The following is a 65,564-nucleotide window of genomic DNA, read 5'->3' as shown; positions in this document are numbered from 1 at the left end:
AAATATGATTGCTTACACGTTATTTTCAACTTAAAAATACCTAAAAAAAGGAATAAAACCTAAAATAAAGCAAAAAATATATATTATAACATCCAACTTTTAATGTTAGAGTAGTTATTGTCGAGGATAAGCATAACACACGCTGTTGAAGTCAAACTACATAGAAAAAGTCTATCAAAGGAGAGCTCTTGTTTTACTACCAAAGACAGCCATAATTACATCAAGGAGAAGACAATGCAGATGCGAATTTAGTCCTCTACCTACCCTTTCAGAAGAGAGGGTAGGGGGAGTAGAGGGAGAGACCAAAGAGGCACTTACTTAATTTTCTATTTATTTTAGTTGTGTAAGCATAAAAGCTTTTTAAAAGCTTCACATTTCTTTAGCTACCCCTCTTTAGTATACGGACAACTTGTTTTTGTGTTGCTGTCTATAGTCAAGATTTTTGAGCTCAAGGTCCTGAGAGCGAAAGCTTTAAAGTATCTTCTAGGTAGAAATATTTATATATTTCTAACGCTATGACGCTACTATCGGGCCCTACATGGGCCAGATACAGATTTATTAGCGTCGGTAGGTACTCCGTATCCTGGCTACGTTTTGGTAACTTATTTGGAGAAACGGAAGGTTTTGTCTGTGCAATTATGGACGAAGTTATGTTGACGAACAACTACCGAAGGTATATTATAAAGGATGGAACGGCTGATATTTGTCGGGCATGTCATCGTCCAGGGGAATCCATTCGACATATAATTTCGGGTTCTTCTCACTTAGCTAACGGAGAGTACTTGCATAGACACAATCTTGTAGCCAGGATTATTCATCAACAACTTGCTTTAAAATTAAAATATAAAATTGTTGAATTTGAAGTGCCAGTTCTTGAAAATGGAGATGTCACACTGTATTGGGATCGAACTATCATCACAGACAGGACAATTGTTGCTAACAAACCTGACATTGTGGTGATAGATCGACCAAGCCGTCGCACAATGATAATTGATATAACAATCCCACTTGATGAGAATCTTGTGAAAGCTGAAAAAGATAAAGCCAGTAAATATCTTGATTTAGCTCATGAGGTTGTCGACATATGGGATGTAGATTCAGCAATCATTGTGCCGATAGTCGTATCTGCCAATGGCCTCATAGCCAAAAGTCTCGACCAACACCTGAGTAGGCTAACGTTAGACGGTTGGATCAAGAAATTGATGCAGAAAGCAGTACTCCTGGACACAGCGCGTATTGTCCGAAAATTCCTCTCTCTTGAGCCCAGACCTAGCTTGCTTGGATTTATCCCGTTACTGGTGGGCTACTGCTTTTTATATTTATAAATGTTTATTTTTTTAATTTAATATTTAAAAATGTAATCATCAAGTAAATAAATGAAGTATGATATTATTATGTTTGTTCTTTATTCATCAGGGGACCACAGGGTCCCAGACCTTTGGAAGGCGTTTAGGCGTACGAGGGGCCGAAGCCAACTCGCAGAGGCCCGTTGAACAATTTTAATCTAAATGTAATGGGACATCAGCCGGCTATTATCCCTGTATGCACTATGGAAGTACACCAAAGGACAATCCCCGGTTGATGCAGGACTATTGTGCAATATGGAAGAAAAATGATTGGGTTATGGGTGTGAGTGCCTAATGGACTGGTAAATATGGTAACTATGGAATACTATGGCCCCTGCCCCTGACCAATATTGAAAAACACGGATAAACAGGCAGGGGGTGACTAGCAAACTCAATTAATGGCCCCGGGAAACGGCCGTTAGCATGTAGCGACAAGGGGGCAACATACGTTGAGCTGCTTGAGGAAGGAGAGGCATCCCAGAGCTATCAGAGCAATCCCGGAAGTACGGTCAAGACCCCTACCAGCATCTTACTGGGATACATCCTTCCCCCAAGTGGAGTTAAACACAACTCCACTCTTGCGATCTCCACTCAAACCAGCCGATTAAAGCAAGAATGAGGCAGGCCACTCCGGATAGTCACGAGTACTAAACGAGTTAAAAAATAGGGCCTCTCCCGGGAGTCAGGTCCGTGATGGTGGCCACTGCCTAACAGCTCGCCACAAGCTGCCTTGCGGAGTTATTATTATTATAGAGGTATAGTAATTTCAGCTGTTTAAGACTTTCTTCTTGATATAACAATTGTTCAGCGATATATTTCTTATGGAATAAGCCGGTAAAAGAGCAGATGGGTCACCTGATGGTAAGCAATCGCCGCTGCCCATGGACACTTGAAACACCGAGACGTTACAATTGCGTTGCCGGCTTTTTGGGGGTTAGGAATTTAAGGGTTGTTGTTCGGGAATCGGGGATTGGGAAGATTGGGAAGGGGGGAATTGGGCCTTCGGTAACCTCACTCACATAACGAAACACAACGCAAGCGTTGTTTCACGTCGGTTTTCGGTGAGGCCGTGTATCACTCCGGTCGATCCCGCCCATTCGTGCCGAAGCATGGCTCTCCCACACGTAATAATACACTGTTTCTTACCTGTTGAACGTAGAATCAACAGGTGCTTACATTATATATTCGTCGGAACAATCCGCCTTCAATTTGTTTGCAAAAGCTTAACTTCAATGGCTATCTTAGCTCATCTTATCTATTTTAATTTGTAACTGGCAGACTATTCTGTGGATTTTTTTTCTTTTATAATGCCTTGTCTAGACAATAACAAGATTTACTTAGCTTAGAGCTATACACCTTTTTTGAGTACCTATTACTTTCCTCCCAATTAATTCGAATACGAATAAGCACAAATACAAATACGAGTATTTGTACAAAAATAAATTTGAGAAAGTATCCAATATTACCTAAACTTATACTATTATACTACCTAAAATATATTTTTGTAAAAATAATTAATAGTTTCGGTGTAGGAGGCGTACTTTTAATAGACGTAACAATAATATATAAAACTAGCGGACCCGACAGACTTTGTCCTGTCTAAATCTTTAATTTGAAAATTTGTCGGATCCAATGTAAAACATTCCAAAATCAACAACTACCAATAAATTAAAAATTAATTAAAAAAACATTGTCCAGCGGACAAAATTGTAAATCTAAACCATTCCCAGATCCCCTTGAACTCACACAAAAAATTTCATCAAAATCGGTCCAGACGTTTAAGAGAAGTTCAGTGACATACACACTTACAGAAGAATTATATACAATGTGATAGGGTTCGGACTTCTAACCCGTTAAGGCTGAGTACTACATCTAATTTTATGGACAAAAGTCGGGGGTCGAAGGGGTCGAATCCCTTAAAATTATGGCTATTTTAATATTTTTCTTACTTTATGTGATATCAAAGGCTGCATGCGTCGTAGAAACAAAAAAAAACGACAAACGGTAGCTAATAATCTTGGCTAACTAATTCATTACTTTTTTCATATGTTTGATAATGTTTTGGCCAGAAAAAAAAATTCTGAATAATCTTTACCGAAAAAATCGCTATTTTTCAATATTTTCAATTGGGGTTTCAAACCCCCATATTACTTTTTTGTCGATAAAATTAGATGTAGTACTCAGCCTTAACGGGTTAGAAGTCCCACACCTATCACATTGTATATAAAGATAAATACTTTTTGCTGGATTCATTATCTACTTTACGCATGAGCAGAGTCCACGTTCAACAATTCTACATGAACTCTAGTGTTCTGAACTACTTGCATATTTACGTAATAAATACTAAGTATGTGTTTCAGGTAGAAGTTTACTTACTGAAATAACATCCTGGACAAATAACTTTATAGTAAGATGAAAATTAAAAAGAAAATATCGTTTATTGTTGCAATTTGTTAAAACATTGGGTAATCGTGTTTGGGGCCTTCTTTTAATCTAAATATGCCTGATTGCCTGTGTTAGGAGATGCTTTAAGCTTCCTTTACATCTATACATTACGGGGATGCTGTCTTCTGGTTTTGTTTCTGGTTATATTATTTATTTATGTTATTCCACTTAAGTTTTTTGATTTATATTTATTATAAAGGTATTGTAAAATTACTATTTAATGTAATCATGTTTTAGTTATTGATTATTTTTATAACGTCGCTTCAAATCGTAGGTGTCTCAGCCACCGGCATATCGTATTAATGTTTATTGCCAATATTGAGCGCTGGTTTCTTCAAAAAGGTGTACATAATCGCGATCGAACGAAGAAGTAAGTATCCAAGTAGAAAAGTAACCACTGACCACCACTTATTAAAAATTTGGAGATTTACAATCGGCTGATAGACAACGTGTAATCGGTTCGACTGCCACACAAAAGAATCCACGCTGATTTTAGATGCCATGACACACACATACAACGTCACGCCTTTTATCCCCGAAAAGGCAGGTGGTGCACATTACGGTACGTAATGCCGCTGTACAATGTACACCCTCTTTTCTCCATTTGTGTTATAAGTCCCATGTAGTAGGGGGTTAGCTTACGACCACTCGACCAACGAGGGAGGCAGTGTACCCATGACATAGGAGAAAATTCTTCCTAATTGCCAACAATGTACCTACATTTTTTTTTATTATACCTATTTCAGCTGTAACATGTTTTTGTTATTTTATAATTAAAATAAAACTAAATCACAACGTCCAGCAACCAACAACTATGTCCTATAGCTGTTGGTTGCTGCAGTGTTTGTGAATAAAATGTGTATTTTTATTACCTAATACTAAATGTGTATTTGCGATGGCGTAGTTAGATTTTAGCTTAGAAGAATATAACAAAAAATAACTTCTAAAGAAAATTAAAGGACATCTGACAATCGGAGTTTTTTTATTAAAATGTTACCTATATTTCAGTGATACCTTGTTCGAGTAACTTGAAAAGTTTATTTAGAGTCAAGATCTGTATCTGTTTGTACACATAATATTATTTGGATTAAATTATTATCAATTGAAAACCACATAACGTTTTAAATCTTGGAATCAAATTAACACTTTGCTTTCCTTAGCTAAGCATTTCTGACTACGCTGATTCTTTACATAAATTGTTACATCAAATCTGTATCATAAGTATGTTTTTAAAACAGTAAACCACTAATGTTGTGTAGAATAAAATTCTAATAATAAATAACAAAAAGTTAATGATAATGGTGAACAAAAGGAAAATGCTCTTTTTTAAGGGGAGATATCATCCAATGATTTCTCCCACCTTGGGCGAGGCGGATTTTGTCAGACTCTTACTGACTAAAAAAAAACCACCCCGTTCCTACTCCTGCTTTTTGCACCAGAACCCCGGTCACAGACAGTCCGCAGCTCTGGAATGGAAAAGGCTTAGGTACATATTTCTACCTTCTTGTTTTGCAGTTTACCTACCTACAACGTTCTTCGATGCACCATGGAAAGTTGAGAGTGAATGCATAAGCGTTATGTCTGTTTTCTTGCGTCACCACATCACCACATGTATGTTAGGCTATCCTGTAAATGTCAATTATACTTGTTGTTGCATTGTCCTCTATGATTAGGAAAACAGTTGTAGTCTCGGCGTTAGTCCGTGGCGTCACACATAATTTTAAAGATTAAAAGCTTAAATTTCTGAACGCAGCCATGCACATTGGCAACACTGCGTCTGCAACACTAATTTCATTCGGATTTTATGTCACGTAACGGCGTCACGTTTTCCCACATTTTTACCATTTTTTAGTTAAAATAAGTGTTTCTAAAACTGTAATATGGGAAAGATAAAGTCGGAGTCAAGATCTAAAACTGCTGAAGAAATTGAAGAAACTTGAAAAGGAACTTTTGAGCTCCGATTCGAGCGATGATGGTACGAAAATGGCCGGCCTTTCATCTTTTGCAAGTTTGCAACAAAGTTTATAGCTTCGCTATGCAGCAAAACATTTAACGCTACACCGTTTAAAGAACGTGTGTTTTTACTTTTGTGCCTGGGCATCTTGCGCTTTGCATGTGTATGTAAAGGACGCGGCGACATTTTGCTATTTCATGCGCGATAGATACTTATGTACAAGGAATCGCACGAGCATTTACAAGGCCGGTTATTTTCTAGCAAGAACTGGCCTGACCTGTGGGACGTCCTGCGGGGGCGTACGTGGTCTACAATGGCTAAGTTATCAAATAATCAACCTCTGGGGTGTTCTGTGGGAGCACACGCGGTTGAGTCTTGCTAAGCTATCAAATAATCAACCTCTGGGGTGTTCTGTGGGAGCACACGCGGTTGAGTCTTTATAACCTTCAAGGGAAGTTCTGCGGGAACTTACATGGTTATATTGTGATGTGGCGAAAGCCACATGCTGTACCATACGCCACATGCTGTACCATAAGTCACATGCTGTACCATAAGCACAGCTTGCATTGTGTTTTACTTCCAGAAACTGGAAAGACACCATTAACATTATCACACTACATGGAGGAAGACATTGAAAATGTCCCTCCGGATAATGAATGCATAGAATTGAGCAATGCTCAACAAAATGATACATATGTACATTGTACAACAAGATGTAAATGTGGAAAATATAGAATCTTTATGAGAATTACCTGAAGTCTTACCACATGAAGAGATGTTGGATCCTCAGGTAATAGACATATAAGGTGTGAAGTCACAGCTGGTGAGAGTAGGAGGAGAGTTACACAAACAAATAGCACAAAGGTGATTGGGGGAATGGCATACTGATGAAAATTCACCGTTCTCCAACATGAAATTAATGGTGCATCTTTTGTTAAACCCGGAGGTAAGCACTACAATCAATGATTAATAATCCCAGAAGTGTGACCAAATGATACAAACAAAACAGAAACAAACCTCAACAGCCTTGGCATGTCTGGGTTCATGTCTTCAAATGTGCATGAGAGATAATTAAGGACATAGATGGATATCATTAGAATACTGAATGATGCTCCAATCCTACTCTGTGACTATAAATTTAGATAGAAAGAGACGTAAGTCCCTCCTGTTATCAGTTATAAATAAAAATGTGAAAGATTTTCTATTGCAATCTGGAACAGAAATCTATCTATTTGGTGAAGATCTAGGAGAAGAGATCAGAACAGCAAGATCAGTCAAAAGATCTGATCAAGAACTGAGGTGGCTGAAACAAAAAGGTTCACTACAAAGCGAAGTACATGGGTGCCTCAGACAGGTACTCCTAAAATAAATAATAATAAAGCTTTAAACTGGCGGGGTCCTCCTCAGGCAGATGCTAAAAAGAGGGGGGGCCGTCACCCAGAACACCAGCAGCAGTCAGGACCAGGGAGAGCAAGAGGAGTCAACCTCAACGCAAATGAACCAACAGGTGAGTAGACTTAACTACCACTTAAATAATTGAAAACTTGATAACTCAGGATCCAATTATTCTCAGTTGGGTTGCGGGATACTCAACCCCTTTGTGTGATAAACCACACCAGAGTTTAACTCAAGATCCAATTATTCTCGGTTGGGTTGCAGGATATTCAATCCTTTTGCATAGTAAACCATACCAGAGTTGTACTCAAAATGATAGGTTTTCTGAACTAGAATCTTTACAGATCACCGCAGAAATTAACCAGTTAAGTACTTGCTATGAAAGCAATACAAACTTGCAAACCTGTAAAAAGATTCATTGTGTTCACCTATTTTCCTTGTTAAAAAGAGCAATGGAACTTTTCGTTTTGTTCTAAGTTTAAAGAATTTAAATAATTTTGTTGAAACTGAGTATTTCAAATTGGAAAATACCGAACAGTGTGCAAGTTTTTACAAAAAGATGATGTTCTTGTCATCTTATATCTGAAATATACTTGTTATATGATAAGTATCAACAAGGATAGTGAGAAATATTTAAGATTTATTTTTAAGGAAAACACTATCAGTTAAATACTTATGTTTTATTCTTGGGCCTTTGTACGGCTCCATCAACATTCACAAAAATCATGAACCAATGATGGTTTTCTTAAGAGAAAGAGGTTGTATATCAGTTATCTATTTAGATGACTTTTTGTTTTTTTAAGTATATGAAACAACTATGTTATTATGTTACATAAACAAAATTGTTATAACAACAGTGTATACAAAACATACAAGCAACTGTGAATTTACTAAAAACATTAGGATTTATAGTTAGCCGAGCAAAGAGAATAGTTAAGTGTGATGTTACAACTGTAACTTTTATTGTTACTATACAATACTATAGATATGACTCTTAACATTACTGAAAAGGAAAGAAATATATTCTTTTATTGTTTTTTCCAAGCTTATAAAAGAATTACTGTATAAAATTATGATTAAAGTTAGAATTTAGGCTAATTAAAGAGTCTAGGGCTCACATAAATTCACTGGAATGAATAGCTGCCTTTTTTGTTTTAAAAATGTTTGCTTATAAATGAAGAAATAGTGATAATATTACTGCTGTAACCTATATGTATAAATAGATTAGGAGGAATTTAATATAATTTTTTACATAGGATTTCTAAGAATATTTGGCAATGGTGTGAATTTTAAAAGACTATTGTTTGATGCTAATTACATAAACACTAAAGATAGTGTGATAGCTTTTTTGAGTCTAGAAGGAAGATAGGAAGATAGACATTACAAAATGGGAACTGAGCAATATAAACAATCCAAAGGTTATTGATATATACTAATGCAAGGTGTTGCACTTATATGTCATGGCAACCAGACCTAGGAGCTGTTGCAGTTGATGCTTTCACCATTCCTTGGACTAAATACAGCTTATTTTATTTATTATTTCTCCTCCATTCTCTATGGTTCTTAAAACCCTAGAAAATAAATTACAGACAAAGCAACAGGTATAATAGTTGTGCCCCATTGGGTCACTCAGTGGTTATTGTTAATGTTAATAGATTATTGTTAAAGGAACCTGTTATATTTTTACCTTCTAAGTCCTTATCTTGCATAATTCCAGATTGTTACACCCCTTTTATAAGAAAGTGGTATTGATGGTAGAAGCATTATCAGGAAAACATAGAGTTAGGAATTTGTGATGAAGCAGTTCTTGTCTTGATGAATTCAATATCTAAAGATACTTTGAATCATGCAAATCATGCATGCATGTGCATTAGTATCATAGGCTAAGTATTTAAATCCATAAATATAAACATTACTAAGCCTACCATTACTGAAGTTATTTCAGTACCGTACTTTGTGATTCAATGAAAGAGTTACAGTTAGTAACATATGGTAATTTGAATTCCGTAAGATTAGCTCTATCATTAGTTATAGGACCACATTTGGATACCAATCATTAGATCAAAAGATTGTTCAAGGGATTTTTTAAATTAAGACCCCCAAACCCAAATATAATAATACTTGGGATATGTCTTTGTACTTGATTATATTGAAAAGAATTATACTCTAGAGAAAGAATTATCTGCAGATTGTTACCAAGAAAACCATATTAACGTTGGCCACGGGTTAAAGGGCTCAAACAGTAGCCCTGATTAATATTATTAATATAATGATTAAACTATGGATGATGATAATGATGATCATAATGATTAGATTATGGAGTTTCTTGCTCGTTCTTCTCCATTCGAAGCAACACTTTGGAACGAGCGCCTAGCTTCACTGACAGACAGACTGACGGACAATTCAATTTGACGTTTCAAAAGTGCCTAATTTCGGATTAATTGAAATAAATGCTTTGACTTTGACTTTGACTTTAGAAACAAGACTGTATTAATCAATTCATCAATCTATTTGTAAAAGATAGATTGATCAAGACTTTAGGACCAAACAGGGTCAACTTTTTATAACTGATCCTTTTCTTTAATGCTAGGAAAGGAGTATGTCCAGCCACTGCGGTGGTCAACAATTTAAAAGTTACAAAGGGTTTACGTGATTTTAAAAGTACTAGCTTATTTGTATCTACAAAGGAGCCATATAAAGCTGTGTGCTTCAGTACAATCAGCCGTTGGGTCAAAAGAGCCATGGAAGAGAGTGGAATTGACACTAGTGTATTTTCAACACACAGTACCCGACATGCAACAACATTAGCAGTTTTCAGCAAGTGGGGAAGTATTGATGAAATACGACGAACGGCTGCTTGGATTGGAGAGTCTTAAATTTTTTGCAAGTTTTTTCATAACAGACCAATAATTAATAAAAGTTTTCTTAGAACCTTTTCTTCAACAATGTGAATGATATTTGGAATTAGTTTGAATTACGCAGTTAATAGATATATAACTGTTCAGTTATATATTTAATTAAGAAGTGTATATTTTTTAAAAAATAACTCTGTTGATTGTTATTTTTAAACAAATGGTTATTGTTTTTACAACTGGTCTTTGAACATCTACAACTGTTTTCCTAATCATAGAGGACAATGCAACAACAAGTATAATTAAATAGTCAAACGAACTTACCTGTAAGTGAAGTTCGACTGTAATTATTCTTGTTGTTGCATTGTCCGAAGATGATTAGTCCCACCCTACCCAGATCCTTCATGTTATATAAATATAAACATGAACCCTATGTTGAAAAACCAATAAATGGCTATGAACTTAATGAAATTAGTGTTGCAGACGCAGTGTTGCCAATGTGCATGGCTGCGTTCAGAAATTTAAGCTTTTAATCTTTAAAATTATGTGTGACGCCACGGACTAACGCCGAGACTACAACTGTTTTCCTAATCATCTTCGGACAATGCAACAACAAGAATAATTACAGTCGAACTTCACTTACAGGTAAGTTCGTTTGACTATTTAATTTGAACTACTTTCGAAGCGAGCTTGATTGCATTGTCGCCCGTAATTGGTCGAGATTATTTTCATAACCAATGACATTGCGAACTGCGATCGAGTTCACTTCGATGTTACGTTGAAAGTCACAGAATAACTTAGTTGACGTTAAATAAAAATTGTGGCCACTGTTAGGTTAGCCTCAAACAAAAGATACTTACACAAATATCCAAATAAATAGGTACAAGCCCAATAATAATTACGTTGAAATACAACAGTAGGTAACAACACACAACAGATAATTTCTATAGAAACACGAGGCCGAAAATATTCTACTTATAGATAAATAAAGTAATTACAGGTTTGAGTAGGTAGATAAGTAATATAAGTATATTTGCGTTTTTTGAAAATGTACCTATTATTTCTTAAAAACTAATAATGATCGTTCAAACCAATTTTTGTTGAAAGTTTCTATTGAATTCTACAGCTTATATAGATATATTTTTTAGCGCTGCGAAAACAGTTCAAGATCCAAAAAATAAATGTAGGTATGAAAGAATTATTTCTCTTGAAATGATCTAAAAAAGTGTCCGCGGCAGTACTTATATGTCTATCTTTAAGATTAACTTACTAGAACCGTTTTTATGATAATGAAATTGGGTGGAAATTAATGCATTATTTGTTAAGAGTTGTAGAACGAAATAATATTAGGTATCTATAGGCCTTATCCAAATAAATGTGTTGTTCATTAAGAGTATTTAATTGTGATCAAAATTGTCTTTGACATCACAAAATTTCAATGAACATCTTAGAAGATATTACAATTTTAAAATAACACCGATATAAAATTCACCCGCCCCGAATGATGTGCAAAACATAACGCTGCAAGGAGGAGAGGCGTTGTTAGCGAGCGATAGTCCTACTAACGAATAAAAACATTTTTGGACCATCGAAAGTTTACACCGTAGAATGGCAAAAAAGCGGTTTACCACACGCCCACATTTTATTGTGGCTGACTAACAAAGTACAACCAGATTCTATGTATAGATGCAATAATATCGGCTGAAATACCTGACAAAGAACAAAATTCAATTCTTCAATTTATTGTCATAAAAATATGATAGGATATAAAAATATGGTCCTTACGGATTTTATAACCTAGCGTCACCATGTATGAGTGAAAACATTTGTTCTAAAAAGTATATACCCTTTCTTTTTTTTCGGGGGGTAAATCTTCCGATGACTTCTCCCACCTTGGGTGAGGCGAGAAGGAGTGTCTGAACTCTTACTGACTAAAAATCACCCCGTTCTTTCTCCTGATTTTAGCCGGAACCCCGGTAGTCTTTTACGTTGTCTGTAGCTCCGGATCGGGCATCAGCCCTACTGACCCCATCTGTGGTGGCCTGGCTATTTGAAGCGCGCGCAAAACGCGACGCGCCGTAGGGTCTGGTTCTGGTCGGGTGACTAGCTACTCTTACTCGCCGTCCACAGACCCGCGTTTACGGTGGCCGCGGATCGTCACGCGCTCCGCCTCCTCCTTAGCTAGCATGATGCTATGCTTCGTAGAAGGGGGATACAGAAATGAGTGTGAATAATAATAGGTGAGTTGTTCCTTATTATCCAGTGCTATCACGAATTTGCATTGCACTCATTAACCGTTGTTTAACAACTATAATTTATAAAGCTGAGGAGGTTGTTTGCAAAAATAAATATAATGTCTAAAATAACTATTCCACGCGGACGAAGTCGCGGGCACAGCTAGTAGTAGATATACGTAGTAGGTACTACACGTCGTGTGATGTTCCGATACAACTTTATAGATATTTAATTTCAAAATTACTTAGATAGGTAATGGACATATGCCAGACAAATCATAAGGACCAAACATCCCCCAGACGTAAAAAAATATTCAAACGTGAGCATGAAAGAAGAATAATAGAGAATTCTTAAGAAGAATAGCATGACGATTCGTTTGATGAAGTTTCCAATGATCCTAACGATGAATAGGTACCAGGACGATTAAATAATAAAAAAAGAATGTTTTGCTTACAAATTACTAATAATTGAAAATTAAATGTTATAAAATAAAATGTTAACAATTTTTTATTTAATGAAATTAATTGCTGACAAAATAATATTTATTTCTCGAATATAAACCATAAACAAATTTTAACTAAATACTTGAAAAATATTATATTATTATTAATCATAAGTTTTATCCTATTGGAATGAAAATGAAAAACTATTGTACCAAAAGTGGTAAGTACCTACATATTAAGATTATATTTGCAGAAAACTTGCATATATTTTACATAATTTAATATTATCGATTTATTATTACGGCGACTATTATTATTAAGACTGTATTTAAGAGAGTAATGACATAGATGTCTCACTTGCTCCAAAACGCAGATCAGTTGGTAGATCTACCTAAAAGTTGGTAGATGTGGCAACACTGATACAGCGCATAGTAGAATAAGGCGGGCTATATATTTAAGAGAGAGAAATGACATAGATGTCTCACTTGCTCCAAAACGCTAGCATAGTACCCTCGCGCTCATGCTCACGGCTGAATATTTTTTATGTCTGGGGGGTTGTTTGGCCCTTACGATTTGTCTGGCTCAACAAATATAGTTTAAAAATAGTCCTCTAAGTAACATATATAAAAATCAAACGTCAGAATATAAGGAAAGGTCAATATTTTTTTTAAGACCTTCAAGGCGTCTGGCAGAAGTTATGGCCTACGGAAAGTGTCTGGCAGTGCGGATATTATTTTCTAATAATGTTTTATAAAGCAAATATAATAAGCTATCAGAATTGAAGTAAAAATAGGACTGACTTTCAGTCATATTTTTACTTACCTTTCTCACCTGATACCAAATCGGCCGTTTATCCAACTTAGCAGGTACGCAGGCGAGGCGTTCAAAGTACATATATGTAAAAGCTACTTGGTATCCCACGTTTGCCTTTCAGAAAATAAGTTATGTCTGGCAGTCCTTGTATTTAGTTCCAAAGGCATGTTTTAGAATTTTAGTGCCAGTTTTGCAACCGACAAAGATCTTCAGGTTTCTTCTGATGAAAACGATATAACAATATTCAATGTAATTCAGCTGAATGCCCGTTATATTATATATGCTGTATGTTCCCATATATTATATTGTCTGAAATTAATTATTCCAATTTCACGAACTTTGCTTAATTAAAAAACTACTTCACTTTCGTATTATTGCGTTCTGTCAGTTTCAACAGCAGCATCCACGGTAATACTTACCTACTTGATATGATAGGAACAAAAGTTGAAAATGAATTTGTTATCGCGAAATGAGTGAAATCAAAGTCATACAGTACAAGCTCGTCTACTCTACCAGATATAATTAATTATTGGGTACCTATTTGATGATTTATGATACGATAGTAGTTAGGTATAGGTTGATACTTATTCGAAGTCTTACAATATCTTGCTTTTTATTAAATAGGCATTTAATTCTGACCTAGGTATCTACCTAGTGATAAATTGTACATTTTCATAAGTTAATTTGGATAAGTAGGTATTAATAGCTAGTAGGTACTATCGGTAACAACGAAACTTTACATACTTTACTTTTTAACCCCCGACGCAAAAAGAGAGGTGTTATAAGTTTGAGGTGTCTGTCTGTCTGTCTGTCGGTCTGTCTGTCTGTCTGTCTGTCTATGGCATCATAACTCCCGAACGAATGCAGTGATTTCAATTTAGTTTTTTTCATATGAAAGGGGACTTATGTGCGAGTGTTCTTAGACATGTTTGATGAAAATCGGTTGAGCCGTTTTAAAGTTATGGGCGGTGAAAGTGGGGAGATTAGCCGAAGGTCTGCAAATATACTGGGATGAGGTCTCAAATTAAACCGCAATGAAAGAAGTTATTGAAAGATATTATTTTGTCTTATTAACATAAATAAAAAATTAAATAAAAATTAAAAAATAATTAAAATTAAAAAATCGTTGGACCGCATTCTTATGGACTGTACACCGCCGCCCGCGCCGCTATATTTCTATTTTAGAATATAATAGAATAATTCTAAGAAATAATTAGGAGCGGTCCCCCAACGCGACGTATTTTTTTAGAATTATTAGTACATTCTTAGGTACTTTAAGATTAAGTTTCTTTTATTATTTTTTTACTTTTTAAAGGGAAATTAAGTTTTTTTTAGCTAAATAGTTAAATTTACATGTAGGTATTTTTAAACACATTATTACTACGTTTTGTATATGGTGCTGGTGACATTTGTGGAATTTAGACCAAATTTCCGTGCGTTTAGGTCCTTTAGGTGTTATGAAGCTGAAGCCTATATCTATTATTGGAAGCAAGTATGGATAATAACCCACACATGGAACCCACTTAGTTTTAAGTCAAATTTCAGTGGTGCTAGGCGACGGGGCTGGTCTCAGTCGTGCAGTCTCTTTTGTGCCTGTCTCATGTTATCTCTTGCTTATAAATTCACCAAGGGAAGTGAAATCTGCCTTATTTTTCATGGTCGATTGGTCGAAGCCATCAGACGAAGTGAAGTGTCGTCACCTCTACTGGAGAAAATGAACCATGATACGAATTGGATTGTATACCTAAACATTTCAAAACCGATTTAAACCTCGATGCAATAGATATGCTGTGGGGAGCTGCCCAAGCCTCGATCAAATCAAAAGCGTTGTCATAGTTCATGAACGTAAAGCATATTTGCAAGGTAATGCAAGTTTATACCTCCTAATCCTCTTCGGTTTTCTGTATAGGTACCTCACTGCAGCGTATAAATTTGGTCAATAGGCATGATGACTAATTTTGAAAAACTATTTTATTATACCTATCCGAAAATATATAGTACTTAATTGTAAAGAAAATCATATTTCGGAAAAAAACAAGATTTTTAGTGAAGAAATATGCTCCAAAGCGTCAAGGCGTCGACCGTGACGTCACGTTAATGTAAATGTTACAGTCAGAGTGATTAAATAGTAATTATTCATAATGACTGGTCATTATATATAAATGTCAAATTCACTAGACAATGTAATAAATTAATCACTTTATCTGGTCATTATTCATAATAGGGAGCCCAAAATAGTCAAAGTAATAATACATGTGTAACTCAAAATGTCACTAAACTCTTACTTGTAAGAATAAAATTTAGTCTTTAAGATCAAAGACTAATTTGTTTTGGCATAAATTTGATTCGCATAACGATAGTAGGCCTAATGACTTATGTAGGAAATGGTGGTAGTGAACTTGAAGTGCCCTATACATAATTCCGATCAAACTAATTTGCTATAGATTCTGTAACAATTAAATAATAATGTTGGTTAAAAAATGTATATGCTATGCAACAAAAGTTAATGACAGAACCGAATTGCTACAAAAGCGACTCCACGTAGTCTTGTTTGTCCTACCCCTAGAGTGTAATTTAAAATCGCGTAGGCGCGTAGACGCGTAGGCGCGAGACGGCCCGTGGGTATGAGGAGCAGGAGGCTGCCAGCGACCCACCGTGGCTGAAGCCCCAAGATAAGAACCCAAATAAGCCGAAGCTGCGGTGGTGAGCGAAAGCCGTCTGCGACGATTAGCACGCGTTGTGCCGCCGGAGGACCGCAGCGCCGGAGCCATGACAGAAACCCTGCCGGCTACATGCTGCATTTTTGTTTGCATGCTGCTCGTTTTATTACATTATCCAAGTCTTCGAAGATATTATATAAAATTGCTAGTTAATGTGATTAATTTAGTATCATTTATCACTTTATCTAAATTGCGTAGACGTTATATATAATTGCTAGACAGTTTATATGTTACGGTAAATCTGATTAATTGAAAATTATTAATAATTTCACAACATTATTAATAATAACCACACGTTTTGGTAAATGTGAATAATTGTCCGAAATTTATTACTTTTAGTAGTGATAATTAATAATTCACGACACATATTGGTGAAAGTAATAAAATAAATATAAACCCTATGTTTTTTGACCAGCATGTATTTATTTATAATATTACACCGTCTTACGATTATATTAATTAAAGATCAGACAAACAAGGTTACTTGTACTTGCTTTAAACCGAAAGGACAACAAATTCACATATTCTGCACGTAAGTGCGGGTCCGTGGACGGCGAGTAGGGATAGCTCGCCGCCTGACCAGAACCAGACCCGTGTGTGCGGCGCATCGGGTTCCGCGCGCGACTCAAAGAGCCATCAGATCACCACAGATGGGGCCCAGTAGGGCAGATGCCTGATCTGGAGCTGCGGACTACCTAGCGGGTTTACCGGGGCTCCGGCTCGAAAAGCAGGAGTAGGAACGGGGTGGTTTTTAGTTAGTAAAAGTCTGACACTCCCTCTCGCCTCGCCAAAAAGGCACATTTATCACAAAATTAACAATAAAATTCTTTTAAAAATCTAATCTACCATCAAACTTATGCAAAAATGTCTATCGTGGTACATAAAATTGTAACAAAAATAAAACTAAACAATTATTGTTTCATTAACAAAATCAACACGAATCCTAAAAGCAATCATCAATAATAATCATATTTGGTTTGCCTGTAAACCTTCCGTAGCACCTATAAACGCATCAAATTAAAATTTTAAGAGTATTGTCATAGAATTCAACAAATATTTGTTGTGTAAGTACAATATATTGCCTTTTAAATTGAAATAAAAATAACATCTTGGCCACTTATTACATTTATTACTACTAGGGTAAAATTATTCATAATAAGCGATAAGCGACAAATGTGATTAATAATAGTAGATAATTATTAATAATTTTCAATTATTCACTCTTACCGTAACATATATACTTTTTATAACATCGCCATCGTTATTTTTTAAGAAAAGATTATTATAAAGCAGCATAGTACCTAAAAAGCAAGGATGAAAAAATTGAAGGTTCACGATTTATAAAAGTTAGGTGTTGCCTGCTTCTATTATTAGAATTAAAAAAAAACGATTTGATGAAATAGTATTTTCGTCAATACGTTATAGGGGATACCCCATGTAATATGGGTCCATAGTAGATATTTATTATTTAAATTATTTATAACACGGTTTTATTACCTTGGGTAATCTAGCATCAAACTTATGCAAGAAAGTCTATCGTGCTACATAAAATTGTAACAAAAATAAAATTAAACAATTATAGATTCTTTAACAAAATCAACATGAATCCTAAAAGCAATCATCAACAATCATATTTGGTTTGCCTGTAAATCTTCTGTAGCACCAATAAATGCATCAAATTAAAATTTTAAAAGTATTATTATAGAATTCAATAAAAATTTGTTGTGAAAGTACAATATAATTATTGCCATTTAAATTGAAATAAAAATAACATCTTGGCCACTTATTACATTTATCACTACTAGGGTAAAATTATTAATAATAGCCGACAAATGTGATTAATTTATCACTTTTACCTCGAGTTTCGGTAATTATTAATAATAGTAGATAATTATTAATAATATTCAATTATTCACTCTTACCGTAACATATACATATATTGTGCGAGTCCTTATCATTATTTTTATACACATACGAATAATTTATGTTTATTACCCCAAATGTTTTGTCATTTCAGTTTATTAACAACTACCACAAAGTTATAGTTCGACGGTTCACAATCTGCCGTCACCACTCGACACTGGCAGTATAGTCGACAACTTTGTATTGGAGACTCAGTTGCCATCAAGAAAACAAAAAAAATATTATAATATGATTTTTCTGGGTGTAGGTAGTTCAAAAAATTGAGGCTTGTCATTAGCTTTTTAATTATGACCAGTCTATTCTAGTGATTCGATCTGACACGTACCTGGTAAATACCTACATAGGATTAATATAGTCTTTACCGTCTAATCTAGGTACGTTTCGTTGCGTACACTTAAGTACACACCAGTGCTTTTAAACTCTCCTCCTCATTCAATTATTAATAATTAATTACTTAATATTGCAATTAAAAAAATTACCTAAATTTTTATAAACGGTTTGCTATAAAGTGCTTATAGTTGTACCTTATTATATTCTTCAAATATTATCTAGGTATAATATCACACCAGCTTGAAGTATTTTCGACTTATGGAGGTAAGATTTTCAAATAAAGCATTGTTAAGGGAGAAATTATTCGAGATTGTTTAGAAAATGAGACTCTGAAAATCTGAAAATATTCACTGGCCCTGAGTTCCAGACACCATATTATTTTTCTGGCACTGTCTACACGAGCCTCACGTAACTGTGATGCGGTACAAACGCCATATACCTACTTATGAACTACTTTTTACAAATTTATCATCGCCATCGTTGTTTTTTAAGAAAAGATTATTATAAAGCAGCATAGTACCTATAAAGCAACCTGGATGAAAAAATTTAAGGTTCACGATTTATACATCAAAAGTTAGGTGTTGCCTGCTTCTATTATTAGAATTTAAAAAAATCCGATTTGATGAAATAGTATTTTCGTCAATACGTTATAGGGGATGTGTAATATGGGTCCATAGTAGATACTTATTATTTTTAACACGCTTTTATTAGCTTGGGTTGTAACTATGTAAAGGAATCTTTAAGCCCAACTTCCAGCTATTCGATTTCTTTGAAACTTTGCACACGTATCAAGGACCGATGACAATGCAATAATTTGAAAACGGTATCCCGTTATCCTGTATAGGACCGCCAGGATAAATAAATTCCTTTACAGATCCTCTGTGAAAGAGTAAGCGAGGAAGAGCTAGGCGAGCGATCTGCGCAATATCACATGTCCGCAGAAAACTAATTGGTATATCGAACTAAAAAACTGAAAAATAAATAATAGTTTAAAAAAACTAAAAACACACGCTTTTATAAATGTAACCAAACTAAAAATTAAAAAATAATTTTTCATTACAAAGAGTTTGTCACTTCCGAGTAAAAAGCGGGGGGTGCATTTTACTATTTTTTCATAACTTTTCCCTCATACATATTTGCAAATAGAATAATTTTATTATATTATAATATTGAATATATTAAACACCCCACGCTTTTATTCTGAAGTGACAAACTCTTTGTAATGAACACGTCATATTTCAAATAGCTAGATGAGGCCGGCATTTCCTATCCGACTACTCTGAGAAGAAATGCCGAAACAAACTCAGAGGTCATAGTCTCTTTTAAAGTCCAGACAATGAAATATAGGATAATGTGAGAGAACCGTGCGCAAGTTGATTCTGTAGTGGTCTTTAGAGGAAAGAACCACAACAGTATGAGCGGACCTGTTCAGATGGATACTCACAACTATTTAAAAAGGATGGCACTTTTCTTTATAAAAAAAAAATAATAATATGTAAATACCTAATAGCTGAGCGAATGAAATTTAATATCAATTTAATGCAGGTATATTTTTAGTAAAAACATATATTGCTATCATTAAAAGCCGAAAGCCCGTACTTCGGTAATATTCATGCTAATCACTACAAATCCCAAGAAAAATTCTACCTATCACTGTGCAGTGCCGATTCAAACGATTGTATTGTACAAGACATAGGTGTTGTACTTGTTTGACGTTTGGGCACGAATGTTGCTAACGTATTAAATTAGTAGAATTAGTAGTATTGGTAAAAAAAATTAAATAAATAATGTAGAGATATGATCATTCTGTAAAATTCTATATAAAATTTAGTCTAGAAATATTATAGGAATATTAAAAAGGTCTAATACTATATTTTGTAATATTCTTTTCTGACCTTTTACCATACTTCGATTTCTTATTAAAGAAATCCAATATGATTTTCTATAATTCGGTAAAATAACATTTTTTTTTTAATAAAATGGTTAGTTATGGAATTAAAAAAAAGTACCTTTTTTTCAAGACTTTATCAAGTTTACTTTGCAATTTTCAAATTTTGTATCAGCAATAACTACGGCAATCAAACTTTTCGGTGGCCATAAAATAGAGAAAAATCAACTCCATATGATAGATTTTCGCCTTTAAACAAAAAAATAAACACAAAATTTCAAAAAATCCTATTTTATATATTTCTTCTGATAGCATAATCTTCAATATTTATATGGTTATTTATTTCTAACAAAAAATCTAGTTTGTAGGGCTGGATCAAAGTCGTGATAAATGTTGACATTCAATATGGCGGTATGTCGTCAGTGCTATGCTGTGTCGTGGTGAGATTTGATTATTTTATAGTATTGTATTTATTTGCTTTCAAATACAAATGATTACCGTCAGCAAAACTCCTAACTATCACGTTTGACGTATATGATATACTGTTCATCCCAACGGAAGTAGCTTTATGAGTTAAGCCTTGTCCCATGGCGTTGTAATTTTTACCCATCGTATTCGTTTCGTTCTATCGGACGACCGATACCTACCTAGATATTAATATTAAAATGTAGTGATAATCCAACGCAACGCTTTGTTGTAATTCGACGCATTTGGAAGTATTAAGTTTTGTTTTTTGATGTAGTAATTATAGTAATATAGAGGCTAACGAAAGTGTCTATTGCAGCTTGTGAATATCGAGTTAAACACGTATAGATAGCAAGAGTTATACGAATCTACCTTCAACCAAGCTAATATACCACGAGCTCCGACTCAGCAAGCATTGAAGACATCTGAGGAATTAGCATAACATAATCATAAGTAGTTTTTATTTTGCAACATTAGTGGTTTTGGTGTATAAATTGTGACTTTTACGTTAAAGACTCCATAGTGTTCAAATGAACACAAAATACTAAAAGAAAATGTGATTTGATGTAAAAATTTGTAACCTCTACGGAAAACTTAACACCACACAACATTCTGTGATATATATTGGTACCCTAGGTACTGAAACTTTCTACCTGTGCACAAGGAAGCTACAGAACACCAAGAATGTCCAATCCTCAGTGGAAGATGTTCCAACCGCCCGAAACACACTCATCACCCTTGCAAGACATTTTAGATCTCCAGCATTCTAACATGCAACCCAAAGCATCATACCGTAATGGTGAGTGTATATATGTACGCTACTGCATGTATTACCTGCTTGTTAAATTGACATTGACATTTGTATCAATTGATGCCACAGGAACTGCTGGTATTCATCTTTTTACTAACTGCTGTGCTTTGTGATAATGGTTTACAACTAGAGAATTGTTGTGTGCATTGTTGCTGTTAGTTTAGAATAGCATCGTTTTAAAATTTGTGTCACGTTTTGCAAAATTTCTGTCCTTAAATCTGTTTCATCATAGGTATGTAAAGTTATGCACATTTACAATCTGAAGGTTTTATTGTGGGTTAGAATACTTGGTTTAGATTTTTATTTTAGACTTTTTTTTTTCAGTTTTACATTGCTGATAATGATTTTTATTTTTTATTGCAATTTTAGAATATATGTATACTCACATTTAGAAAAGTAAATAAGTATTAATGAATTCAATCATGAAAACAACTCATTAATACTTATATAGATTTTGAGCTCCGAATTCTTATATGATTATCAAATCATATAAAAATTCGGAGCTCAAAATCATTCTCCTTTTCTGTACTTATGGCATTGACTAGAATAATTTGAGTTATACACCATTCATTTCTCTAATAACTTATTTATATTTAAATGTACCATGTAATGGTAATGTGAGATTCTCATTTCTTATAATAGTGCCTGCTTTAACAACTTACTGGTATTAATATTATCACATCCACCTGAGTATTAATTCTCATGTTATACCTAGATAATTACCAATACCATATTATTTATTTACATGCTAGTAGTAAGTAGCTTTGTTTTGCTGTATTTTGAAATAGAAAATTGTTGACCATAAGTGTGTCATAGTAATCATGCAGTATATATAAATATATATAAATATAAAAACAATAATATGAACCATAATTTTCTGTTGTTAATAGGTGAGTATCCAAGTTCACCAAGGGATAATTACAACGCTCAATCAAAGACTGCCGGTGGCAACCGCTTCTCTCTGGGCTACAATATTGACGGCTGTCCAATGGGCGACTCAGTTTATTCTTCTGGCTCTACTAACAATTCATCGTCTCAACAATATGATTCAATAAATCACCCACCTATTAGAGAGACAGGCATTATTGAAAAACTTCTGCACTCTTATGGATTTATTCAGTGCTGTGAGAGACAGGCCCGTCTCTTCTTTCACTTCAGCCAGTTTAGCGGCAATACTGAACATCTGAAAATAGGAGACCCTGTAGAGTTCGAGATGACCTACGATCGTCGCACTGGGAAGCCAATTGCTTCAACAGTGACTAAGATTGCACCTGAAGTGGTAATATACTTTACTAGTATTTTTTTATTATTGCAATAAAAGAAGTGTGTGTATGTTTGTTCTATTTAATTTTAGGTGTTGAGCGAAGCCCGTGTTACTGGGACAGTAACTACTGAAGTAAAAGGAGAAGGTTCTGGAGACAATACTGGAAGAATTTCGTATGAAAATCGTGGTGAATGCTTCTTTTTACCTTACACTAAAGACGACGTTGAGGGTAATGTCACTCTGCGCACTGGTGATGCTGTCAGTTTCCAGATAGCAACTAATCAGCGGTGAGTGGCGATTCTATACAATGATTTCATTTGATATTAGATGTGTCTAATAACAGTGATAATATTGTAGTGGTACATTGGGAGCGTGCCATGTCCGCTTTGAAAATCCTGTACATCCTGTCAAATATCATGGAGTGGTTTGTTCCATGAAGGAAAACTTCGGATTCATTGAACGTGCAGATGTAGTGAAAGAGATATTCTTCCATTATTCGGAAGCTAAGACTAAGGAGGAGCTGGTTTTGGGAGATGATGTAGAATTCATCATTCAAACTAGAAACGTAAGATATACAATTCCTATAAGATTGCTTTTACTATAGAAACTGTATTTTTCGTTAATGTTTACCTTTCTTATATAGGGAAAGGAAGTGGCTTGTAACATAACGAAGTTGCCGAGCGGCTCCGTAGTGTTTGAAGATGTAAGTCCGGAGATAATGCGCGGACAAGTGTTGAAGCCACTGGAGCGCGGGAGCTTGGTACGCGTGGCTCAGAACGATCCTCTGCCTGGCCGCATCAGATACCGGGCAGCTGACCACTCTGAAGTAGAGGTACATATACACACACTCATAGTGTGCCATTATGTAAAACACAGTGTGTTATCAATTCTTAGAAAGACTTTTGTCCCCGATAGTTTAAAAAAAATAACGAAAGTTATATTGTCAGAATCTTTACTAAAATTATGTCGCGTACTTAGTTAAATATATGCTGGTTTTAACCGAACTAAAATTGGTATTTTAGAATAGCATTGAACTGATTCCAGTATTGATTTATAAGTGGAAACGCATAACGAAAGTAATGACAGTTTTAATACAGAAACTATTGATATTTTGTTTGAAATACGCAATTTTAGTTGTCTTTATTGTTCGGGGGATATGAGTAGGAAATAAATTACAATGCGCAACGCGCACACGTTGCGGAGCCCTCCACACATTATCTTTCAATATTTTTGCGTTAGAACGTATCTAGATGGCTTTTATTTATGTCGTTATGTCGTTCGCACTATTCAGTGCTGAATAAAATTTGTGTATTCTAAACAAAAAAAAAAAAAAATATCCAGCCAATCCCAATAGAATGTTGTATTTCGACGAATTCGTATAACAAAATATATGTATATTATTCACTAGATAGCGTGGTGAAATGAATTTACTGTAAAACTTTGTATGTAAAAAGAATGAATGTATAGTGAACAGAATTAGATTTGTGATATAAAAATAGGTACGTTTCTGTTAAAGTTCTACGGTAGTAGGGAGCTACGACACTCGATAAAAAAATATAAAAGATTAATTCTTTGTGTGTATTATGTTGCGGAAAATAATAGCTTCAGATTTATTCCAGATGTGTTAATTAGAGCTCTTTGTTTGCATAGGTACCTTTTGGTGACAAGGACCAATGTGGCGAGTTCACTCTGCGCCACGGGGATTGGGTCCAGTTTCAAGTAGCCACAGATCGCAGGGATCAGTTGAAACGTGCCACAAACATCTCATTGTTAGATGAATCATTCAATGTTTCTGGTGAACGGTAAGAAATTCAGTATACAGTACAATATTTTTTAAATTATTTGTGTTATTTGCTTCCATCCTGATTACGTCTGTTTCTTAACTTACCTTGTTTACATAAATAGGAGGGAGCAAGGAGTAGTATGCTCTTTGAGAGACGGATTTGGATTTATTCGGTGTGTTGAGAGGGAACACACTATGTTTTTCCACTTCGCCGAAGTGCTCCGTCTTGGTCAAGAACTCAGTGTGGGTGATGAGGTGAATGTTTTAAGTTTATTACTAATCTACTTAAAATTTGGTCAAATCATTAAATAATTGATTAAAACAACATTCTTTTTGCAGGTCGAGTTTACCGTAGATCCATTGAGCACTTTCTCAAATATGAACAATCGCCAATCTGGCATCCGCATCAAGCACTTGCCGCCTGGAACTGTGAAGTTCGAAACTCTGATCGAGCACGGCGCCCGCGGCGTTGTCACCAAGGAGGCTCAGCTTTATCCGTCTTCCACTTCTAGCCCGTCTCGGCCTCCGCCATCGGTAAGTACGCTGCACTATATGAGTTACATAACAATAATAATAATTATATAGTATTATTATATTTACTATGTAAGTATTTCTATTCAATCATGTCATTGTCTTGTACCCATCCTACAACTTTTTCATACTTCATGTACCATTTCATGGCTTTTAATCTCATACAGATTGAACTTTTGCCCAATATTTAATTTTGCAACCATTAGAGATAATAATTTCTCCCCTCTTCATCTTACCCATTATTCATATCAATGCATCTTTCAATCTAGCGGTTTGTTTGATTAGAAGATCCCGCACAAGTACTGTGTAATTGAAAGTGAGTTTTAGCATACCCTTTTACAACAGGTTTTGACTTTGTCTAGTGTGGTGCACATTGTATATATTAAACAGTTCTCTTTTTTTAAGAGGATGATTTCTTAAAATATGGGGAGAAATGTGCCAATACTCATTTCGTGATTTTAACTGCCTAAAAGCCATATTCAGCATGTGGATATGCTGATGAAATAATTTTGTAACTTATAGGGTTAAATATTTGACTAAAGGTTCACAAAATTACACATCTATCATATCTATCTATTTTATGAGTGTATCTATTAAAATCGTATTGATATTTATAAATTATAATTTGTCAAATTCTATAAATGTCATTGATCTTATTTATATACCTACCGATTCAATGATTTTGTCTAAATTATTGTTAAATTAATGTCGGTGTCTTATCCATATATAGGCAAGTATATATCAAATATATATTTATAAGTAAAATGTCATTATTTAATGAAGATTTTACTTTGACTCTTGATGTCTCGTTAAAGGAACAAATGGTATTTCTCATTCAATTATATTTGTTCTTTGTTCTGTGATTCGGGACATTCGATAGTTTCATAAATTTGGTTCTATCCGTTTTGTCTGTTAAATTTTCCAAAGCTGCAAAAACGGAAACTGAATAAACAACAAACGCTTTTGCGTAATCTTCGAAGGCTTTGTAAATTGGTAAGTTAATTAACTTATCCGAATATGTATGGTATATTCGCAAATACACCTATGATGGTGACTGTTGTAAAACAATAAGATCACAAGTACTAGATGTATGTATTGCGATGGTCGTGATAAACCTGTTGGTACATGCATGTTCCTTGTTGGTATGTAGGCATTGATCTTAGTTATGATTTCCCCTTTACAAGAAACACTTACTGTCATGACAATATGGTGCAACGAAATCTTAGTTATGAATGGCATGGTACTTACATATGTGTTTGCTTCAAAGTACAAGTAGGCTTTAAATTACCGTATGGCATTAACACATAATTATTTTATGTCACATAATTTGACTAATGAATTCAAATGATATTTCTATGATACTAATATTTGTGTGTTTGAACAGGAATATAATGGCTTGATTAGTTGGCAAGTAAACCAACAGACAAAGAAATCCATCCCATTCTCAGCGAAAAAATGTGAATCCAAAATGCTCCCGCGTAATGGCGATGTTGTTACTTTCGACTTATACCAGGTGTGTACTGGTATTTAAAAAAAATCATCTTCTACTACATATGTGTCTATATTTTATAATTATTATGATACATCTAATAAATTAAATTAATAAAATTCCTTTTATGACATGAATAACTGTTATACTTGATGATTTTTAACAGATAAAACGAACAAAAGAGTTGGTGGCTAAGTCAGTACAAGTACAGCATAGTCTTACCAATGGGAATAACAACAATGGCGCCGGCAATCGGCCTCTCATGCAAGGCTTTATTGCTGCTCTCAAAGATGGATTCGGTTTCATTGAAACCTCGGACCATTCAAAAGAAGTATTCTTTCATTTTAGGTAAGTTATGTTGTTTATTGTTATTTATTTTGTTTACCACAGCTTATATTCTTACATAATATCGCACTTCATTGCTTGCGTTGAAATAGATTTACGTACTCGTTTTAAAATCAATATTGAAGTTTTAATCTATTATATAAAAATAAGTCGGGTTTTCCTTCCTGACGCTATAACTCCAGAACGCACGAACCGATTTCCACGGTTTTGCATTCTTTGGAAAGGTCTCCGGCTCCGTGAGGTTTATAGCAAAAAAAAATCAGGAAAAATTAAAAAGAAAAGTAGGAAAACAGGGAAAATCATTGGTGGCGAAACGGAGTTCGCCGAGTTTGCTAGTGTTACATTAAAAATGAGCTTATCTTAAAAAAAATCCCGTCTGCACATAATATTTGTGTTCTTAGTTTGAGGGTCAAAAAGGTTAACGGTTTCGGTTAGAAATTAATGCACATATATTTCCGAGTAAACGGAACTCCTTTACATGTCTTCGTTCCATGTTGACGATTTGCTATAGTCACTCTTAAAGATGTTCAATCGTTTATGTTGGTACAAATAAAATACACTCAAATATAATACAATACTTCTTTGCATGCTCATTGTAATGCTAATATGGGAGTTGTGTATTATTTCTGCTCTTTTACTTACATAGTCCTCGGCGAATCAAAATTATGTTATCACTCGCTAAGCGATTGTTTTGAAATTCATATTTGAAATGTCCAAATAGTATAATTGTCGGATTTGCTAAATGCTGCGACTGCTGAGCACGTTTCTGGTTTTTATTTGGAGATGGCACAAAATGTTTGAGGCTTTCTAGAAATTCACGTCAAGGGGAAAATTAATTAGAGTTAGCAACCGGTTTTTGGTTCTTTACCTGATAAAAAAAAGAAAAAAAATGGTGACATATTCAATTTAAAGCACTAAAGTTCCTATACAGTTGTACACATTATACTTGAATCGCAGTCTGCATTATCCTGTCAAGAAATACATCGGAAACGTCTTGTCGTAATTTAACAACACCAACTGACTCTGTATGTCAAGTAATGCTGCTATTTATTCAATTGTAATCCAATTGTACGGTCAGGGCGACTGGTCAAGCGAATTTATTATCGATATGAAGCCAAGGATTTATTACTTAGATACATTGCACTTGTTATGTCCAAAAAATGTTTTAAGGAGTGCAAATAAATTATTTCCTTCTGGGATAGGCAGAGGTAGGTGGGATAGGCGCATAGAGATGTAACACTTTACTTCTTATCAATTGTGTAAAAAGGCGTTATGTACTGGTTAAAACTCCAGGAATTCTCATACTTTGAATTCCTGGAGTTTTCGAAATACTTAAAAATCACCATTTGTTTGTACCTAACTCGGTAATTGAACTCGAGGCCCTTAGCTCCGTAGTCGCACTTGTGACGACGCGCCTAACGAGAGAGTCACATAATACAAAATTAACTTTTCAGTAAAGATGGACAAGAGTCGAAATGGTATTTCATTATGGGTTGCTGTCATTATATGATTTTATTTGCGATTTATTCTTAAGTTCCTTTATCAACCATTAGCAAAGTAAGCAGTGTTAAGATGCTATCATTGATACGCAATATATTCCCGAAAGAGGCAACGCGGAGGCGCGAGGGGATGTGGAATTACCATGTTAAGTAAATATTGTCTCATTTAAATTTATTTTTAAATAGTACTACTGTGAGTATATTTTATTATGCAAGAAACCATATATTATTAGTTTCAGTTAACATTCAAAGAATTGTATTCTATGCTACTACTTTGCTTTGCGTATCATACCAAAAGCCTGTGCTTTTGCTGCTCGCTTACCTTCTGCCAAAATGTGCCTAATATATACTTGTGTTGCGAAGGTGTATAAAAAGCACTGTTGTACTTGAGTATCTTAACCATCCGTCGGTTATTTTAATGAGCTGTATGAAATATTTGTTATTGACGTGTAAAAATATGGCCCTACGGTTTCCGCTATGTATATGAAGAAATTCATGTGAAGTAATTTTCAGTTTTGAAAATATAATTTTAGTTGTATTGTTTACAGTAATTTGGAAGGCAATCCAGATGGCTTGGAATTAGGCTGTGAGGTGGAGTATACTCTGGGACGAGTGAACGGGTCCGGAGGTGGGTGCGCGAGTGCTGAGTACGTACGGGTGTTACCACGCGGCTCTGTGCCCATCGCGAAGCCGCTTGACCCTACACTCAATGGAACGGTCACCAGGACTCTGCGGGCTTTGAATCCTGACCAAGCCCACTATTGCGGTAAGTAACAACGAATGTACTTGTGTGAGATTTTATAATGGTTAAAGTTGTGTCCACGCAGATGAGAATAAATAAGTGGCTCTGATATCAGTAGCAGACCCCCAGTAACATTGCATTCTAGTATCTTGTGTAGAGTCTATTAGTTACAAAGTTACAACTAGGGGACATGGGTGTGAAGTTGGTGTCACTTCATTCAATTACTGCTACTAGTGCAATCATTTGTAACAGTAGGGAGTCAACTGCAATCGTTTGTATGGATTTGATTATGTTCCATTCTATTTACGACCGATTTTAGATATATTTTGTGTCCGATTTTAGTTCAAAGCTAATGGTAGTAAGTACTAATTAATGGTCAGGTTGAAAATATTAAATAACAATAATAAGGTTTAGTTTTGTTTACTTATAACATTGAAAAAAGAATATTTGTTTGCAGGACTGATTCAAGTGGAAGGTGGCACCTCGTATGAGTTTGGTATAATGGGATTGGCGTGCAAGCGTGAAATACTACAGGTCGGCGATCCAGTCACTTTCCAGGCCGACGTGGAGGGCCGAGCAACAAACATTGTGCCAATTAGGAAGAAGAGGCGTGCCACCGTTGACGCTATTAAAGGTAATAATTTGGAAACAAATTGAGGGAATTAAGCATATGTATCTTCTACGATGTGCCTACTTAATTGACTGTCGGTTTTTTCAGGTGGATTTGGTTTCCTCTCTTTGGAGGCCGAAGATAATCGTCGTCTATTTTTCCACATGTCAGAAGTCCGCGGTAATCCTGCAGAACTACAGCCCGGTGATGTGGTCGAGTTTGTAATGCTGACCAACCCTAGGAATGGCAAGTCTTCCGCTTGCAACGTCGTAAGAATTGGGTAAGTGAATCTGAGCTTTGATATTACTGAATTTAGTTAAGGTGAATGTTCCGGGCTGTTTGTGGCCCGTTTCCCGATAGATGGCGCTGAATTGAAATATTTCCAGTTTTATTTTGTTTTGAGTGTCATTGGAACAATATTAAGTAACAGAAATAGTAATGCGAAAATCCGGCATCCCACTTAATTGGAATTAGTCAAATTATCGGCTCAAAACCCATTCGGTTTGCCATACAACCTTAATATTAATATCCAACTCTGCTTAGTGTCATTTACACACATAGACATGAACACAACTACTTGAAAATCAACTTTTCTTCAAAATTAACCATTAGATGGCGTGCATTTAAAAGTTATTAGGCTGGTAACTGTAGAAATTGTGTCTGGGGGATTAGGAACTAAAGAACACCATCTGATACGATTATGTTCTAAAAATAAAAGGTATAAGTAGTGTTATATTTAAGTACTTATTATCACTACATAGCATAAAACAAAGTCGTTTTTTTCTGTTCCTATATCCATATGTATGCTTAAATCTTAAAAACTACGCAACGGATTTTGATGCGGTTTTATTAATAGATAGTGATTCAAGAGGAAGGTTTATATGTATAATACACTAGCTACTTCCGCGCGGTTTCACCCGTTCTGCTTGGCTCCTATTGGTCATAGCGTGATGTTTTATAGCCTATAACCTTCCTCGATAAATGCACTATTCAACACAAAAATAATTATTCAAGTCGGACCAGTAGTTCCGGAGATTAGCGCGTTCAAACAAACAATCACACAAACTCTTTAGCTTTATAATATTAGTATAGATGTATATTATAGTAGGGAAACTGATAATTTTGCACCCGTGCGAATCCGGGGTGGGTCACTAGTTTGGAAAATAAAATGAATGTCAAGAATGCAATGTAGGACAGTTTTACGTTATTTAATAGAACGTATATTATACTAACCTGCAATTATTACAAGTATTTAGTGACAAGAATGCTTGATACGTAATAATCTCATTCAAAATATTTAGTCTCAGTGCAATTTTGAAGTAATTCAGGGTACATTATTTACAACAATTACACACCAGTACAAGGCAAACGCAAGAAACTATAATTCATAAACAAGGCAACAAATTTAACACAGAATAATAGATTGCAATCAAATCGGAAAAAAAATTGACAATATCTAAGCATCCATAATTACTTATTTAAATAAGGAAATAAAAAAGCCTAGCATAGGTCAATGTATTCATAATATTATAGTGTGTATGTCACTGAACTTCTCTTAAACGACTGGACCGATTTTGATGAAATTTTTTGTGTGTGTTCAAGGGGATCTGAGAATGGTTTAGATTCACAATTTTGTCCATTGGACAAGGTTTTTTAATTAATTTTTAATTTATTAGTAGTTGTTGATTTTGGAATGTTTTACATTGGATCCGACAAATTTTCAAATTAAAGATGTGTAGACAGGACAAAGTCTGTCAGGTCCGCTAGTTTACTATAAGATTAGAAATTTAAAGAAAGTTGTTTTACCGTCCGTTCAACCGATTTTGACTTTTATTGCGTTGGCGTTGGTGACATGACAAATTACGGCTGCAAAAAAAAGTTCGTATTGTAATTCATGTAAATATGAGACGCAATATAATGTGACAAATATAACTAATGTTTGTCCGTCCATAACTATTTGTATTACTAATCTGAGAAAACAATATCGATCGGTGATTTCTACTATGAGAATTTTACTTTGTAATAGCCAGCTAAACTCACGGGGTGCCTTGCTAATATTTATTAGATGGTAGTTGGGTATTTTTATTTTAAAATAAAATTACTTATAAGCAACATATACTACAATAGTTTGCAATAATCATATTAAATTGGAAAGAAATACATACAAGAAATATTCGTTCGAATTAATGAATTTGCTTTGATCAAAAACATACAAGAAATTCCGCGCGTAAAACCTAGCGTAATCCTACGTAAGCTCTTCAAAATGTATTTTATTTCAAGTCAACCATCTGATGGAACTAAATAAGTTTGGCAACGTGTAATTTTCGACGGAATGGCAACATCGTATTTCGTCTACGAACGAATTTATAATTTTTTATTGTTGCTAGTGACAATAATAATAACTAACGCTAACAATTTTTTTAAAACAACCACAATGTTTTATGTTTTTGTTTATGATAATTAGTTTTAAGTTATTGTAATGTTTTTTTTAATGAAAACTATTGTTTTAAAATTAGTAATGATTTTTCAAATTTACATTATCGGGTGCACGCCAAATATTATAACCTATCCAAACATTGCGGTATGTTTGATAATTGATTGTCAAATTGCACTCACATTAATAAAAAAAATGTCTATTTTCGGTTTTCAAGACTGTTTTTCTCAATATATAATGCAAATTATTTACCAAAAAGTTATATGCGGATTATTATTGACCGTAGAAAAGTGATAAAGTTATTAGTTTTGAGCAAAAAGTGTCTATGTACGGAGAGTTAACCGCGAAAGAAAAATGTATGAACAGGCGATCGGAACATTCACCTTAACAGTAAATTGTAGGTTTGAAAGCATATGAACAAAGTAGTAGGGCAATAGGGATATAAACTGGTGGACCTAGTATGATCATGATTATTTTTGTATAATTATTAAATTATATTTATATTATACTATTTTCAAATTACAGTGGCAAAAGTTTTGCTGGGGGCAAGGCCAGGTGCGAACGCCCGGAGCGTTTGTTGGCGCGGCTTCGCACGGCCTCGCTCGAGGATTCTAGTGGGCCACGGGTAGTCGTATTGCGCGCCCCTCGTGGTCCCGATGGTACTCGTGGTTTTCGACCACGACGACCTGTTGCAGGTAAGCAATTATCGTTATAACTACAATATTTATGGCATAGAGCGGCAAACCAGCTCATAGTAAACTATCCACATAATCTATGGACACTCGCAACACCAGATGACAAGTGCATTGTCAGTCTTTTAGGCATTGGGAATTTAAAGGGTGCGGGAAGATTAGGCCTCCGGTACTTGCTCAATATCAAATATGGGTCATATTTGAGTTATAAGTATTTTTTTTTTGAGATTTTATTTTATACTAGTGTACATTTTATAAAACTTACTGTAGTCATTATTCTTTCAGAACAACTAGCTGAGTAAGACCAAGACATCAGCACTAAGGCCTCAACCATGTAGGTAAACATCTCAATGGTTTGATTTTTCCACTTCAAATTTTTTCATTGTATTCATGAGAGACTGACTTATCCTCTTTTCTTTAGCAGCATTTAGGAAATTGTTTTGTTATTTTTACTAATTCTAGGTGAAAACAATAAATTATTGTCAGCTGTCATTAATACAGATCAAATACACATTATAATGATTGTATAACATCAATAAGCAAGGTACATATCAATTAATCAAACCAATTTGCGTTGCTTATTTTCAGTTTATTTATGTAGGAGGTTCTTTTTCGCATAGAGACGTTGTTCAAAATTCCGTTTGCACCATTCCTTGGCCAATGTAAATGTTATGGTTTGCCAAGTTCAATATGTATTTGTCTGCGTTGTCGCGACACATGCCACATGAAGTTGACGTGAGCACCGAACAGCTAACCATCTGATTATTAACTGTTCGCTGTATTGGGATTGGCATTCGAAAACAATGTAAATATTTTATAGAAGCTAGGTATAATGTGTATAAAATGCTCATAATCAAATGAACCCGGCTAGTGTGTGAATCCATTGTCAATGAAATATCATCAGGGAATGGGTATAAACATGAATGTTGCATACACTGTCTGCCAGCTGGAAATGATTTTCGTCGGAGCTTAGTGTGTCTAAGTTAACTGTATAAGTAAGGTGCGTGATGAAGTAATGTAATAAATTGATGGACATTTGATGCACGTTGTTGCGGTTGTTGTGACGTTTAGTAGATCTCGTTATGCGAAACATACTGTGATGATGAAAATTTGTTGTGCAATAAAAAGATAAGATATTGTCCTCACAGGACAGTGCTAGTCTCGTAGTATTATGCGATCCCCGCTCGTCACGTATGCGCTTCATATGATATGTGTCGTACACTGTGCTATTGTGATGATGGCTAACCTTAATTAACGAACAAAATATTCATTGATAATCGGAAAAGCATTTATGCAATGAACTGGAATGGAACCAAAGACTGACTTAAAATATTTATAACAGTAATACTTATTGGTATTAGATTATTTTGATCGGCTAATTGATGTGGACTCAGGTGTTCATTATGGCCATAGGTTTGTAAAAAATGAATGTTTTCAGGAGAAATGAATTTGATTTAAATTTTTAGTTTATTAAATTATGAAATCAAAGATATTTCAGTCTGCATTCTATTTTAATATATAATGTAACAACTATTAGTGTAGGTAAATCCAGAACATCTATAAACTCATGTAATGTAGCGATCTAATTTAATGTCGTTATGATCTAACATGCAGCAATAACGTTTTCTAAATTATGTAACTACCTCCTATGTACATATATTATATCAAAGTAACAACGACGAGCCTACTTATTTGCTTGTAAAGCGGTTAGGATACTACTTTGGATGTAAATTTATGATAACTAAATTTATTGTTAGCTGCTTCTGAATTGAAATGAACTGGAAACTATTCAGCAATTGAGAAGCAACCACCCTTTCTACCAAGAAGTGCGCTTCAACATTTGTATAAGCTACTATTACATAATGTTATTGTGTTATTTGTAGCGACTCCAAGCAATAAAGCAATCCTATGTGTTACAAAATAATGATGCATTATATATTGAATTCGTTTGCGGCTTGTCGATGGCGAACTTATTTTGTACATAATACTCATTGTGAGAAATATAATTCAAATAATGTTATGTTTTGAATTACTCAACAAAACGCGGGTAAAACTGTGATTGATGATAGGGATCTCATTGGAACGATATATATAACGATATATTTTATTTATGTTGCTTTATACAATATATCAAAACTTGTTATGAACAAAAACTGCCACAGCATCGACTATGTTTATTGTCGTATATACCTATTGTAGAAATAGTCAAGAAATTTAAATGCTAAGCGAATCCTTTCATGATTAAGAAACTATGCGTCGATGCCACAATATGAGACTATTCAGTGTAAGAGATAGCTTACTGATATTTAATTTTATCCATAGTATCCAATTTAAATTCTTAGTATTCAAATTGGCACCACGTTTCTCCTGACGTAGGCTTATTTTTCGTAGTCTTATTTAATTATATTATTTATTTATTATATATATTAATTTTGCTTTTAAAAGTAGTTTTTGTTACACGTATCCATTGCCATCCCTATCATTTAACAGCAATCTAGCAGCAGATTCACATACGGAACTTGCAACGACTATGTGTACAAGTGAGTTGTATTTTATAATATATAAAATAAAGTATTAGAAACGCAAGCTGACTTTGAGATACATAGAATTAGATTAAGTATATATAGAATACAATACAGCTTATTTGTATCGCGCGGTGTGTTGTAAGTCGAGTCATGTGCTTCGTATTTTTAATTTAATATGTCACTCTCCATTGACGTCGTGTATAAGTTTGGATAACAAGTTATAACATACAACCTCGCCTGACTAAACGCACATAACAAAACTATAGTACATGCATAGTTTTACCTCGTGATTATTGTTAGATATAATGGTAAACACCACCTCTCCCTTAAGGACTTATGACCCTGTGATACCTATAACAAACGAGAATATATATTGAGATGATTAAATTTTTAAGATGCCTTAAATGAAATGTTTGAGCCTCATCACCAGCTTTTGTTAAATGTGTTAATTTTGTTACCGGAATTTATAAATATTGTTTCAATTTGGAAATCGCAAAAAACTTATCACAAAAACTATTTGTATCCATCAAATCGTACAAGTATGAGGTAGGCTAGCGATACTGGTCTTGCGAACGGTGAAATGAAATTGTATTGAAGGGTGCACACACACACGTAAAATTGGTTACTATAAGTATCGCTAGATAGACCGCATAACTTACGTGAAATTACAAGAAGCAATTGTATAATATCATGTAATGATATAATAAAGTTATCAATTTTTGTTATCAAAATTTTATATAATTATGTAGTTATTTTTATGACCGGTATCGTTCTTAGATTTGATATTGGCAGATATTAAATTATTTGACGGGTAGGAATGAAATCAGTTCAAAAAATATTTTGAGGTTTAGACAATATGAACTTTACTTTCAAAGTGATGACTTGGCTGTGAGTTTAAATGGACTTTTGTTACGTGTGTATATTGAAGTTCTCAACGCAATAACTTACGTTTGTTTGCGACTTATACGGTCGACATTTCGTTCTCCGCTGCCATGGCCTGTTAGCAATCCTATTAGATGACGATTGTAAACACTATTAATTTTGTAACACTTACACCAACATCCTACTTTATGCATCCAATTACTAAACTAATACATGAAGTGGGCTGCCGTTGTAAAACAAGAAAACACCGAGTATACATATTACAATTATGGTCGTCATTTCGGTGAATATATTTTGTAATATTTGTACAGTAAAAAAACTTCAGTCATCGATTCTATAAGTCTTCCAATATGTTTACCTATTTCTTGTTATTGCCATCAAGTAAGTTTGTACCTGTCGTAATTTTCCACCGACACTGCTATGCACGTTTTTATCTACCGTCAAATCTATGAACGACTTAATAATACCAAATATCAGCATTTCTGAATTCATTTTTAATAGAAACACTTTCGTGGACTGACATTCGATTAAGCAATAAATAAATGTGTTCACATATAAATGTACGGAGCGCCAATCAGCTTTCGTGAACGTAGTGCACATTAGTGTATACATGTTACGGTTTGATGTTGTCTCCAGGATAGTTTACGGGGTGTAGGGAGCCTGCTTCTGGACACGCCACTCTATAATCAATATAACTAAGGGCCAGTTTCATCACTACCGATTAAGTATCTGGTAGTCTGACTGGCTTACTTCATATATAAATGCTTAAAATTATCCACTAATTATGCCATCTGAAAAGGCCAGTAATGTAACTCGTTTGTTCAAGTGATTCTAATGGTTTACAACATGTTTTTCCAGATCATGAATTTTTTTTTAATGTACTGATAATACTAAACTTTTGTGTTTACTCAATTACTAAACTAATTAGATTTTCAGGGCGGGATTGTATACATCGTGGGGTTGCAAATAAAAAATGATTTCAAGTACATATATAAAGAAGTTTATGGGAATAAACATATTTTCAATATCGTCTATAGGAATGCATTCTTATTTCACGATGATGGGATTAAATAATCCTGTGAGTTTAATGTGACTTCTTTTCCTTGTTGAAAAGAAACCATTTAATAAATTTCAATCCTGAGAATTCGCAGATTGCTGATATTACGCAGAAGGAATACAATTTTGTATCTCCTTTTATAAACTCTATTGTTGTATATCTGATAAAATCACTTGACCGAAAATACAATGTGGTTCCAGAAAAAACCAGATTGAAAAATGTATGTAAAGACATCACCACATTGGGTATTTATATATAGAGATTTTTTTAAAGTATTACTTATTGTTTTATCCACATGCACGTACAAACCCCTGGGGACTTCATGTGGATATTTAAATTATAAATCATTCTCAGTGCTCTAAAATCTTATTGTGATCGTAGTGAATTAATGAAGTTTACTAGGATCGAGAATCTAGTAATTCGCAATGAAAATAAAATAAAGTAGGCTTCACAGGAGCAGCCATTGCACCCCGTTCGGCTAGCATCATAACGTTCTCACTATTTTTACGATTGTACTAACTGAATAACTTGGGTGTTTAGTATAATCTTTGTAATAATGGATATGATAGACATTAATAACGATGACAATTTGACATCTCGAAAGTTCAGCCGCGTGATCACGTAAGATCATAGTTGTATTTAATGAATAAGGCATTGTAGACTAATTGTTTAGAATTTGCATCTTTTCTGAGAGCAATAATTATTCAAGTATATTACATCTATTCGTTGCTGTTAATACGGTATCATCAATAAGTAATTGATATGTAGCTATAGTATCTGTGCGGATCTTGTTTAATGGAAAATTGTACATAGTTAGTACGGCGTCAGCCTCTCTCTGATTATGCGACTCTACGGTGTCAAATTGTCGCCCAAAACTATTTACGAGTACTTTTAAGTGCTTACGCTTTTTTAATATGTAATCCCAAAGAAAATAGGAATTTTGAACAAACGTTATATGCTTTACGCTTAAACCCAGTCTTTATTATACTGTATCAAATATAATAATATGTATGCCCATGTAATCAATATAATAGTCATAGTAAAAATGATGTAATAAATAATCGAAATATTTGATGTTGTAGTGTATGGAACTTAAGCCCCGGATCATTTCGGGTATAGGTATTATTATAAACTAGTCTTAAACTTTTGGTTTAGTTCCATCCTGCCCGTTTCGGCACCCATGAATTAATATTTCGTGTCTACCAGTTAATCATTATTAGGTATAAAGAAATTGAGACAGTATCAGGAAATGACTTTCACAGGCATATTACTCATACAAAATGTAAATTTTTAATATGCTAGGTTTTGTCACGTTACTTCCAAAGCAGACCGGATGAAGCTCTTAATAAAGCGATTAGTGCTGGTATATGCATGTGAAAGGTGAAAATAATGTGTGTAATGTTTTGGTCTACCAATTTATATTTAAATAAATTCTGTTTGTTTTTATAAATGGTAAACAATATTTATTTCGATTTATAATTCTCTTGAGATTTGTATACCAAAGATAGGGCGCTGAGATAAAAAATCGTAGGCATTATAAATAAATTTATGGGTGCCAGGATGGGACTAAACCAAGCATTTACGCCCGGGCGCCTGTCACGAGCTGATGTATTTTTAAGCTAAACTGCTAACAAATATGAGATCTGATAAGGGAACTTCTTCTTCCTAAACCATCGAAAGTTTCAGTGTAGCTACGAATTTGGCGAACCAGTAAAATATAATCAGTGCCTAAAAGAACCTCTGGGAGATGAAAAAAAAACCAAACAAAATGTGAAATTATTTAAGCATTTCAGAAATTACAAACTTTGATTAATCATAAGAGTTTATTTTCATTTAATTCTTCGATTGTATTCTTTAGACAACTATCTATGCCAAATGTTTATACAGCCCTGTACATTTTTAAAAATTGTGATTAAACCAATGTACACCACCTTACTCGCGTTGTAATCCCTTAATTTGTATGTCCGTATTCCACGAACACAATCCCTCGGTAAATATAATACACATTTGCTATACACACATTACTATATTGCTAATTAATTACATGAACGGGCTAAAAGGAATGAAAAGTAACAGTGTATTATCATTTTCTACTAATTAGTCATTGAATTCAAATCCTCACACTTTCAGTAATTAAGTGTTGCCTGCCACACTTCCACCAAGTTTTTTTATGGAAATATTAAATCGAAATTGACTGCACGGTTGGCGCGGCACCTGGGCAACCGGCTGCTGCTCAACGTGTAGCGGGTTCGATTCCCGCACGGAGCAATTCTTTGTGTGATACACAAATTGTTGTTTCGTGTCTGAGTGTGATGTGTATATGTATTAACGCACCCATGACAGGAGATAATCCTAGTGTGGGGAATGTTTAAAAGAAATATCACAAACCGTGTCTCTGCCCGACACCTACGATTTGTACATTTAATATAAAAAAAAATAATTGAAGATGCACTCGAGGTTGCGGTTGGAGATGGGGCTGATTGGACAATGGAAGGTGAGGAACTGTTTTTTGATGGTAAGCAATATGAAGACCAGTTGGTACAACAAGAGCAAATGTAATATGTACCTACATATCTTAGACCAGTGTTGTATCTTGAACATTTACTTACAGGTTGCTTGGAAGTTCGATGCATGCCAAGTGCACCTTATAGACATTTTGTTCTACAACATTGATTTCGATTATTAGTTAGTACGACTGATTAAGGAAACGCAATATGAAAACATCAGTTTAAAAATATATTTTTTATTAAAAACTGTATAATATAAAACATCATAATTATCTATCATCATTTATCAATATTTGGGAAAACCCACCGGACGGTCTAAGGTTATCTGGGTTCACCGATTGTCACAGTTAACAATTTTTTAATACCTACTCGTTCATAAGGTCACACATATACGAATAATTTCAATACATTTTTAATTAGTGCTAAATTATTAAATTTACAATATACATTGACTAAAATGTGTGACAATTTTTAATTAGCGTTACAAGTTATTTTGAGTGTACCTATTTAGAAATAGGCACATCTATTCTTGCATTTAACTCGTAATGTACTTAAATGGTGAAAAGTTAAAGATTGAGAGCAACAATTATCATGGACACTGGTGTTAGGACGTATTCGTGTAGTCTAGTGTACCCTCATCACCACTGACATTTGTGATAATATTAACTTCTGTTGGAGTCAGTCGACAACCGCATCCGCACACCAACACATCACTAAGAGATATATGGTATTGGTAAATCATATATTTAGTTTTAGTTAAGTACTTACATTGAAACTACTGCAGTTAAGTGCATTTCTTTTTAATTAACTGCAGCTCTACGGTACACAAAAAATAAAATTTTGACACATTTACCAAGATTCAGTCGAGAGCCTCTTTGTGATGCTTGATGGTCCCAATATTTAACAAGATTATATTTTTTAAAATGGCCTAAAACACACAACTTATATAAAACAATACTTATAACAAATTGTAACGTTATCGTAAAATACTATACAAACTACAATAATACCTTTTTCGACACATAGCATAATTAATGACAAAGGCTTAAAGTATGCTATTTATACGGCCCAATAGAAATATTTGTTATTATAATTAGCCACTAGATTAAAAACTAGACGTATAAGTCGGATCCATCAGGGCTCGTATATAGTAATTTCTATTTACCTAATCCCTGTTTGAGAATAATATGTCTTTTTGTATGTTATTGAGCGTAAAGCCCTACATGTCAAGCAGTACTGTTTATAACATAATTTATGGCTAGATCACTTGTTCACCCTCATAACACGGATGACTAAAGTAACTGTACAGTAGTGAGTACTGTTTGTGTAGTTGTGTTCTTACTAAGTAGGCCTGCTTTCACCGAACTTGCTGGTCGATCCAGTTATAATTGTGCACAACAACACAGATATATTTAGGTATTATCTCTTCCACTATGACACGATTCATACAAGTTCTGATTGGCCATGCATTATTATACACTCTATTTATTACTTCTCTGGTAACCCACGCGTCCACACATCTCATAGATACAAATATCAAGCAACTTCTGCGTCATTTATTGGTCTCATAACAATGTGGTTGTCTCATTTATTTCTACTGTTCTCGGAGTGGACGTGGTGGTGTGTGGTAGTGCCCTGTTATATATTTCTTCACAAGTTTTGCCTCTAAATGTGTTGTTATGGGCGTAGTGGGGCCATTTTTGTATCTCTCTGTATAGGTTGGTGCCAGGACTATATGAGGAAGCCAGATCTTTCGCTCCGACGACTTGGTAGTCTTTGTCTATATATCCAAGCTCGACACCCTTGTCTAATAACATTTGTGCTCTTTGCAGTTGTAGACTTGTCACTTTTGAGTAAGATGGTAAACCCTCGCGGTAGTCACCTGCACATAAATATTGATTTGTAATTATGTACCTACCTACCTTTGTCGTAAACATAGATAGACATCATATTAAATAGTAACAAACAAAATAATCGTGCAATTTTAAAAATACCAATATTAGAATATCAGATTTCTATTGTGTTAAAAATAACATATGTATAATGATTTAAGTAATCTTTATAGAATCTATCCACAGACCTGATATCATTACTAGTTTCTAGAAAAAATAATAGTTACATACCTATAAACGCTAAGCCAAGAGAGCAACGGTTGTATCCACTGGTGTGTGCACCAATTATCTCCCAACTACGGCCTTCATAAACTCTTCCTTCATTTCCTATCACGAAGTTATACCTGTAAAGAGAAAAAGAGTAGTTATCATAAAAAAGAGTAGTTATTATAGTAATCGATATTTTCGTGAAGTCGGTAGACTTCACAAAAAGGAGGAGGTACTATGTTCGGCTGTTTGTATGTTTTTTTTTGTATGTTTGTTCATCGAATACTCCGTCAATTGTCGACGGATTTTCAAAATTCTTTTTTTGTTCGAAAGTAGATAGTTCTGAGGTGGTCCCATTGTCACCAAGTTAGGATCTGATGATGGGATCGTAGAGAAATTGAGGGAACTCCTCAAATATTATAGGGAACTATTATAGTGATTTTGGTACATTAATCTAGAATTGAAGCATTTACAGTCAAAAAGTAACATTTGAAGAGGTGGAACTGATGAAGAAGACCAGAAATGGCCAATGGAACTTCATACTCACATAGAAATCACAATAAAGTTAATTAAGTGACTGTGACAATACAAATAAATAAAGTAGTTATTGAGATAGAGAATTTTAAAAGACTTTTTTAGTTGCGATACTGAGTATCGCAACTAAAAAGTGTGAAATAAAATACTTTTTACAAAAAAATAAACCGACTTCAATAAAAAAGTTAAAAATAACTTTAATTTCGGAAGTCGGTGTAACAAACAAATAATACCGAGAAACACCGACTTCCGAAATTAAAGTTATTTTTAACTTTTTTAGTGAAGTCGGTTTATTTTTTTGTAAAAAGTATTTTATTTCTCCTTTGGTAACTGTAACACAAAATTGGAGCGAGGGTCATGTTGCCAAAAAGAAGATGGCCGCTAAAGGCTAATGTTCAGTAGCTAATAAAAAAAAAAAATGGTTGGTAGGTTCTATCCCTTTTAGAACTAGTTTAGGTACTTACGGTAAATCGTATCCATAATGGGTGGTAAAATAATTCTGAAGGTTGACCATCTCAGCTGCGCAATTCACGAACAAATTGCACTCGGGACTGACAGTGTGAGCGATGATGATCAGTTTCACGGGGGTAAACTCAGTTTTCTCGTCATTTATGAACTTTGGTGCCAGCCACATCTTTTTGGTGATGTACCATTCGTGTGGAGCTGTAAGATAATAATTTATAAGTGTTAAGTGTGTACATAGGTAAGGTTGTGCCTTATGTAACAATACTTTAATAGGCTTGAAGAAAATATAGTAGTTAATCATGTTCATTTAGTTACCTACTTTACTTTTATCACTTATTTATTATCTACAGTCCCCGGCCACATTAAAAAACGCACCCCTTATTTTGTTCAATGGGTAAGTCAAAAATATTAGTGTATTTTTATTTAGGAAATATATTTTTCAGCTTTTTTATTTAAACGCACTAGTCTCCCGAAATTCTGCTTCGAATGGGAAACAATCTTTTAGTGTTTCATAATCCATTTATCGACGAGAGTTATTGCCACGCTAAGACCAAAATAGAAGCCGAGCAGTGGTGATACTGCGCGGGAGTATACTCACTCAATCACTTCTTCAATAAACGTTAATCTGCTTCAATGGCGTTCAGTTATCCTCGACAAAAATATTGTTTTCAATTCAAACCAATAGTTCTGTATTTCATGTAATACTGTATTTCCATATTTTGATAATAGATACAAATCCAAAACTTAGGTACAATTTTCCTCAAAAAATTAGATAGGTTTATTATTACACTCATATTTTTAAATGTTAAAGTACTGAATACACAGAATGAACTCCTAAATGAATTACAATCTGATAAAAAACAAGAAATCGTCTAATAATGTGGCCAGGGACTGTACAGTATACATAATCTATACTTACATATAATAATTCTTTAGAAGGGTCAATTCTGTACATTGAAAATATTGAAAACTAGACTCAGTTGCACGGCAAAAAATAAATAGCAGGGGGTGTTACTGTGAAAAATATGTGATAAAAATATGTGATTAAAAAAATTTTTGTCTGTCTGTCTGTATGTTCAGGCATCACGTGAAAACTAACGGTTCGATTTCGATGAAACTTGGTATAATTATACCTTACTATCGTGGGTATAAAATAGGATACTTTCTATCCTTGAAAAATACGTAGAAAAAATCTTTATTTTTCAGTTTTATTCTACAGAACGCGAGCTCAACAGCAGTAGCTCAATAGAGGGATCTCCTTAATTATTATGGGCCTCGCCGTATTTGGGTCCAATCAATAGATATTTATAAGATGCCATTGTCAGAGTTACTCAAAATGGAGAAATAAAACTTCCACGCGAGACCGACATACGCGCGGACGGAGTCGCGGGCGGAAGCTAGTTATAAATAAAGATATCTTACTTCTTAGGACTAGGTCGTGTTGTCCTTACACGTAAGTACTAAGTATTTACTATAATAATATTGCACGTTAGTACTAATGCGAAAGGGTTGGTGGCCACTGTCTTACAGACAGTTTCTTGTAAGATTTTTTGTTCCTATGTGCCAAACCTCAACGATAGAATTTAACTCGGTGCTAGGCCTTTTTATGACGGCACTCGATTAATTTGACTCCATGGTTGGTGCGGTGGCTGGGCAACCGGTTATAAATATAATATCAATACTCAAACATTAAACGTCTCGTGGCTTCGAAATTCGAATGTGCTTCGAATCGTGATGTGTAAGGTTAGCATGTGTTTATGTGTATGACAATTAGGGGAAAGTGGTGGAAACACGAACACCTAAGGGAAAATATAAATAAAACAGTGGAATCAAATCACAGAGTTTCTTTAATTATTGAATTATAAACTTTAGTTATCTAGTTAACGTATTACTAATCAACATCATATTTTTTTTTAATAAAATAAAACAAAATGACCAAAAAAGTGTTCAGTTTTACCCAACTGATGTCGGGTAAAGCCGAACACCAAGTGGGGTAATCACGTATTAACATTACTAAGGTAAATTGTAGTTTTTGGAACATTATAAGTATTTGCTGCTCTGCCAATGCTGAGTTTCTTGGTTTGAACATCGACTATAGCCTTTTTAGATCCTCTAAACTGTATTTAATTTCGGTTTTTCTTTTATAATTACGGGGCATCTGAAACAATTTATTTTATGTTTAGCATCATCAAAACCACCCGACAACATAGTTTAGTGCTATAAAGAAATCAACATAGACTGGAAAACACTATACCTTATTTGCAAGTGGGTAGTTGGAAAAACAAGATTAACAGAGAACTAACAAAAAAGACTGCCTCGTTGGTCGAGTGGTCGCAAGTGCGACTGCCGAACAAGGGGTCTCGGGTTCGATTCCCGGGTCGGGCAAAGTATTGCTGGGCTTTTTTCGGATTTTCGAAAATTTCTCAGTAGTTGTACGGAGTCTGGAATTGTGTCCAGGATATGGCAATAGGCTCACCCCCTATTACATGGGACTTATAACAAAAATGGTGAAAAGTGGGTGTACATTGTATAGCGGCATTACGTGCCGTAATGTGCACCTCTGCCTACCCCTTCGGGGATAAAAGGCGTGAAGTTGTGTGTGTGTGTGTAACAAAAAAGGAGAGAGGGGTAGTGCCGAACGTTCGAGATTACCCGAAAAAAATAAAATGGAAAAAATATTTTAGTTTATAAAACTTTTACCAAATGCGTCACTGTCATTTGAATGGTTAGTATGTAAGTTTCCCACTATGTAAAGGTTAAATAACTATTCTCAATAGAAATAAAGCTACACCAAGTTCAATTTATCAAAAACTTACATCAAAAGCATTGAAAATATTAAAATTGACATACCTTGAAAAGTACGTGTCTCCCGTGACGTTGACTGGCACTGGTGGTGGCGTGATCTTTGAGTTACCAGCGAGTGATATACGGCTATATCTTTCTAACATATTAAAAGTATTGGGTTCGGGTTTACCCCGCGTTCGCGTTTACCCCACTTTCCCCTATTTAAGGTTGTATTAATTTTATTACAATTAATAAGGCTGTCAAATCATAGCCATACGTGTGAGAATCTACGACGCCGAGTTTGTAAAATGGAAAGGTTAAAAAAACGTTTCTTACCGACATCTACCACAGCATTGGCATGCTTCTTAGAAACGACGGTGAAGTAAACTATTAAAATTATGCATACAGCCAGCACAACTATAGCGGCCGCGCACGACAGTCTTTCTGCTCTCGTTGTACTTTTCGCTATGTCCCATAAGTACCGAGGCAATGGTAAGTCTGAAATGAAATAAGAAGGTTTTAAATATAACACTTTTTTAATAATATACATAATAACACATTACAGAAGCGAGTAGGAACATTTTCTCATAAAGAGTATACTTCCAGACTATAAGCAGCAACTCGGTACGCATAGGTACCCTACGTGTAGACTGCAATTTCAAATTGGTACTACGAATTTCAAAACCGAAATACCCAGTAACACTTGTCTCTTGTAATTAACTCAGGTAGCAAACCCCAGGTGGTTAACATAAGCTCTAAAATGTGTCAAAATTCTATCTCTAGTAAGCAAATCTGCAGATAGATAGGTTATTGGAAATAGCAGTCGGTTGAAATATTTAATAATGATGTTGAAATGAACCACGAACCCACGGAATGTATCTAAGTGACCATACTTCTTGTTGCATGTAAGCATGTCCTGTTGAACATTAGTCAAACTAATTTAATTAAATCCAGATTACTGCCAGATCACAGAGTGTGAGATCGAAACAAACAAACAATCAAAACAGTAGATACACTTTGGCAGTTTTTAATAAAAGTTAGAATTTACCTTTTGAATCATGAGACAATCGGGAACTCTGGAAATTGTTTATTCAGTGCCTTGGCGTCTGATGTTTTCAAGTTGACAAGGTAATAGATATATGTAGATTAGATAGATAAGCATTAATGTTGGTCATACATAATCATAAGTCATAAGCCTCTTCTTGTATGGAGGTAAGTTCTGTCTATTTCAGCTAAAACCACTGTTAAAGACTTATCTATATCCTAGGCTTATTCTCTACGCGAAGCTGCAGACAACGTAACAGGTTACCGGGGCTCCAATTCAAAGCAGGAGAAGGAACGGGTGGTTTTTAGTCAGTAAGAGTCTGACACTCCTTTTGGCCTCACCCAAGGCGAGAGAAGTCATTGCATGACTTTGTCCAATCACCCTTTTTGATTGGAGAATCAATTGATTGAAATTATTAAGAAAATGGAGACTTTGATGGCTTATAACTTTTGAATGGTTTCATATTTTATAAATCTAAAACCATACTGACAAAGTTAATGATGAGATAAAGGGACTTCATGTTTAATTTTGGATGTACGATGCCAATCAGTGATTGAAAATTACCCCGAAATATGTAGGTATGGGGAACAGAACGACTAGAGCTATCTTAAGGCATTGGCATTCACTTCACTGTTGTACATATGTGAAGAAGAAATAAATACAATTTTATAATTGTTTATTTTTTATTAAGTATTTATTTAACCCATGGCACTTTCTCTAACTAACTTACTTGATCAAGTCTTAAAAAAATACTTAAGTCTCATTAAGGTAATTTTTTTGGTAAAGAACACTACTCGTATACAATTACTCGTAATCGTCGAAGGTACAAACTGAAAGTTTATTAAGTTTAAGTACCTCATTATAAGTTTACGTATAAGAAATCTCACCCTATATATGTAGGTATAGCCTATAGGTAAGCAAGAAATAAAATGGGCACATAGAAATATATAGAAACCGCATTTACGAAAAATAAAACATTATAATTAGTATTTACTTTATAAATACAAGCGATTATGACATTACTAAACTAACGACATAAGTGCCGTAAAACGGGGTGAATAGAATACCTACAAGGGGTGAATAGATACAGAAGAGGGCTAAATAAATATTGGGAAAATATTCTAATATCTATTCACCCCAATCCTATGTCTATTCACCGTTTGAATTCTGTTCACCCCGTTTTACCGTTACCTAAAGTAGGTTGCGAACGGCGATACGTCTACAATATAGGTATATTTTCACGCATGACACAATAATATGTATAATATATATACATATATATAAGACTGCCTTGTTGGCCGAGTGGTTGCAAGTGCGACTGGGTCTCGGGGTCTCGGGTTCGATTCCCGGGTCGGGCGAAGTATTACTGGGCTTTTTTCGGTTTTTCGAAAATTTCTCAGAGGTAGCACGGAGTCTGGAAATGTGCCCGGTATATGGCAATAGGCTCACCACCTATTACATGGGACTTACAACATAAATTGTGAAAAGTGGGTGTACACAGTGACATTACGTGGCATAATGTGCACCTCTGCCTACCCCTTCGGAGATTAAAGGCGTGACGATATGAATGAATTAATTATATATGTATCACATCTGCAATTGCAATTACTGTTGGTTTCTCTTATCATTTTATCGTTAGTAAATAAGTGTAAGGACATTACCTATCGATCAATTAACCCAAGCTATCGAGACAAACATGTAAACGGATTTTCATTCAATTAATAAGATATGCTATCAACAAGCATTTATTTTATTATCTCTGGTTTAATTATCTTCTCCTATTTATAAACATTGCCTATGATTTTTGTCAACATCATACCATAATATTCATTGAATACTAAAATTTGTTATAAATATTTATCTTTTCGTAGAATTTCTAATTAGCATGTTTTCCCGGTAGGTATTTATTCGGGTGTTATTTTGTTCTGTAGTGATTAATGCTATAGTATTAGTCGTTTGTATAGGTCATATAGTAAGTACCTAAGTAAGTTATTTCGACAGAAGGCCCCTTATCATAAATATAATGTTTTCCGCAAAAATGTTACAAAAACCGTGCAAGTTTGGGAATATAATTATGTACCTATAGCTACTATACATAAAGGTAATTAAGTACCTAATATACTGTAGGGTTATAGTAATATAGTCTAACCCAATCTTTAAGCGAACATTGCTTCTTTATCAAATATTATCATGGAAATAAGAAAAACGCAATTGTAATAAATCAACGGAATGAATATTTTATTTTTAAATTGGCACCTACATAGGTTTCTACGTAGTTGGTAGTTCGTAACATAATATGTACAATCACAGACTTAAAATTACACTGTGTAGATACGAAACACAAGCAAATTCACGGAGCAAACGATATGAACTTATCAATATTGGTCAAGTTTATTACAAAAATATTTTACATTAATCCGAGGATTTCACCTAAGCCTTTAAATCCGTGCCTTTTAACGCCATATATTGATATATCGCCGTGATGTGATCATCTACAGTGGAATAAAATATTTCGGGAATGTACCAACCTCAATGTGAGGCAATAAAATTTAATGCAACTCATGTTTACCTGTTATGAATCTCTATCCAATAAGTATAAATTCTAATTTCACAATGTATGGATAGCCGCTATGTATCAGATAACTTTGAAGAACGTAATTTGTATGAACTATTTGTCACATATAGTCCAGTCAAATAAGGTTAAATTAGGTAAGAATCTCGGAATGCGAGATACCCAGCTGTAATTTTGTATATACTTTTATTTATTTTTATTTATTTATTCTTTTTCCATATAAATTACATTACAATATACTAAGCCCCACAAAACCGTTTTAATAGTTTGACATTAGTACATAGTTAAATGTATCTACATAAGTAGGTATTATGTATCAGAGAAAAAGATTATAAAATAATTAGGTACATTACAACGTACATAAGTACCTGCCTCCTCTATCTAATTGATCAAGGACTTAGTGCATATAGGCACACTTAGTTATCATTAGAGATTAGGCACTGTATTTTTAGAACAACCTATTACATGAAAGTGGTTCGGGGATAAAATCTAAAACTATTAGTCATTATTAAAGATAAATAATATAAATAATCTTAGATTTTGTGATGAAATTCATAAGAAGAAGAAACTCGTAGGATATTAAAACCAAGAAAGGAAAAAAAAATACTGAAGTTTTTCTAATGTACTAGGTACCTAATTAAGGTACCTACCACCTAATTACTATGTGCCTGTGAACCCATGGTTCTAGGTTTGAGTTCGCATTGTCGAGAATTTTTATTGTGTAGGAAGGTTGACATATGACCTGGGGCCTTAGTCTGCTATTACAATTGTGTCTGAATGGTCGATCACTGAGCAGTGCGAGAGGGACGGAGCTATACAACCTACATAGCTCCGTCCCTCTCGCACTAATCGCAGACTAATACGTAATAGCAGACTAAGCCCCTGTAGGGTTAGTTTACTAAGAGGACCGGGTGCCTCCTTTAGGTGCAATGGTGACCACCGGGGAGGTTTTAGTGAGGCAAAAATCTCACACTCCCTAGTTTTTTCCCCAAGAAGCTAGGCGCCTTTTGAAGGTTCCCCCCCGTCAACAAAACAAGGTATTTTTATAGCTTATATTTATATTTGCGGTAGTCACATGTTTTGAGTAGTATCTCAAACGAATCAATCACATTATGGTTAGAATAAAACAAAAAGTGTTGGCAAGAAGAACATTTTAATTTCACCTCTCGCCATCACTTGCTACTCGGCAGCTATGTTAGTAAGGAGCGTGTTCGGACATGCAAAGGTGTATGTGTATTGAATTGTAAATTGAATTTGCTTTATTTTTCTATGAATTTTCTGTCCTTATTAATATTTAGATTTATTATACCGTTATTTGTAAATATTATAGAATTTTGAGGCGTAAATAAGATATTTTATAAGTTATTCAACTGGTACCAATGGGTATACATGATTTGGCTAGGTGTCCTCGTAATTGACCAGACCGTCAACGACCTGCTGCTACTTGAACGCTCTAATCTCCAGAACTACTGGTTCAAATTATATGATTATTTTTATGTTGGATAGTCCATTTATCGAGGAAGATTATAGGCTATAAAACATCACATTATGATTTCTAGCTGAGCAGCAGATGAAACTGAGTGGGAGCAACTAGTCACTACATAGACTAAAAAATTGCTTTCTACTGTCTGATCTCGATAATTTCTTGATAGGGAATAAAATTAATTTCATTATAAAAAGTATTCGTTCTTGTTTTTCTATGTATAATTTTACTGTGCTTAGGAATGGTTAACTTACGGTACACATTTAGTCAACAACTGGGGCCTGCTGGTCAAACTAGGATTAAATCCCAAAAAAAATATCACTTCCATAGTGAGATAGGTAATCTTCAAGTTTAATTTCGAGACTGCTAACAAAATTCGCTGAGGCTTTGTAAAACAGTTCGAATATAAAAAAAAACTTATTAAGTAAACATTTCAAAATGAGTTACCAAGTAAATTAAATGCACAATCATCTATGTATATCCTTCTATCTAAGTATCTACGAGTAAATAAGTATAGAACTTAACACTATCATTATTCTACATCTAAAATTGTATAACTAATTACATAGTCCATGTCATTAAATTGTATGACCAATCACAGTTTTTTCGTACATTATTTTAATGTCTTCATAAAAAGAGTTTCTTAAATTCATCACGTTCGGAGGCACGACGTTTTGTTAACAGGATTCCAGTGCTCGAAGTTGTGTAATTGTTCCACAAGATTAATTCCTGGCGTCCTCACTGCCCCTTGTACTTGGCAAGCACCATATAATGTGTAATCCGGCCTCAATACTTCCTTCCTCACCAGCTCTTCAAGCAGAACTTTTACATTGTCGAACTGTACTTGAGTTGGCTCTGAGTTCATGTAGTTTCCCATGAACATGACACTAACACCAATCGTATTCCACGATTTCACCATGGCTCCTATAACGTTTGCACCTCTGCCTTCAAATACTAGACCATTCCCACCAACTAGGAAATTCGGACCGATGTCATTCCATCCACGACGCTGGTGATCTCTTTGTATTTCCAATACGTCCTTTATGCAGTCATATTTTTCAGTGCAAAAGTCCATTGCAGAATGGCCGATGAGAACAAAAGACACCGGTAGGTTTAATATGTCTATTCCATAAGAAGGCATCGCGTGCCACTGGGCCCGTCGCAGGTACCACGGCTCCTTTATATCTAGCCAAATTAAAATAATTATTGAGTTTTCATCCCGAATTTGGTCTTGTTAGCAATATGACTCATTTGATGTTTATTATTCAATAATAACCAGTTAGTGGTGAGTTTGTTAGTAGACAGGGTAGAGCAGCAGTGTTAGTGGAAATATAGCGGGTTTGGGAGGATTGGAATCGTGTTCTAATGGACATTAAGCCTATTAGAGGCAGAAATCAAAATTTTACCTAGATCTAGACGTATTGCTTGTTTTGCCAGTGCAAAGTGGAAGATGAAGAATGTGAGGCCAGACGCAACAACGAAGGCCCAGCACACGAACACCGCGATGCTACAGCGGAGCCGCTTGGAGTTCTGGGGCGAGACCAGCTCGAGGCCCAGAATGCGGCCTGAAACATCACGAATATCGCGGATAGTAAACAATGTCCACGGATCAGACTAAAAGGAAAATAGCCTTAGCTGATGTGCAACCAGCGTCATTTACGCAAGTGTCCTTGTAGTAATAAAAACATTAGTTGAAATGTTTAGTTGAGAATCCGTCCATGTGTATAAGCAGACTTTGTACAAAACCCATGTTATTTAATTACTGTACACAGGTACATAGGTACCAGTTAACTACTCCCATCTAAAAGTAGGTTTGTTTTATTAGAAATTTGCAAAAAATCTTAGCATGTTTTCGTTTATTGTTTGTCAAATCTGACGTGCTCATGCAAGATTTTCGAACGGTCCAGTGTGAAGTAAGCTAGTTATATTTATTTTTGTACGTGGCCTCAAATGAGTGGTCATGTGATTAGTTGGCAAATAAAATTTCGGTAGGTATATGTCAACTTAAGCTAATTACCAAGGTTTTACGATCTGTGAATGAGAAATAGAGTTGCTACGAGTACCTAATTGACTGTGCTTGGTACTTTGCTGTCTAAATGAAACTTTAAGGAAAACAGCGCAGTGTGACAGAAGAATTATACACGCGGTTTGCAAATCGATCAATAAATAGGTTGTCAATTGGGCAATGGGCAGCTGTAGTTTTTAAACGGTAGACATACGCGTAATCCCAGACATTCCCAGTGTTATTCTAGATTTTAGTGCCATTTTTCCAGGAGGAGCTCAGTATAAAACAGTAGGTATAAACCTCATGCAGTATTTTAAAAATTGTATTACGTATTAAGGAAGCTATTTTCACTGGTACGCGAAGAGAAAACTTTGTACTCAATACATTTTAAGTATAATGTGTAATGAAGTGCTGACATAATATTGTAGGTAACAAAGAAAAGTAATATGGATAAATCTTACAAAGTACTTAACTAAATTAAATTAAAGTTTACAAATAAAATCATTAATTTTATAACAAAACATAACTTCACGCTGGTTATAACTAAACGAAAAGCCTAATAAAAACTAAAAAGAAGTATTGGTTTAAAATTAAAAGATTGAACATGAGTTACACAAAAATATACATTTTAAAGAGAATAATGCACTTTTTAGCTTAACTACTGAGCCTATTTCGCTCATTTCTCGTTTATTGTCAGCTAAGATGATAACAAATATGTGGTTTAAGTTAAGTCATAGGAGGCTTCCCCATACATTAGGTATATAAATCTCCTGATCAATTTGGATGACGGTGGCCAGTCTGTCTAACCAGACTAGCCTACTACGCAGGTGATACAATAGTGGGCAAGAGTTTGCGCAAAGATAGTTGCGCTCTCTGTTCCCTTAGTTTCAGAGAGTGTGCCCATCGGGGCTGGTCAGTACAAATCTGAGAACAGGTGTCACATCGGTTCCCTGTATTGTAGCGACAGACTGATCAGAGGGTGATTGACTGATAATATTCAGTTGAATCAATAGAGATTAGGTGCATATAAAAGTCTACCATTACATTAGTGACTAATTGACAGACGACGCACAGCTGAAGTTATTTACGCCGAGGAAGCTGGAGTTTGACGTATATCACTATATATTATGTATCTATACATATAAACATCAATTGCTTTTCGTCAGTCTAGCTAAAATTCGGGGCGGGACCTATTAGGCAAATTTTGGTCCAGTGAGGGTTTAAAAGGTGAAAAAAAAAAATGTTTGAAGCCGTAAGTGGTTTGCTAGTATTTAATAAAGATAGTGCTTACACTAAGGTACTAAAGCCCTACGAAAGGATTTTCCGAAGCGTTTACAGATATTTTGTGGGTACGAAGTAGTGAGTAATGCCTAGTTAGATTTATTAAGTGCATAAGTTTAAAACTCGGTATATTTGCATCTGCAAGTGATAACCATCTGGTTATTTGTAAAATCCAAGGAAAACATAAAAGTAAATGACTTCATACTCAGTCGTCTATTAATGCGACCTAGTCATAACAATCTTATCTATCATAATATACCTATCTCTAATTTGTTTTATAAATATATATGTTTATGCTAGTTAAACTACCATTAGTAAATAATGCATGAAGATATACAATTGTTTTATGACGCCTTGGTTTAGTACGGAAACATCTATCAATAATTGTGCATGTAGGTAACTACAATAAATAGATAAATTAGGACTATATTGCAATAAACATATTCATGTAATTGTTTTATTTATTTCAGTTATATTGTATTCATGAAAAGGATAAAACTATGTTGGTTATATAGTGCCAGCTCTTTCCTACACCAGCGCCTAACTACTGATATTTCAAGGAAAAATGTTGTTTGTTTAAATGTAAATGAAGAATCTCTATTGCAGTGAAACCTTGTTAAGTGAGACATCAAGGGGTCTTTAAATTCGTATTACTTATAGAGGTATTCCACTAACCCAGTGTCTCAGATAACCAGATATACTTAAATAAATATTTGTCTCATTTACAGAGGGTTCCATTAATAGAGGTGAAAATACAGGCTATTTCAGATCAAGAGGTGTGATTCTTAAATAAGACTATGTGTTATGTGCACATTGCAATTGAATAAGAATAAGTAAGTCGGCAAACAAAACGATGTAACTCAGTTACTGAGCTTTATGCATTTAAAATTCACTTTCTGTCTCAGTTATAGAGGTAACTATGATGATAAATTGAAAGAACGAATCCCAGATAAAGAGAATTGTTTTTCCCACTAATAGAGGTAATTCAGTGCAAATGTGTTGGGACCTTGGTATGAGTTCCAGTTGTGGAGGTTTCTCACTTATCCAGGTTCACTTAACCAAGTTTCACTGTATATCCTTAATAAGGATTTATTTAATTGTTATAAATATTTGAATAATAATAAAATTTAAAATAAATTGGTACATGTATTAATTTTTTGTGACCTGATGCAGTCACTGACAAAAAGCCGATTATGTTGGTTTGCAAGTTAACTTTGCATCCATCGGTACTGGATTGATCCGTACAACCAAACTGCTTCTTAATTTACTCGTAAGTTAGCTCTCTGTCTTGAAAAGAAAGAAAAATAGTCTGCGTTGTGACTGACAAGTGCCTAAGTGATTTACAGGTAAAATCATGTATGGCCGAAACGCTATAACGGCGCATTCCAATAACCTACCGATCGGCAGATTTGCCTACCAGAGGTAGAATTTTGACACATTTTGTATGGAGCTTATGTCATAATTCTATTGCTGGTAGGCAAATCTACCGATCGGTAGGTTATTGGAATGCGCCGTAAATGAAAAATCTTAGAGATGACGAAGGCTGACTTAACGGTACACTGAGCATAATAAAAATATACGGAAAAGCTGCTTTTTGGTACTAATATCCTAGAATGGTAGAATTCAATTAGCTGCTTCCAAGACTCGGGTTAATAATTAAATTATTATTAGTTACTATGCAAGTTAATAAGGTTTTAGAGAAAAGACAGAACAACCACCATGTATACAGGCTTGTTACAATTACGAGTTTAGTAACATTGGCAGATTATGTTATACATCATTAAAATCTTTGGTAAGTATACAGGTATAACACAAATATGACTTACCGAATGTCCCTTGCGTTGGGAAATTTGATGGGTAAAGGGTATAAACCAGTCTTATTTAACAAGAATGAACCACCGGAGTATTTATACTCATAGGTTACAAATATTTCAAAGAGACGCAAAGAGGAACACGGCATATAATAATAAACAATAAAAAAAAAATAGACAAATATGTGATTAACTGCCACACTCAGCCACATTTATTGATTACTTAAACTATTCCTTAGTAACGATTTTGTATCGAAAACAATTGCTAAGGACTGGGTTAAGTAACCATTAAATGACTCTGAGCGTGCAAGTAAGTAATTTAACTTTACAAAAAGGTTCAAACCTAATCGAATTATTCTTGTAAACGTTGGAAAATGGCGTTCCGCTAGTGTTGCCAAGACCCCTCTGTTGCTTTCATTATCTTGTCTCACCAGCAACCTAATATGATCTCCTTCATTTCTCTCGAAGGTCTCGTCATCATCGGACGGATTTTCAACTACACAAGATCGTAATTAATCAATTAAGATGGTATTATTATAATTACAAATAATATTATCCTAGTGACTTCACACATTTCAGTAAGCACTAAGCACAGACCACTTTAAAAATCTAGAATTTGGGAAAAAATTTTGTTTCCCTATCGGTTAAAATAACGCTACAAATGTACCTCCTATTGAAGCTGACGCTGACTTAGCTATAATTATATATTGATATATATTATAGTATAGCTTTCCAGATAATTAACAGAAATGAAACAACCCAAATGTAAATATTTTGTAATGTACCTAATACTACCTATTGTGGACATTGTCTATGGTATTTGTGATAATGTGTGTATATTATTTTTACTTACATTTATTTACATAAATTAATAAATATGTTATTATTATAACCGTAAAAAATTGATATATTATTTACGACGCCAGCTATTTGGCTACGGTTGATTATGATTATATAGGTATATGAACAAGAAAATTAACAAAAATCTATTTGATCTGCATTTGATGAATGTGGCGTAAAACAATATTTAGACCGATTATTATTAAAGGTATTATTATTCACCTTATTCCCATTGCAAAATTTGTAATATAATTATTACACTATAAACAGCATATTAATGCTGTTTTTGTTGTTTTGTGGTACCGTACCAGAATAACCTTTAATAAATGGAGACAACAAATAATATACATTATCTCAAAATCTCAGGTCTTTATGATCGTGATGCTGAGTTAGCTACATATATATACGATAATATATATTAATACAATATATTATAGCTAGGTCTGTGACGGCTTTAATACTCTGAAAAATAAGTCAAAGTTTTAAAAGCATATCATTAGTTGTGTTTTTTTTAATAATGTGAAACATCAAGCTTGTTGAGACAAAGATGAATTATTTTAGTTAGTTAGATACCTCAAATTGTACGCATGCCCAAAGGATAACAGTGAACCGAATGAGGTAAATACACGATGTATACCAAGGTTATAGTTGGTATATAATAATATAAAATTAATTCTAACTTCAATGCATATTGAAAAGTCAATTTGAGTTCAAAATATTCTAAAAAAAAAAAAAATTTTTCTTTATTTTTTCTTTTCAGATTTATGGTACTTTAAGCGACAGCAGATATCTTTGTCTTATAAAAAAAAACTATTGGTTTAATAGGAAGTTGTCTTTAAACTAACTGTGATAGTGAAATAACAATGACTTTGATTATTAGTTTTAATTCTGTAACAATACACCAGTTTGACCTTCCTTCATATCACGAATGATAGTGCACTTGTGTGTATTATACAATTGTTTTATCGTACAAATATATGTATGTAACTTTGATTTAGTTAAGTATCCAATACACTGATTATGCTTTTGGCATGCACTATTGTAATTTTAAAATTAATAATTATTTAATAAAATAAATTAAATTATTAAACTAAGTTATAAATTAATTACTTATATTAATTGTAATTATAATTAATTATATTCATTAGAAGTGAATTAGAAGTACTAGGTATATTAGAATACACACCATTTCTGCACAGCATTTTATTTTTTTATTTTATTGAACAACGGTCACGTTCAGGGCTAACTCAACTAATCACTGTAACTAAACTCATTAGACGTGAGTTTTTATTTGATTCATATTTGGTTATCTGCGATAACTCCGGTAATTTACTGTAAAGTTAGATAAATTTTATATTGTTTAAAAATTAGAAAGTTAAATTGACCCAGTGATAACAAATAGATAAGGGAGTAGGACAGTTTAGCTTATCAGTAATCGTAGAACAATATTAACAATTACACTTTGCCTAATTTGATAACGTAATCAATTAAGTACCTACGTTAAAAATAAAGTCATTGTGTGTATGCAAATTGAAACGTAATGCATTTACAAAAGATTATTATATTGTTATCATATTTACCTACTTACCTTAATCCTAATTTCTGGAAGGTTTTTAGTTTAGGTCAAAATCATTGTCTGAGTGACAACTTGATTTTACTGTAGATTAATAAATACATGTTATGTACTTAGTTTATGTGTACACATAAAGTTTCTCTATTACATATATGTATAACTTTTCTAGAATTTTCTTTATACGTTTACGAAGAGATAGTCTACTTTACAGCTTGAGTTAGATTGATCTCAGGACTTGCGTTCGTGACGAGTACATCAACAGGCTATAAGTAAGTGGCCACTGCTGACCAAAGGCTTCTTCTCGCTCGGAGAAGGTTTGAGCATTTATCACTAGGCTTGCTCAATGCGGGTTGGCCTGACTTAAATAACAGACAATGTAGGTTCATGATTTTCCTCGTAGGATTAGACTAAATTTTCACTTATTTTCATTCATTATCTCGTTTATTTTTTTATAAGCCTAATTAATATTAGTCGATTATAATCTTAGGTAACAATAAAATCCCCTAAAAATTATCTATAGCTGAGGTAATGAGTAATTAGACTATATTTTAAGTCATCAAACAATAATTAAGTATTATGTTTTTGTTATTTTTTAATACATAGTAGGTATTTCATGCACGCAATTGTTGTTTCATGTCAGTTTTCTTTAAGGGCGTGGTATCACTCCGGCCGAGCCGGCCCATTCGGGCCAAAGCATGGCTCTCTCACACTTATAGCATTAAACAAGTTATATTTAGTATTTTTTTTTGTTTCATAAGGCGCGACAATTCGGAGTGCTTTTTAGTCAGTAAGAGTTTGAGATTTCAGAGGATTTTAGGATAAAAAGATTTGGGTATGAGAATGGCACATAAGGTACATTTTCCCACAGAACATTAAACATCTGGCTCAATGCACCGGTCGTTCAAATACCCTCATTCTGAATTATTCAATAAGCCTGTATTGTTACTCTAAGCACCTAAGAAAGTACTCGAGGCAATTTCAATCAATTGTTGCATAATGTTTATTATTACATATCTCACACGTGAAATTCAAGTTGATAATTTATTATATGATAGATCACTTGTCCTAAATAATTACTAACGAAAATAAAGTACCTATGATTTATTAATTTGGTATGCAGGCTTAAATGATATTATTTATCAAAAACGAAATGGGTTTTTAAAAAAAAATAATGATAATGCACTTCATCACATAAAAATTTCATGCGTGATGCAAAGGTGTTTCTTTCGTGATCATTGTATGACATTTAGGGGAAGATTATGTCCAGCAGTGAATGACTCGGTGGAAGTCGTGGATATGGCATGCATTTACACATGCAGATATGATATGGAATGCATTTTCCAAAACTGTCAAATACCAAGCTGAATAAAATATAAGTGTACTAGGATATCATAAAACTGATATTAATAAATCGAAAAGCTACATTTTACTACAAGCAACCACGACGTATGAAGAATGCTGAAAGAGTAAGAACAGGCCAAGGATCTAGGTTAGGTAGGTATGTCACTTTTTTGCATTTAAAAGTTCTAGGAGCCACCATTACAGTTTATTCTTGTTTTTCTTCGTTTTCATATAACGACGAATCAAGTAATGATAATTAGCCGGTTAATACAATAATGCGAGCGTTGAAGAGCGTCATCCCTATCTACGTATCATGTCCTTATCTCAGAAAATGCAAGGCCATAAGGAGGGGCAAAGATCACTCATGCGAAACCCTGAATAAAAAAAATACTGGGAACAAATTCATACAGAAAATAGCAAAAATATGTACCTAGTTGAGTATGATTATTGTCAACATTTTATCTATGTTATATCTATACTAATATATAAAGCTGAAGAGTTTGTGTTTGCATGATAATTATTTCAGTGTTGGATAGCCCACTTATCGAGAAAGTCTACGCTGTAAAACATCACGCTACTGTCAGCGAGGAGCGGGAGAAACCGCGTGGGAGTAGCTACTACATGATAACAGATAAGCAGTACCATTCGACTCAGGATCTATCAAAATTGAACGTATTGCCAGTTATCAAGTTGTTTTAGCCAAGTCCAATATTAATTAGAAAGCATATCTCCTTAGGTCAGTCTTCCGTGTGACAAATATAACGCAAGCAGTAAACATTAGGTAGATACGTCTTTATCTTTCCCTATCGGCAGTTGGATAGCTTAAAATATTTAGTCCATTTCAGTCCACTGCTGGCCTATGTTTTTTTTAACATTGCACCACAATAGGATTTTCTCCTGTGTCGTGGGTGCGTTTACAAATATGTATACAATTTCACGTGAACATCCACCACCCAGGCCCGAAACAATAATTTGTGGATCACACAAAGAGTTGTTCCGTGCGGGAATCGAACCAGCTACAGGTTGCGTGACAGACCACAGGCACGGTTGCCAATTATTAGACTATAGATTTGTGATAATCAGTCAAAAGGGTTTATCAGAGAACGGAGCTGCCCAGTCTCCATCTAATGTGTCTGCTTTTCCGATTCCTCCTACCTTCGAGAGGAGTCGGGGTTGTTGTGCTAATGTATTTTCCTAAGACACACAGCAACACACGGAATATTTTTCAAAAAAAGTATTTATAAGCTTCTAATAAATATGAGTACCGTATTAAATTTATTGTCACTTTATGAAAATAATCCACTTTCATATCCGCGTGATATCGTTGCGCCTATTCCAAAATAATCGTTAATTTACTTGTTATCTTGTGCGCTGTAAAAAGCGTATATTATTGAGGTGATAGATAATACCAAATAGTGTGTACTGTATAACTTGTGATGATAACCTTCTAACTTGGGGGTGCTCTGTGATAGAGCATAATGTATCAAAATTAAAATCATCTCCTGAAGTGGTGAAGATATGATAGTAACCAATAAGATAAATTGAGCTTATAATTATTTCATTTTTGCTTATTTGGCCGCAAGCAAAATTGCCGAGCAAAGGATTTAGTGCTTTATTCCAGGACGAGCAAAGTATTATTATTATTCGATTTTCAGCGCTTCAAAGCCCAGAATCTAGACCTGTGCTGATAAATGGCTGAAAATTCCCCTTCCCCTCTTTTTCATTCGCCTCATCACCTTTGACTACATCTTAAAAAGATTATTAAAAAGAAGTCATGTTGTATTTATCTATGTTGTTGTTGTTTAGAGTTTATCTTACTGAGAATTTCGCAACTAACAAACCCAAGTTATATTTTTGCTTAATGCGACGCAGAAATCGACGCAAGCATTAGGTAGTATAACTAATTCTATTAGTCAAAAGCCCTATTTGATCGACAAGATACGAGATCTTTGAGGAAATTGTGGTAGATCATGTATTAAATCAAAAGCTGCTGCTCCTTATAGTTTGTCTTGTACGGTATTGATAATAGTGTAGGTACAAGTTATGGTCGCCTAATATGACTTTTTCCAAGTTATATGTATTTTCTAAGATTATTTAGACACCACTGACAAGACAAACGTTGAAACCTGAACTTGTCTATACTTACTAATATTATAAAGAAGTAATTTTGTAAGTGTGTATGTAATGGATAATCTCTGGAACTAATGATCCAAGCCTAAAATTTTGTTCACTGGTACAAAGCTACATTATTCCTGAGTGCATTTATTACATTTCAGGCTATAAATTATCTATAATATAAAAATAAGTCGAGTTTTCCTTCCTAAAGCTATAACATCAGAACTCACAAACCGTTTTCCACGGTTTTGCATTCGTTGGAAAGGTTTTGAGCTCCGCGATGTTTATAGCAAAGAAAATTCGGGAAAAATTCTGACATTTCTTGTTCTTTGCATCATAATCTAATATATCATAAATAATAATCATTCAATGTTTCTGAGTGCGGCAGTGTATTAATAAGTACTTTGTATTTTGCCAGTCACGCTTAGACAACTGCAATCCAACAAAAATAACCTCAATATAAAAACTGCACTATAGCGATCAACGTTGCCCTTGGATACCTCTGGTAGTCTGGTAACACCAAATGAGTCACAAGTGCATCTGCGTTGTGCATTCGTTTTTGGGGAAGAGAGTGGTTCATAAAATTGGTGTAATGAAATGGGTACCTATTTATTACTTTCCTATCTATTACTCAATTACATGAGTTAATTGAATTGTCCAAATATTAAAATTAGTGTCTCTTGAAAGGTATTTTTATTGGGATTTCCTTATTCTTTATTATTGGAAATACTTAGTAAGAAATAGCGTAGATTTGTTTTTTTATGGTATGGCAGGCAAATGAGCAGACGGGTGACCTGGGGCTTAGTCGTTAGCAGACTAAGGCCCCTGATTGACGTGATTACAATGAATGAGTAAAATACATTTCATATTTTGTAATTTGAATAAAGCCATGAATGTGCTAACTGTATTATTGACGTGATTACAGTAATGACATAATTTCATTCTTAGACAACTAATTCATCGTATGTATTACATAAAATGAGCTATACAGAAAAATAATTTAGGTGTGGCAAAATTTTAATATGATATTCATTAAGTAAATTTAATATCTACAAATCCTATCATATTTGTGTAAGTATACATATGTCCCGAGAGAAAAATTGAATCTTCGTTATGTTATTGAACACTACTTTTTTGAAAGAACACGTCTTACGGTTGCTTAAAGGTAGGCGCAACATTACACTGTCTCTCTCACACTCATGCACTATAGTAAGATGACGTCATAGTTGTTGTTATGCATCCATTTTGTTACTGTTAATAATATTATGGGCTAGCCCCGCGACATATTCTTAACCTCCGAATTTGTGATGACAGAATGGATTAGTGATTAGTCATAACTCTACCTACTTGATCTTCGAATATTTTTAAATTGTAGTATTTCTAGATTTACTGTATAATGTATGTATGTATTTAAAATGTGAAGAGGAAACTGAACAAATACATTATGTTATCATGCCGGTACTATAGCATACGTGTACATATTATACTTTGGCTACGCATATGAATCGAAGGTGTGAGCAGGTAGGTATACTGATTCATATTATTTTGGACTACTTCTGTTACTTTTGAGCAAAAACAGTAATAGTTAACTGTTTAAAAGGAGAAGCATTTATTGCACTCAAACTTTATCGCCACATTGTCTGCGTGTCGGGGTGAAAAAAAACAATTGTGTTCTTATTTACTTTTTTTGACGTTGATAAGTCTGTGTTTGGCCACCAACCCGCTTACTGCCAGGACGGCGAACCAACGATGTGGCCGAAGACGGAGCACACAGAAATAATAACAGAAATCATCAACGTTTACCTACACAATATTAATTAGTCATCTTTAGACGTATCCAATCGTGCATCAGCAGTAAAGCTAATTGATCGAATAAGTTCAACTATCTATATGACCTAGGTATTCCCAGGGTGATAAGGCAATACCTAATCGATATTCTGTAAACGTAAGATGTTGGTTATGAAACCATTGTTATAAGTCTTGCCCGTCTTAATGTTTTTCCCGTGTGACGTTCCAAGCAGCCATGTTTGATCTTTGTTTATTCCAACATTTAAAGGTGCGTTCATACGCACTGGACATGCAAGTGGTCCGTGTTGCACACTCATGTCAAAAACCTGTCCCGTTGTTCATAATCAGCCTTATATTACACGGTATAAGATTCATATGTGCCTATGTTCTTTTGGTTAATCCAAAATGATTCTAAACACGAATATAATTAAATTAACAAGTACGGGTTTCTAAATATGTAGTAGGTAAACACTTAGCTTAGGTTAGAGCGCATCAACTTCTTGGTATCAGATGTTATTGTCAAGGTCAGACAACGAGTCGAAGCAATTATTATTTTATGAAATCTAAGTACATATAAGACACAAATAAGAAACTATTAAAAGGCGTTTATGTCCACATTAAACACTTAGATTATATTCCATGTGTTATGAATTTATGATGTCCTTATCGCTCGTAGTATATCCACACATCATTTATGTCTATGACTTCTCAAGAGAAACAAATAAAAACTACAACAAAACATACCTACCTAAATCTTGTTGGCCCAAAAAAGAACCTAATACGAGTTTGGTAATCATTAAAAAAATGTTATCGTTAAACTCATCTCAGCTCTATAAACAATATTATGTTGAATACTTATGAAGAAACTATTACCTAAAGCAGGAAAATATGAACTAATTATTTCGCTAAACATGACGGCATAGCTTCCACAGAAAAGGATCATACATACGAGAAACATAATAATATGCAGGCAAAACGGACGCATTTTGAAGTTATCATAACAAGGTGGTGCCAATATAAATAAAATTAATGTGCGCAAGCTCCGATATGTGTAAATATCGCAATATGTGGATGTGAACAGAGCGGGTCGGCAAACAGCACGCTGAGGAAATCGCTTTGTTTACATAGATGTGATTAAATGCTCACCTTTGACCACCTCGGTGTTGTCGATGTTCTGGGTGACCGACACAAACTTGGGCCCGATGTGCAGGCGCGAGGACTTGGTGACGTTGATGTTGGTGACGCCGGGCTGCGCGCGCGACGCCGCCTCGATCACCCGGTCGTCCAGCACCACCACCTCGGCACCGGGCGACCGGCCCATGGCCACCTCGTGGCTGGGCAGCTCGCGCCGAGGGTCCCCTTCGTTCCACATCGCCGACATAGACTGTTTATCGTACTCTGTGACGGTCGTGGAAAACCCGACCACAAAGGCGTGACGTAATCTGATGATTAACTGTTCGGACGTCAACTCGCTTCGTTGTCCGCAGCGCGACTAACTTCGCGGCTTTGAATGCGGCTGCCATTGATAAGTTTAGCAACCCAGTGTTTTATTCGCTTATCTGCATTCTCTTTAGCGAGCAGATACTTAAAGTTGGTAATCACTAATATTATAATTTTATCTCATTCTTATTTTTTCTTGAAATACTTACTTTTATTATTGGAATATTCTAAATAAATATAAAGTTTGGTTCATATTCAATTAGGTACGACGGCACCATTAGAAGTTTTATCACTAATTACGTTATCAGCTCGTCTGGTGATAAAAAAGCAAAGTGAAACAAGTGTAACAAGTTTTCATAGATAGGTAGCCTTTGCTGTAGATACATTGTTATAGGTATGTAATTTGCA

The 65,564-nt window shown here is 34.4% G+C and overlaps 2 protein-coding genes across 6 annotated transcripts; one reads left to right on the top strand and one right to left on the bottom strand.

The window, feature by feature from the left end:
- Nucleotides 1–20,544: 20,544 nt before the first annotated feature.
- LOC118261807 (cold shock domain-containing protein E1) lies at nt 20,545–39,408 on the top strand. 2 transcript variants are annotated; one of them, XM_050704139.1, is made up of 16 exons: nt 20,545–20,784; nt 21,129–21,608; nt 22,511–22,899; nt 22,975–23,171; nt 23,242–23,449; nt 23,528–23,716; nt 24,535–24,686; nt 24,790–24,922; nt 25,007–25,201; nt 26,583–26,711; nt 26,854–27,035; nt 29,065–29,297; nt 29,731–29,907; nt 29,992–30,163; nt 32,843–33,012; nt 33,295–39,408. In XM_050704139.1, exons 2-16 carry the CDS (start codon nt 21,494–21,496, stop codon nt 33,309–33,311), a joined length of 2,658 nt encoding a protein of 885 aa, XP_050560096.1. In that variant the 5' UTR covers nt 20,545–20,784; nt 21,129–21,493; the 3' UTR covers nt 33,312–39,408. The 2 variants fall into 2 exon arrangements, with proteins under 2 accessions (XP_050560096.1, XP_050560097.1); XM_050704140.1 differs by having other exon boundaries at nt 20,546–20,784; nt 29,080–29,297.
- Nucleotides 39,409–40,200: 792 nt separating this feature from the next.
- Nucleotides 40,201–65,229, bottom strand: LOC118261817 (peptidoglycan-recognition protein 3). 4 transcript variants are annotated; one of them, XM_035572788.2, is made up of 6 exons: nt 64,863–65,229; nt 52,369–52,527; nt 46,199–46,360; nt 43,078–43,276; nt 42,104–42,216; nt 40,201–41,862 (listed from the first exon to the last, which is right to left on the bottom strand). In XM_035572788.2, exons 1-6 carry the CDS (start codon nt 65,095–65,097, stop codon nt 41,546–41,548), a joined length of 1,185 nt encoding a protein of 394 aa, XP_035428681.2. In that variant the 5' UTR covers nt 65,098–65,229; the 3' UTR covers nt 40,201–41,545. The 4 variants fall into 4 exon arrangements, with proteins under 4 accessions (XP_035428681.2, XP_035428702.1, XP_035428710.1 ...); XM_035572809.2 differs by lacking the exon at nt 64,863–65,229 and adding an exon at nt 58,086–58,243; XM_035572817.2 differs by lacking the exons at nt 52,369–52,527; nt 64,863–65,229 and adding exons at nt 56,403–56,555; nt 58,086–58,231.
- Between the last annotated feature and the right edge of the window lie 335 nt (nt 65,230–65,564).

Source organism: Spodoptera frugiperda, chromosome 25 (assembly GCF_023101765.2).
Source record: "Spodoptera frugiperda isolate SF20-4 chromosome 25, AGI-APGP_CSIRO_Sfru_2.0, whole genome shotgun sequence".
In the NCBI taxonomy this organism is placed as follows: Eukaryota; Metazoa; Arthropoda; class Insecta; order Lepidoptera; family Noctuidae; genus Spodoptera; species Spodoptera frugiperda.
The sequence above is the reverse complement of the archived record's forward strand: the minus strand, read 5'-3'. Positions and strand labels throughout refer to the sequence as shown.

Bases quoted from the DNA above. Each gene is read 5' to 3' on its own strand.
- LOC118261817 (XM_035572788.2), bottom strand. From the start codon at position 65,097: ATGTCGGCGATGTGGAACGAAGGGGACCCTCGGCGCGAGCTGCCCAGC. The intron at 46,361-52,368 runs GTAAAATTTTGA...ATTTCATTTCAG, and splicing joins AGCAATACGTCTAGATCTAG to ACTTACCATTGCCTCGGTAC. The intron at 41,863-42,103 runs GTATGTAACTAT...ATTTATGTGCAG, and splicing joins TCTTGGCTTAGCGTTTATAG to GTGACTACCGCGAGGGTTTA.
- LOC118261807 (XM_050704139.1), top strand. From the start codon at position 21,494: ATGTCCAATCCTCAGTGGAAGATGTTCCAACCGCCCGAAACACACTCA. The intron at 23,450-23,527 runs GTAAGATATACA...TTTCTTATATAG, and splicing joins TCATCATTCAAACTAGAAAC to GGAAAGGAAGTGGCTTGTAA. The intron at 30,164-32,842 runs GTAAGTGAATCT...TTCAAATTACAG, and splicing joins TGCAACGTCGTAAGAATTGG to TGGCAAAAGTTTTGCTGGGG.